The sequence below is a fragment of the Anser anser genome (genome assembly GCF_964211835.1).
Source record: "Anser anser genome assembly, chromosome: 11".
In the NCBI taxonomy this organism is placed as follows: Eukaryota; Metazoa; Chordata; class Aves; order Anseriformes; family Anatidae; genus Anser; species Anser anser.
Genome location: NC_139732.1, coordinates 20,527,959 through 20,588,906, shown reverse-complemented (window position 1 = coordinate 20,588,906; position 60,948 = coordinate 20,527,959). Strand labels below are relative to the sequence as shown.

General features: G+C 38.7%; 1 long non-coding RNA gene across 1 annotated transcript; it reads right to left on the bottom strand.

The window, feature by feature from the left end:
- Positions 1-793: 793 nt before the first annotated feature.
- On the bottom strand, positions 794-60,158 carry LOC310879894. The gene is made up of 5 exons (XR_014571220.1): positions 58,514-60,158; positions 10,956-11,102; positions 8,866-8,926; positions 2,725-2,783; positions 794-1,677 (listed from the first exon to the last, which is right to left on the bottom strand). It is a non-coding gene; the product is annotated as an uncharacterized lncRNA (long non-coding RNA).
- Between the last annotated feature and the right edge of the window lie 790 nt (positions 60,159-60,948).

Genomic DNA, 60,948 nt, shown 5'->3' with positions numbered 1-60,948 from the left:
GAAGCGATGGTTAATTGTTATCCACGACAGACACTGTGTAGCTTGGGAACACTGAAGCAACTGATAACAGAGGAACAGGACGCACGCTTTAAGACCCAAGGCTATCTGCTACTGTCTATGTGTTTAAGACCCCACTTGAGAAGAGCATGTGTGCTGAAGTGAGGCTGAGCTCTGATGTACGACACATCCCAGAGGCGACACCCAGGCAGTGTCTGCTTGCTTCCCCAGGGGCTGCTCCACAGCAGAGCAGGAATTTGTTTAGTTCACCAGCTGCTATGGAACAGGAGAGGTTCTGTATCATGCAACAGGCGCCCAATTCACTTAGACTGTAAGGGGATGAACTTCAGCCAAATCCTCTCTTCAAAATATATTAAATTTTAAAAGTATACTTTGAAGTTAGAAAACAGTAAAATAAGTAAATAAAGAACACTGCAGTAGATAAATATCTAAGGCCCAGAAATGCAAATGTCACTGATCTTTGCAAACAGATTGATTCTGCACGGATTTGGTTCACTTGTGAAATACCAGGAAGACAACCGTCAAGGCCCATCACCAGATCTGGTAGGAGAAAGTACATTCCTGTCTCTACACAGCAGTAAGTTTTTTATGAAAATGACTGGTCACCGAAGATAAAACAACCTGAGTGCTTGCCTGTCTAAATTCATGCGAAGAGACCCAAGTACAGACCTCAGTCATGTTATTATCTTTTATAAACATGCCTCATTCCAGTAACTGAGGATTCTCAGTGAATGTTAATGTGATATAAGAGAAAAAATAAAAAGAAAACCTTACACTTTATTCAGTGAAGCCAGCTTGCCTGCTGTTAACACGCAAACACAGAAAAACCATTATAAATAGACCACACCTTCTTAAAAATTAATGGGACTGCAAATGTTAAAATTAATGACAAATGCCATCGACATTTATTAGAAGGGACATCACTGGGATCTCCAACAAGTCAGGCAAAAAATTTAATCAGGTTCTTATCAGAGGGTTACAAATAGATGTGTCATTTTAATAAATTTGACAAGTGTACCATGCAACTGAGAACTGGGTGCATCTTAAAAGACAATTAACCAGGCCTCAGTGCTCTGGAAATTCTTTGCAAGTCCTTTTTCCAAATTACTAGTGTTACTCTGTTCTGTGAGGAGGCACAAAGTTGTGCTCTTCTTCATAAACAGCCCCAATTCTCACCTTTTAAACTGAACGTTTGAACAAAAAATGTATTCAGAACCAGCACACAATCCTTAAGCAAGAGGTCTTCAATTCTTTCATCAGTGTAGGGTGGCAGTGGAGGAGACGATTGGGGTACTTTTATAAACTGGTTTTACAAGCACTTAGTTTTATTTCTTTACAAATTCTTCGCACTGATCTTTTTCTTTAAGGTCAGAACCATTTGAAAATAAAAATCAAGACAGCAATTTAAGAATTTACCACTGGGAACTGGGGAGGTGAATATGACCATGAAGTTTTAATTACCTCACAGAGATCCCGGACGTGCTCAAGGCCTTCCCCCACCACATCCTCACCAAAGACTTTGTTTGGGATTCAAGGTGACCGATGACCTCAATTATTAGTGTCACTCATCAACAAGAAATGTACTAAATTGAAACCCTTGAAGAAGAGGTCTGTCGCTCGCATGATAAAGCTCTTGTTTAAATTCCACTTTGAGCACTTCTAAAACAACAGACAACAGTAAACAGCATTTAGCAGAATGACACCATCTGCCATTTATTTTTTCCTATCATCTTTCCAGTGTTTTAAGCAATGATTTGGTTAAAAATGCTGACAATTGGCACTATAAATTATGACTTTCTGCTCTCTGAATAGTCAGGAGTAAAAACAAAGTGCAGAATTAAATCTCGGTTTTCACGCATTATCATGCTTGCAAGACGTCTCTCCAAATTAACCTGCTCCTGCCTCACAGTCATGGGAGGGGATCTAGATACTGCTGGAACAAATTCGGTGAGGTTTGTCATTGGTTCTACACTTGGTTGGGCTACCCAGAACCACGGATAGGGTTCCACTTCATGGAGATAACAATGAGATGAATGGCTGAAGGAGAGGAGCAAGACAAACCAGCCACCTTTGCATCTTTATTTGGAGCCCCGTTATACCGCAGTGCTGCTCCTTCTAAGGCTTAGAAAAGCAGAAGTGTATCGCTTCTCCAAACACTGTGATATTTACAGGGGCTTTGTGTTCTTCCAGTGACACAAGACAACAAGCAGAATGTAAATTTCTACTGCCTTTACGCCTGTGTAGCCTCCTTGTCCCAGAGTGTTTTATGAAACCCTGCTCCATACCCCCACAAACACTGAACAAAATTTCTGTTTCATACATCATGCAAAATTAAAAACAAATTTATTGAACCTGAGGCGTATTTAAGGATCAGGAGGCTTTTCGTGCTGTAAGCTATTTTAAAAGATCTTTGAAACTACTCCATAGACTGAAGTTAAACAATTAAAATGCATAATCACATTTAAAAAGCAGCACCAAAAATGTAAGTCATTTTGTCACAGAGGCTGCTCCAGTATGGTTTATTTTTTAACGTTATGCTGTAAAACCAATTTATACCCGATACCCTTGATCTCTATTTCAATTTCAGGATGTTAATATATGCACCATTGCTGTATTAGCTGATAGGGCAGAACAAATACTTAGGGAAAAGTCACGAATAGAATTTGAAATCTCTCTCAGCCACGTTTAATACCCAAACGTACTCACCTTGCTGGCTTCTGCTGTAGATTTTGTCCCCTGAACCCCATGTTTTTTTCTTTCCATGCCTGGAAAGAATGATTAATCAGCATCAGTAACAGGTGAATGAGGAGCTCTACAGGGAGGATATAGGTGCAGTCACACCTGCAATGAATGCTAAAATCCTCAGCCATCGACCACATCTCATCAACGTGAGCTCTTCCACAGCCCAGGGGCCTCTGTGGCAGGGCAGGGAGAGCAGGAAGCCACCACGCAACATGCTACAGAAACGTTAGGACCCAGATAGCTCAGTCTGAAGGTGCCAAAAGCTATTTTCTCATTTTCCTCATGGCATTACTCGCACCTCCAGTTTCTGCAAACCTTCTTCTATTTCCTGTGCTTTGTTTCACCGTGCGCAACCCTGCAATGAGATGATGTGAGGGGGTTGGATCAAGCTAAAACAAGCCATGCGTTTTGGAGCCTCTAACACAGTCCAAAACTCCACTCACCCACTTCCAGAGGGTACAACACACCAGATTAATGAGGAGACAGAGCCACCCTTACAGAACACGTTATTTTGTATTCTGAGCACTGGCAAAGATATCAGGGAAAATTGAGCAGGAATTTAGAGGAGTTTAGCCGGCAGGCAGCGTTAACACAGGGGCTACCATCCCCTGTATTGCTAACGCTTTATTAATTGCGTGCATACAGCCTGAAAAGTGATTCATTACCTTTTGTTGTTGGAGACACATTGCATATAAACACAGCCCACTACTGGAATACACATTCCCAAGCGTTTCAAACTAAGGACTTGTCTAGAAGACTGATAACGCGTTCTTGTGCTCCCTGAGGAAGGCACAGAGGGGCAACTGCTCGCATCCTCCTTGAATTCCTCCAGGAAAGCAGTATTGCAGATGGCTGCTTGAACAGCACAGGGAGGCAGGGCAGTGTAGAGCTGTCTCAAAAAACATCTGGTGGAGATGCAAGTCCTTTCCCCTTCAGATGAGCACGTGGCTATGACCCAGTGCCAGTTTCCCACAGGGCAGCTGTCATTTCAAGGAAAAGAGGGACTTGCACTGGAATGGGGATTTACGAGGATGCCTTGGAGAAGGCAGAAGCGTAGGGAAATGCTCTGAACAGCAAAGATTGCAGCAACTTCTTCCATGTCTGCAAATGGGCTGCTACTGCAGCCTGCTAAAATAAGCCTGATTCCCTTAAAAAGGAGCAGATAATTTGGAGGAGACAGCTTTGCCTGGAACTAAGTGAACAGTCATTTTCACTGTGTACTACAAATCCGCTCTTAAGTGTCTGCCTAGCGTTTCTGTAGTAAATCTTCATTCTGAGAACAGAAAGCTTTCACTTTGGTATCAGTCACTTTTTCTCAACGTTTTACAGCTTGTATCAGAAAAGGATGGAAATCTCTCCCTACAGCAGCCTCTTAGAAAAGACAGAAACAAGTGGCTCATTCTTGATAGCAACACCCATATATTTTCAGAGGCAGGTTCACTAAGTAGAGGGACTATGACACTTACTCTGCAAAAGTTTTGCAGTTTTTCTTGTATAAGATAGGAAGGGATGGTGAAAGTAGCAAGCTGTCCTTCAAGCGCCCTTGCCTAAACAAAATGAACAGCTTGAGTTCCTATCATTAGCAGGCAGAACACCTCTGCAGGAGGCACACGGCTTGAAACCCAGAGAATTCTGCATGATTACAGCTAAGCAACTCCTCAAAAATCAAACGAAGTTTTCCTGGGGGAATTTTTCTATGAAAAAACTGTTTACACTAAGGTTAGCATGTATTAACTAGGTCTGAGTAGAAAAAAATGTTATTTGGAGGTAAACAGGGAGTTTCAGCTCTCAGAGGGATAAAGGGTTGAGGGCACATGCCCTCACTGCAAGGACACATGATGTATGCTTCACCTCGGGGTACTGTGGGCAGCATCTCCAGCTCCAAGGTGATGAGCAAACACATGCACTCATAACGGAGCATAAATACACAATTACTGGAAATGTGTTTCTTTGAAGCTAGGAAAGACTAAATGCTCCACAATGCCAGTCTACTTGAAAATCACTTCTCCTAAACAGAAATTGGAACAGCTGACCACCATCACAAAACATCACAGTTTTCCTATCTCTGATTTCAGAATCATAGAAAAAGCTAAAATGAACATTGAGAAGCTAGTTAATTTCTCAGCCTGCTCCAAAGCTTAATGATGCTATGAAGTCTGACAGATTTAGTCTAACCATTCCTGCAGATGCTTAGTGATAGAAACTTCAGTGAGGTTTCGTGGCTCTGGAGCACTAGACCCTTTGGACCTTTCTGGAGGAGGTCCTACAGGTTTTGCTTTATCATAGAATAAATATACACTATATAATTCTTCAGAATTATTGCACAGATGTCACTATATAAATTTAACTAAGGAATTTGAATCCATGACTAAAGATCTTCTAATCTTTATTAGAATAACTATTGTTGTTTAAACATCAGCCTTAATTGTTACAATGACTGTTAGTGAAATGCAAGTCTTATGGCGATATTACCTAGTTAGATTTTTAATTTTTTCCCATGCATAGAGCTGAATCGTCACCTGGGTGGCAGAAGTCTTACTACCAGATAGAGGAAATACTTTTGTAGGTTCAGTGACAGAAATATCTTTTTTTCTGAGCAGACACCTTAGGCCTGGTGCTACATTTTGATCACAGTAGCTTATTACAGCTCAAGAGTTTTGCCTCAGTGTGAAATTATTACTGAGTCCAGGAAAGCTGGCTTGCACGGAAAATACATGTCTTGTACTTCAACTATTTCTTTGATTTTATCAGTTTTCAGGTATAGTTGTTGGAACTAAACAGCTTCTGAAGACATCGCATCAGTGAGTGCATGCACAGGCCAGACCCAACTTAGGATCCTGAATTTTGGTAAGCTTCAGAGCCACACTTCTTTGTCTCTACTGCCTTTAGTGAAATAGTTCAGCAACCTCCAAATGACAGCCACAAGCCTGCAGTTGTCACACTGGAGTCAGAGCCTCATGATGACAGCAAGAACAATTCCTTGATTTTTTTTCTGTTCTAAAGAGCAAGAACAGATTTGCTGCCTGAAGGGAAGGAGTGAAGAAACACTAAAGCATTTACAACTGTCAAACCTAGGGCCCGTGGGATAGCAAACCTTCCAGGTTACTTGAAGGAGCAAATCTCATTCATCTTCCCTTTTAGCTAACAGGTGTATATAGCCTTTAAAAACAACCAGAACAGTAGAATTTAGTTCATTAGAATTTAGAAAATTAGAAAACCCTCAAAGTTTGAGTTAAGAATCAGTCTCCATGTATTGCAGGACTCCTGGCCACCAAGTGGATCCTGCATTCCCTTCATCTCTCAGAGCAGCCATGTTCTGTAACTCTTTATCACTGTAACTAGGAAGCTTTCAAATAAGTGGGATCTGCAATAATCATTCACAAACAGCTCAGAGTTCAAGAGCTAAGCAACTGCAAAAGATCCTAAAAACTGAAATATATGTGATTTGGATGAAGATATTTTTCTATGAAATATGTCAAATAGTCTTCAAAATGACACAAAACCATACAGCAAAGTGGTTGGAATAATGTGATTTTAGAATTGCTAGTGTGACTCTAACACACCACTGATGCTAAATTACTGTCCATTATTTATCGTTAGAGTGCTCAGCTCCAGGCAGAACATACGGTAGGACTGAACTGAAGGAGCAGAGAGGGCTGTCTTAAATGAATAGTCAGCAGAGAGCACTAGGATAAATCGATAAAGGTACGAGATCATTTCACATTTCTGTGGAAGTTACGAAAAAACACTGTCAGCCTGATTCAGTAGATGGCACTCTACCCTCTGTAATGAAGCAATGCTTCAGAATAGCATTAAGGGAAGAATAAGGTTCTGGATGAGAAGTACAGCTGAGATCCTTACTCCTTGTAGTCATTAGATGCTCAGATACCGTGGCACTAAGTGCCACTGATAGGCCTTAACAGATGGCAGGATCCAGGGTGCTTTTCAACTCCAGGCTTGATAGCCCAATGACCTGGTTGTAGATTGGGTATTGACATTCTGCCTCCCAAAATTGCTGTGAAGTTGAAATTGGGCATAATGGCATCATTCATTTCCTGTCCTGAACTCCTTGGTCATTTCAGTGCCAGTTCCCAATCCAGCAGTGAATTGTATTCCAGCTGGTGTTGGAAGATTTCTGTGTGTGTAAGTATCACACTTGGGTAATCCACTGGGGATGGAGAAACACCTCAGACAATAAAGATATTTTGCTTAGGTTCAGGGGAGGAACTTTCCAAGTTATATAATTAAGCAAGAGGGGACATGGCCCTTCAATTTTTCACAGCCGGTCTCCTTTTCTTCAGATCTTTCTTTGCTAAGGAAAGTTATTTTCTGACTTCAGCTAAAAAATGACATATTGACACATTCCGATACCAGCACCTTTGGGATCGTGACCTCTTATTGCAGTGTGGGGTCAGACTACAGCCAAATTCCCCATACAGTTGAAACTGGACAGAATGGTATCCTTGACTTCCAGTCCTCAGTCACTGCTGACTGCAGTATTTCTACCCAGCATATAGGCTGCATATCAACTACTGATAAAATCACATGGGCATACATATAGAGCATTATAGGGATACAATATACAATAGGGATAGGAAGGTATTGCAAAACTAAACACAAGCAATACAAGAATCTGAAGTTATTTTACTTATTGTAGGGCCTGTGTCTGAAAAACAGAAATGGGTCAGAATTTTAGCAAGAGATTGTGTTGGTGACCAAATAGGAAACGGCATTTCTGACCTACTTTCCCCTAAAAAAAAAAAAAAAAAAAAAAAAGATGTAGAAGGCTCGAACTTCTTTTCAGGCAAAACAAGAATCTGTAGCATTTGTGCTTATCTGCAAAAATCCTATTCTCTTTTATTACCCCAGCAAAAATCAGAAACAAACTCACTTCAGTAAGGTAGAATCAGAATGAACATACACTAGGTGTGAAGAAATAAATCTTTTCGTTCCTGCAAGCTGGCACCGTGCACGAGATGGGGTGGATGGCTGCATTATTGGTGTCCTCCTCCAGCTCAGGTGACAGTTCAGGATATTAAAAACCCATGTCTCTAGGGATGGTGAGGCAGGGAATCCAGAGGTGAAAGCCACAGATCACATTGTTATCTCACTTATGGATGAAAACTCTCTCTTCTTATATTCACTTGAATTTCAAACCCCATCTTGACAAATGCAGGATAAGCACAATTTCGGACTACAGTGAAAGTCAAATTTATGTTGTACTTTTATGCCTGTGCTGTTCCACTCTCATAAGAGACTACACAGTCAAGAGAGGTGATGTTTCACCCATAACTCTGGTCCCATTTCCCCAGGCAAAAAGAGGAAAGAATGGAAGATTCAGCATTCTTCTGCTGATAATTTATTTCTGCCAGACTCAAAAAATAATAAATACAACCAAAACCAAACAAAAACCCATAAGCCTCCATCTAGTTTTGAATAGTGATTTTCAAAACGAGCTCATTCTGCCATGATTCTTCTCATGACACTTTCCATGATTTTTCCACACCAGCAACTTTCTAATAGCAGCAGAGAAAGAAAGAGCAGCTCCATAAAATAGCATTAAACAAGGAGGCTCATTGGTAATTAAAGTGGGAACGGAGATAGAGGAATACTGGGTAAAGCCTGCTGGAATGCCTCTTTGGGATATTTCAAACAGTTTTTTGAAATAACATTTCTGTCTTCCTGGAGCTAATTATACGTTTGCTGCACACTAAGCAGAAGGCTAAATTAATTGGAAGAACAAAGGTAATTTGTTGTGGGTTGGAAGGAGGCCATGGATGCTTGTTTCCCTTGTGGGAGAAGAGCTGATGACCTATCCTAGGTTTGTCATCGACAAAAGGAGGGATGCAGGACCAGAACGTGCATCCCTCCCAGCCCATCGTACAGAACTACTACCCTCCAGCCTCCTCTTCATCCCTAGCTGTGCCAGGCACTGTGACTACTGACTGGGTAGCAGCAGGTGGAAAGTCTCTCTGCCTCTCCTTCCAGCCCCCTTCCATTCTTTCACCATCTGGCAGTAGATTGCTTCGGTAAGAGCTGCCAAATTCAACGTGTCAATATTAATCATGAAAGTCACAATGGAGTATTTGTGAAGCCCATACTCACGTTCTGCCTGTCAAATAGATCATCTCCTTTGCGCTGGTTCTTCATAAACATCTGGAGACACCTTATTAAAATAGAACAGATCATCAGCAGCTGGAGCATTTCAAAGATGAATGGGCTTTATGCCAGTAAATATGGTGCTTGCCAAAACACAGGTGGCAGCTATATCTCTACAAGACTGCTACCCTTCCTATTGTATATATTCATTCGGACAGGCTATACCATGTGGGACAGGTATTGAATACCTACCTCTTTTCCCCAAGTTGTCAACATTTGCAAATATGAATTATGCATTCTCAAGCTTCCAGTATGTCTGCTTAAATACAAAGCAGTTCAGTAGTTCCTTTTTTTTTTTTTTTTTTGATAAAAAAAAAAGTATGATCAAAGAATCTGCTGAACATTTGCAGAAAATCAATTTCTCTGAGGTACAAGAGAGCCTATAGTGCCAAGCTTGGAAGCCATTTAAAAATATACATTTCAGTTTGAGGTGTTCATGCTTTTTCGGGAAAACATACACATGCAGTTGGTGTCTTTAAACACAGTTTCATTCCCCTGTGAGAAGGATTTAATTGGCTTCAAATAAGAAACCACTGTTTTACATAGTACAATCTTTCACTTAATACCCAAGAATCCATGTCACATATTTAAACTACAAGTAAAATACTTACTAATGAGCTAATGTTTTGCAAACACCCACAGAAATATTTGAACTTGACCACCTTCCTTTTAAACAGGACGCGGTCTAGAGAGGGAGGTAGTTTTCTTGGCTAACCGGAGTGTTGATGAAAGAACATGGCTGTTAAACACAATTGTGGCCCTTCATTTTACTCCCAGCATTTCCCTCTAATTCACTGTTTAACTTCAGGAAAGACACTTAACCTCTATGCGCCTCAGTTCACCCGTCTGTAAAATAGTAGATAAGTCACCTAATTCACAGGGATGTTATGGAGATTAATTAACTAACGTCTGGAAAATGTCTCAAGATCCTTCTGTGAAAGGCATTATAAGGGCAAAGGATAGTAGTATAACCGTATGCAAAAGGTTTTATCACTTGGCACAAGACAGTTTGGTTTTATCCTCTTTCGCTCTGCAACATCACTGAGTATTTTTACAGGGACCATTGGCTAATAACAGACTCATGCAGCTTCGCAGAGTACCATTATCTTAAGTCAAAGGACATGTTGTTTCACCCTAAATAAAACTCTATTTAGTCAGCTCCTGATACTGCTTCGAGATCCCCAGTGAGGTCAGAGCCCCGACAGGCTAGATGCTGCACATAGTCCTTGAAAAACAGGCCTTGAATATGCAAGAAAGCTGCATCTACTTAACATAAGAGATCTTTTTAAGCTAATTTAATTGATCTGACAAATGTGCTATGTGGGCTGTCTTTAACGGCGGTCTACTTTCACAGCCAGCTCTAGGTGGATGCAACCCAGGCAGAGCTGCCTTGAGCAGCAGATTGCTGTGGCCATGGGCTTTCTGCCAGCTTTGCCCATGCTGATCTACAAAAAGCCTGCCTGACCATTGCTGCTTCCTGACAAAAATGAGTTGGGGTGGGTGGGGGGTGAGTTAGCGATCCCTCCTACCCTGAAACTCAGTGGTAGCAGTCTTCCACCCCAGCCTTTACTTTTTCTCTGCCATTCTGAATACAGTAGGTTTCATTCAAACTGAAAGAACAGATGGTGAAGCTGACATGATTTTTAGTCCATGAGATGACACGGAGTCAGACCTTACATTAATTCAACTTCGCAGTACCCACAGTAACTGCTCTTTCTTGCTTGCCACATGAACAGGAAAAAAAAAAAAAAAAAAAAGGAAGAACTGAACAGGGACAAAGTGAGGAAATGGCTTGCCCATCAATAAGAGACAGAAATAATTCCCAGATCTAGCCACTCCCTAATATGTATTAGTAATTTGTTTTGGTCAACCTGCTTTTCCATCAACGCTTTTGTGTATGATCTGATAGCTCTTTTACCCAGGAAATTGCATTATGCTCTGCCATCTTCTCCACTGAGCCCTATATACAGCTTGACACGCTCCACTCCCCCGCCACTTGTTACCTGCTCTTAGTCAACTTTAAAATAGAAAAGTACCTGTCACAGCCACATTGCCTTCAACTGCAGCACAGCACATTGCTATAAAGTTTTGCATTAGGAAGGGAGCTGGAAAACATTGTTTCCAAGTAGCTGTTTATCTTCTTGTGCTATTCTTATTCACCGTTTCCTCTTCAAACTGCAGACCTGGAAGGGCAAGGGAATGGGGAAAAAGAAAGGTTTGGTCACAATTTAGAGTCATTTGTTCCTGTCAGAATTTATATGAGCTAAATCTCAAGCCTGGACAAGCCTTAATAACTATCATATTTAAAGTTCAGCTTTACAGGGGATGACTTTGTTGCCCAAGGGGATAAGTAATAGAATATAGAATAGTTCACCTTTCATGTGCCCATTCATACCCAATCCAGCAAGGAAAGGCTGGTGCTGGCCTTTCAGAGGCAAACATGACATGAATTTATCAGTCTCTAAGCTAATCCCATTGGACTAAGCTACTGTTAATTGTTGTCCTTGCTAGATAAAGTCACTTAGAAGGTCACTGAGAGAGCCAAAAGAGCTAGCTTTACTGCCAGTCCTGTGCTGGAGGGATGGGAAGCCTCCACATTCTCTTAATAAGCTGACCTATCCAAACAATTTTTAATGTTCCTCCCCATACTTTATCTTTACAATCAATACTTGTTTCAAGAGAATGCACCCTACTGAGGCAGTGATCTACAAATGACAAAAAGCAACGCGTGGGCAGAGAGGCTTTCCGCAGAGCGAGGTGCCTCGTCGATGGCGAAGACATGAAACAAACGGGGCGAGAGATCCCCCTCCACTGGAGTGTCACAGGTCACAAATGGAAATGTCCACACAGAAGACTGAGGAATGGCTCGAGCAAAGAATTTTTACCACTGCAGACTACTTGGAAATCAATAATCATCTGCCAATTACCTCTTCAGCAACTGGCCGCAAACAAAGACATTTCTCCCATCATTGGCCTCAAGTTCAGAGCTTCCCGGCCCAGGATTACGACTTCACACGTTCCTGCTCCAGAACAGAATAGCTACCACTAGCAGTAGGCCATTACCAGAGAGGTTTTTATTTCAGTTGATAGAGGCCAGTGCTTTCCGCGTGGAAGGTCCCCGAGCAGGTCCCTGCCGACCTGCTGCTGCGAGGTGTTCAAGCAAGAGGCACGAACAAGCCTGCTCAGAAATCCCCCTTGCTGAAATCACTCCTGACCTGAGAGCACAACTCAAAGGCAGTGTGCTCTGCAGTAACCTATTTCTCGTTAGCAGCTCAGTCACACAAGACATCCACAGCAGCAGCCGGCCATCCCCGCGGGATGTCGTGCAAGGAGCAGCGAGTATGGGTGTCTGCCTTCAAAAGGGAGAGGGGCAAACAGAAAAAAGACGGGAAAAAGGGTAGCTAGGAGTAAGTTCAGTTGGGCAACAACCTTGTTGGGGATGTGGATGATTGCTAAGGTGCTTGAATTATTCACGTGTAATCTGGCATGAAGAGGTTTAGCCCAATAGCCTCTGGTGGTAGCTCTCTGGAAGAAGAAATCTCACTGAAAACAAGACTTGGGGGCAGGAGGGAGAGAGAGAGAGATCTGAGGAGAAAACAAAAGCAAGAGGATCGTCCCGTAACACCTGTGGCTAGAGAGACATTTCTCCAACACTAGAAGCTGATGCCTCTCACTGGCACTAAATTTGTTTTGGCAAAAGACCAACACAAAGAAAAGGTCTGACCTTGTTCTTTACCACAGCCACATCTGTAACGAGACGGAGACTGCTACAGGATATCAGTCTCACAGAAAGTTCCCCTCTTTACTAGTCTGCTGATTGTAATCCTTACTTGAGGGGACCTGCTTTGCCTCTCCCTGTTTCTTCATGGGGAAGCTGGGACCTTGTGGGGAGCTTTATTCTGTGATGTGCATACTGTTAGTGGGAGTCCACACGGAAGAATACACGTGCATGAAAAACAATGTAAGGGAAAAACAAATTTCCTTACTTTTAAAAATTGATCTTAATTTGTTTAAAATTCTGCAAGCCAAGGCCAATTTTCAATTGGTAACGCCAGGTTTGCATTGAGGGGAGAAAGAAACAGCTCTAAAATTAGAAGACTGAATAATCTTGGGTTTAAAAGCATCACAAATGCTGGTCTTGTAAATACAGTCATCAAGAGAAATACAAGCGTGTTTGCCGTGTAATTGCATATTCAAAAATAATATAGAGAGAGTATTTTGTAAAGAAATGCAAATTTAACACTCATGAGAGGTCCAGTCTGGACAGCCTGGAGAATGAAATTGCTCCACTGACTCACTAAGGAGACAGAGCAGTGCAGCAGGTCGGTCTCCATTCAGTTCTGCTCACAATGGAACAAGTTCAGTGCAAATCACCCTCATTTAAACGTTGTTCCTGTAGCTCACCCCTCTTGCCCCTTCCAGCCTTTTGTTGCGTGATCACAGGTGGCAGATCTGTAAGGATACAAGCTCACCAATGTCTTTAGCCATTTTGCCTCAAGAGCAAGCCTGTAAATGAAGGACAGAAACTTACTTGCTGTCCTAATTTCATTTCCTTGGACCACCAAGCTTCACAACTTTCAGACAAAATATTTTCTGTGCCTCTCTGATTTCAGGGAGAAAAAGATTTCAAAAAAAAAAAAATGCAGTTTCCAGAAGAAAAAAATGGACAGAGATAGGGAAAGATGTCAAGATGAGGGAACAACAGGGACTAAAATAGTCCCTACTTTCCAGCTCCTCAGGAGCTTGGTGTGGGCTAAACGCTACTATTCTAATGATCTAAACCCAGACACTCCCACTGGTGGGTGCTCAACCTTCAGACCCAAATACCAGAGACCTGAATCAGTTTTTCACAATTACATGTAAAGTTGAGCAGTGGATGGATCTACAGAGCTGCTACTAAGCACTGAACAGAGGCATGCTTGGAGGTTTCTCACAAAAGTTATCTACTCGGCGGCTTCATTGTCTCAAAAGCACATTTGCTAAAATAAACTAAAACATCCCAATTTTAAACCTCTGCTCATGACTTTCAGACAGGCCTAGGATCAACACAAAGCAACCAGATAACATCACACATGCTTACTGACTGCATATGAGCACATACTCAGGGACTAGATCAAATTGGCTTAAAAAGCAATGGAAGTAAAACCCATTATGTGCTGTAAATAATAGATTTGCAACTCTGATGTAAATAATAGATTTGCAACTCTTGCAGCACCTTAAGACACAGACATGTTCTTCAAATAGCCTGAAACTCTACTACAATCAAATGATATTGAGCAGTATGGTATACAGCTTACAATATCCGTAGATATTGGTCACACCAGTTACTGTAAGCTTAAGCTGCAAGAAACTTTTTACTGAGGCTTAAAGGCTTCCATGTCAAGAGCGTAATACAAATCCTACCTGGTAAACTTCAGCATTTAGATCCCTTTTGAATACATGACCTCATTTACAGCAGACAAGACCCAAAACAAGTCCTGCTGAACAACGTTCTCCACGTTAAACTTGAACACTACTTTTCCAGAGCCATTCTAGTGAAATACTGGTTTATCAAGGGAAGCTGCAAAAAGGGATGGGTGCATTTTGTTCCCACTGCCTTTATTCAGATGCTTTGGTGGAGGCACTCTTACTAAGAGTGAGATGGAGAGGAAGGCAGGTGGAAGAAAGCAGTATGGTTTGAAAAGGGATTTTGGAAATACTTCAGTGGGCACTTTTGAATGCGATTCATGTGATAAGATCACTGGTAACTCCTTCTCCACAACTGCATCAGATAGATAATTACAGAGGGATAATTACAGAAATAGAGATCTCCAAGTGTTTCCAAAAGGAATTCTCCATGTTACTGCTTCCCCTATGATAGCAAGCGCTTGAAATAGGTCCAAAGTCCTCAGAAAAGATGCCCTGAGAGCCTGCTGTGCTGGGCGGTCTAGATTTACCTAGCAAGACACAAGACCTGAAGAGCTCAGCCTCACTTGTCCTCGCTCGGACAACGTGCGGTACCTGTATGGTAACACAGGGTGAATGAAGAGCTTACAGGCATGGACGCGAGTTGACCGTCTTTTTGAACAAAAGAGAAAGGTTATGCATAGCTGAGAGAGTTTAGCAGAATCTACCGAGATTAATCAGGGTACGAAGAAGGGACATTCTCCTGCCGCCGGTAGCGGTTAGCACCATCCAATTATGACAGAAAGCTTCCCGGGGAGTTCAGCCACCTCACCCCAAGGGCTCTCTCCTTCAGACAAGCAAGCCCAGCTTTCCTTTCTGCGATACAGACACTTGAAGTAAAATTCATGAGTGATGTTCAGCTGGAGTGTTTGCTTTGCTCTAACAACCAACATGCTTGCATCCCGGCTCAGATCAAATGTAGCGCTGAGTATATGCACTCCCTCTGAGGATTAATCATCAAAATAGGGCTGGAAGAGAACCTCAAAGGTCATTCAGTCTATCTTTCTGCCTAAGGCAGACTAAGCTACACAAACTGTTCTTGACAGACGTTTCTCTAATCTGTTCTTGAAAGCCTCTAAGGATAAGGACTTCACCACCCCCAAGGAAATCTCTTCCATGCTTAACCACCCTTGCAGTCCCAAAGTTCCTCCTACCAAGTAAAATCTCCCCTGGTTTATGTGACACATGAAATAGCAAAACAATGCAAAATTAGGTCAGAGAGACCTTGTATCCATCTTGCACATTTAATTGTGATTTTTTTTTTCCCTTTTAACTAGAGCACATGCCCAGTCCTGAGTTTAGAGTTCACATTCAATATGACACATCCCAGCACCTTGTCTATCCAAGATGCCAGACAAGTGATGGGATTGTTGTTGATGAGCTTTCCAGTTGCGACTTTATCTTTCAGATTTTATTGGAAATGTGTAATGTATTGCAATGGAACAACTGGGAAAATTTTGAAGTAGTGCCCTTAAAAGGAAGGCATCACTGAACAGAATTTAGTTTAATTTTTCTCTTAACCTGATTGTTAATTGGACCCTTTTCACATTTAAAGACTTTACTGTATTTCTGCCTGTCTGTGCTGTGACACAGGCAGAAGAGAACATTGATTCAAAAGAGATTCTTTTGGCAATCATGCTTAGATGCACTCAGCTTTTAAAGAGAGGCTTCCCATAAGGTTTCCCTTGACCTGAACTGGCATCACTTCCATCCACAAATCTCTCCCAAACCTCAAGTCAATGATTTACTCTCATAGTGGACCAAAACGAGGTCAAAGACCTAAAGACAATTTCTTCTTCAGGAGTTCAGAGTATTTCAGAGGGACTTGCCCTTTGGTCAAGATATACAGATGTTAATGGTCAGCGAGCAGCCCAGAAGAATGAAATTGAGGGCTAGAGAAACTAAACAAGAGCCCAGGAAAGGGAATGCGCTGCAAGAATACAATGAGCAGCAGGATCATGGGGAGAGGTACCCAAAGCTAGGCAAGAAACGCAGGAAATTCTGAAGCCCTTTGGTGGCAGCACTGGGGAGGAGTAGGTCAGAGAGCCATGCCTGCAAAAGCAAGTGGAAGTAGTCTTGAGAAAGTTTTGCATTTGCTAAATAGAAAAAGACAGCAAGTCTTCCCCTGAGCACTGGTTTACAAGCTTTCACTTCTCCATAGTAGTCTTCCCCTTCAAGCAGAATTTAACTCAACTGCAGTGCTCCCAGGAATGGAGACAGACATCATCCAGAAGATGGTGCTCTTGGGTAAAGCACAACTTCTGGGAAAAAAAAAAAAAAAAAAGAGAAAATAAAGTTTCTTTAAGATTCCCTTGGCTTTCATGGCATAGCAGGATTCCTGCACATTTGTTCTTAATTCACTGAGGAAGCTCATGCAATAATCGCCAAAACAGCATGGAGGAAGGCATAAGGAGGCAGACAGATTAATGGAAATAGGACTGGGCCATTGAGAAAATCCCCCACCCACCCCTTCGTGAGTACATACACACAAACAATAAAATTGCAAAAATAAACAGTTTTGCCATCAGCTTGATCCAGATCTTTTCAGGATCAAGGGACTACTTGGAGTCCTCCTCTAAAACCCAGCACTGAAAATATGCCAGAAATGGTGTGGGGAAGGGGAAACAGTTAAAACATGAGGAGCATGCCTAACAATTCATTCCCAGTCATCACATAACTTTTTCTGGGTTACTCTTGTGCCGAGAGCACCACCTCTGACTATTCCTCACAGGAAAGGAGGGGTTAAAGGAAAGGGAAAGAAAAAAAAAAAAAAGCAGCTGTATTATGAAGGCTCATGAATCAATATTATTTAGCCAGCATTTCATTTTTAAATGCACTCATGCATCTATCAAATAAATGTTTTCTCTCAAGGATCTCCAAGTATTTTACATAAAAAAATAAATATGACTATTTACATAACAGAGATTGAAATGGAATTATTTTCATTGCCAAGGCAATCTGTTTTTCTTACCTTTTTAAAAGAGCACATCCACCATTGTACTGGTGAGATGATGCATTGGAATATGCTACTGTAGCTTGTTCCCAGATTTTGGCACAATATATACAAAAAACTCCAGAAAGAAAAAAAAAGTGCATAGACATATGAAAGCTTAATTCTCAGATGTAGTTATGTTTGTATCTGAGGGCTAGTGAAATCAAAAACAAACAGAAGGCTTAACAGATTTTAAGGTAAGCATCCAGCAACTTTCTTGCACCAAGGGCAGGGCACCTCTTGCATTCGGCTGAGCCCTTGCTGCCACTTTCTTCATTTTGTTTCAGAACCCAAAGCTGCATGAAGCAGCTTTAGTATGGGCTAGCAGTGAAGCCCAGGCTGCCTTTTAAATATAATTCTGCTACCCTGTGAGATGCAGAAAGCATAGATTCTCTTTTTATTAATCTAACAAGAAGTTAATAAACCTGGTCTTTTTTTTTTTTTTCTTTTTAAAGAATAACCTTGTACCTCAGTTGTTGGCTGAAAGAAAAAGACTTCAGCAAAAATAAATGAAGACCCAACCAACAGGCTCAGAAACCTCTATTCCCTAAACTGAGAGTCAATTAGTTATAATCAATTAAATAAAATTAAGGAAAACAAAGTCACATGGGCTTGGGGAGGGAAAAATGATAAATGAACTACCATTATAGTCACTTGGGGAAAAAAATGTCACCATCAAGGAGAAAAAAAATGGAAGCAATTAAAAAGTTTAAAAGTTTCCTTATTGCAAGGAGACCAGGGAGTGTGCCAGCCCACCAAGGTTTTTATTGAGACTTCTGAATTCATTTCATTTCTCTGTCTGTGCTGAGGTACCGCGGGAGGTACGAAGCCACGAGGCCAGTGCCTTGCAGTGCCCTACTTCGCAGACCCAAGTGTAGCTGCCATCACTTGGGCTGCCGCAGGCCAGATGCTTACAGCCGACTTCAACCCAAATGTTTTGTCCCCATTCCTTTTTGAAATGTCCTCCACGAACAAAGGACAATCCTACAGTCTACACAGGTGCCAACTTGAGAAAATGAATATCCACCACCAGGAAGATGACTAATTAGACTCTATGGCTGCTCAACTAGCTACACAGATAAGACCCAGAAGGAAAATATTTAAAAGATTTCAGATGAGGCATGCAAATGACAGTAGAAAAAAAATCATGAAAGTCCAAGCTGCCCAGGACATAGGGCATCTTCTTGATGATACCTTTGAAGCCTGCACTGTCTGGATTTGAGTTCAGACAAATCTGACAAGTCTAGTATTAATACATCTCACTTTTAACATAGATGGAGCTTCCGTGACACACTGCCAACAAGAATGTCAATGAATACCAGCCTTGGTGGTAGGTTTCAAAATCAATATAATCAGCACAGTGTTCTATTCACAGCTTATAAATTGCTGTCACAGTGGCTAACTTCACAGTCCTATCAGTTCCAGAAGCCTTGTTAAAGCTGCCTGTGAAGTTTGCTGGACACAGTTTTGTCAAAATGTATTCTGCCTGCAGCTCAACGCTGGCACACCATTCAGTCTCTGCCCAGAAACTCCCCGTGTTGCAGCAGCAGAGGCCACAGAAGAGGAGGAAAACATGCTGACAACATTTCAAGAGGTAAGGCAGAAACAAAAGTGGCATATTTGGAAATAAAACTTCTTTTTTCCTTCTCAAAGAAGCATTCTTAAAGGCTGTGAATTCAAGAATCTTTAAACAGAAGCAGAAGTTAGAAAAATAAAGCAATTATAGTGCACTGTTTTCTACTTCACCAGTTCGTATTAATACCACAGATTTCCAGACGTCTAGGAGCACATGACGGCTGAAACATGCTATTTTTCGCCACAGGATAACTCCACACAACCCACAAGACATAAATCCTTTCAAGACAAAATCACATAATTATCAAGCAGCTAATTTAGTCTTTCACCTATCAGGTAATTAGGTGAAGATCTCACCATCCACTTTCTGTAAGCTCAAATATTATTTCAGGATTCCTGTGATATGTGCCTTGGGCCTGCATTTGGCAGTATTTCATAATCTTTCACTAATCCTACTTCTCCAAAAATATCTCTGTTTTCAAAGAATTTGAATAAATCAATTCCTGGTATGGCTCCCTTGATTTCAGTTGAGTTATACCTTCCAGTTTCAAACTTAACAACATATTCTTAAAGTCTGGAAGAATAAAGTGTTGTTCTACACCCAGACAATCCCTTAAGATTATAAGGTTTCATCATGACCCTTAGTGGTAAGGTGTCACTTATTAAAATATTTTTTCTCTACTGTATACTTTATCCTGCAATTGTTAAGACCTTCAGAAATCAAACTATCACCCAAATAAGGCGGAAAAGTACTACTGCAAATCTACATAAGGGGAAATAGACACAAACATTAAGTGATTTGCCTGCAACAGTTGAGGGAACCCACTGGGACTGGAAAATGAACTGATGTTCCTCAGCTCTTCATTTAGTACTTTCTTTTTGGGCTCACTCTTATCTTTCTCAGAAGTTAGCTTCAATAGCCTGGAAAGACAAAATTTAACTGCCGTGGGTGGTGTCATCTTCTTCCATTCAGCCCTGAAGCTCCTACAGACACGACAAGCTCAGAAAGCATTAGTCACTTCCATGGACAAGGGAAATTTCTCCTTTTTTAACAAGAACAATTGCCTCCCAGTAGTAACTTCTAGTTTCTTTTTTTTTTTTTCAGTAATTAAAAACCACAGGGATTAACCCATTATTCGCGGGATTTTCTCTTTTCTTCACAGCATTGCTGTGAAAGCAAAGAAACATTAAATCTGTTGTCAAACATATGATGCCAAAACACCGAACTGCTACAGCTATAAGCTTTGTTGGGTAGCTTGGTATTTTCTGCTGAAAGAGCACACAGGAAATATCTGATGTCAAAAAAATATTACTTTGGTTTCTAAGGCAATCTAAATTAGCAACCTCCCCACCAAATCCATTCTTGAAACTACTCCTCCCATTTTTTTCCAGCAAACCAGATCACGACTTCAACCACAATACAAGCATACAGATATGTAGTCATCTAGGAAAACTGCGAAGTTTTTTCAGTCTATGTTGGAAGTTTGGCTGTAGATTGTAACTAAACTAGTCAGACTATTTATATTCAACAGGGATGTTGAAGTATCGTATCAAGATTAGTTTAGCGGGGCCAATTTTAAACCCAAAAAACCTGACTCCCAAGTTATCAGCTTTGTATAGAAAACATCTGCCGTACAGTCTCGCTAGAAAGCTTGGAACTATACTTCTCATTTTCACTTCTCATCTCACTTCTGCATTATCTCCTACAAGCCATTGCATATCTATTGTAAATTTTCTTGTATGCCTCTGCCCAAAATTTCTCTTTTTTTTTTTTCCCGAATATTTTGCTGCATTCAGAATGGGAACCACATGGGTGCACTTCGCTTATATTCTTCTGAACCTATTATCTCATGTAACCTCACAGATGTTAACAAGAAACTCAATATAAGCACTTTCAAACATCAGCTGTCATTGTTAAGAGTGCTAAAACTGACGACAAAAACAGATCTCACTAGATTTTTACTACCCCCTTTCTATGCTATCCTGTCACTAAAAGCTCAGATTTACAGCAAGATAGTTCCAGTGAAAACTGAACCTCCACAATCACGTATGCTTCTGGGAAGGTGTCTAAGCATTCTCAGAAGGGATGCCAGAACTGGGCATGGGATTGAAACCTTTGAATGCTCAGCGGGACTGAGTTCTGAATTAAATGCTGGCTTGATTATGTTACTGGGACCTCTTTTTCCCACTACAGACTTCACAAAGAGTATAGAGACCTTGAATGGCTCCTTAGGGTAAGATTCAACTCACCTACTCCACTCATCTGCGAATTGGGTGTCAAGTCTAACTTAGTCTTCAGTGCTCCTTCTCAGTGCCACTGACTGTGTACATCATCCTGGGCAAGTCATTTCATTTATTCTCCCACATGCCTGGTGACAGGATGAGGGGGAATGGGCTAAAGTTGCGCCAGGGGAGGTTTAGGTTGGATATTATGAAGAACTTCTTTACTGAAAGGGTTGTTAGGCATTGGAATAGGCTGCCTAGGAAAGTGGTTCAGTCACCATCCCTGGAGGTCTTTAAAAGACGTTTAGATTTAGAGCTTAGTGATATGGTTTAGTGGAGGACTTGTTAGTGTTAGGTCAGAGGTTGGACTCTGTGATCTTGGAGGTCTCTTCCAACCTAGATGATTCTGTGATTCTCTTAGCTACGTTAATTTCTGAAGCATTTCACAGAAGTGAAAATAGTAAGAAAGCCTCACAATGGCAATGTCCAATGTTGAACATTCAACATTCCCATGAAAGAGGCAACATCAAGACATGGCATCACTTATATGAATATTTTTTCAAAAGGCAAAGGCTATAATGGATCTTATTCCATTGGACAGGTGTCACAGACTCAGAAAAAGTTACCACGGAGTAACAGCACAGTGCCTTTCTATAATTATGTAAATGATACTGGTTATGACTACTAGTTATATTCACATTAATGACCCTGATTTTTTTAGAGATACTCCTCTTCCAGGTGTAATTTTGCATGCAACATAAACTGTGGATTTCAGAGAAGCACTTTAAGCATCTAAATATCAGACTGTGCCTACAAATTGTTTAGACAGATACCTTAATACTATAATTTGTTAGTGCAATTACTTCAGTAGGCAAGACCATGTGCAAGGAGGCAGTAAATAATTAAGACCACCAAGTTGGAGCCTAGGGCACCATTTTAAAATATTTTATCTAATATTTAAATTTGGCAAGTGTAGGCAAAAAGCGCTTAAGGAGAATGCACTTAGACAACCAGCACGTAAGCCTCACATTGCACCACACAATCTATTTGCACTTATTGCTGAAGATTATTTTTGAATGCTCTGATTCTAAAGATATCAAAATTGGCTATTGTACGTAGTTGATGCTGCTTGGCTTTTCAAAGCCTCATCAAGTTTTTAAAAACACAGATGGCTGTTCTACAATAAAAAAGAATTTACCTGCAGTGATGCATTTACACCAGAATAATCAGTCTGTAACAAGAGATAGAACAAGCCATATATTCAATATGGAAAGTTACATCCATGAACTCTAGTGCTGTCAGTATAAACAGGTGCTATGCTGAAAAATGTGAAGCCTCATTAATGCATCATTTAATAAAATGCACCATTTTCTTATCTTCCAAGTCTCTTTACATCTTCCACAAAGATTTGCTTTTCTAAGTTAGTCATCACAACCCAATGATGTGATAGATCTCAAGTCTCAGAAATGGTTCTGACTACAGCAGTTGACAACATAAAATGCCATACAAAAGAAATACTAAAACCTTTATGTATGTGATTAAGGCTACTGAGAATGCTCCATCTAAAGCCCTGAAAATAAAATGCTTCTTGCTGCTTGAAAATGTTGCTCCGGCAGCATTTCAGCTCAAAAACGTTGTAGGAAAAACAAGAGACAAAAAGCCTTCAACAATCCCCCTTGCACGAAAAAAAAAAATAAAGCAACATTAAACACAACAAATTTCACAATGTCAAATCAGTAGCCTGCAGCTTTTTCACAGGCTCAGTATTTGTATTGGGGAAGCTGTCCAAGCCAACAGTGCATGGCATGAGAGGGACAGAAAAACCTTGCAGAATCAATGCAGGAGGAATCCTGGAGTGAAAGAAAATGAAAGGCAGCGGGGTAGAGATAAAACCACCGTTAGGAAAGTCATCACTCTGTGGCCAGCAGAGAAGTCCCTTTAGAATCAGGCTGACAAAAAAATGTCTTCTTGCTCAAGAGAAGGTGGCAGGGTGGTCTCGGGCAGCGTACGGGCACAGTGAGAGTTTCATGCTTTGGACATGAAGAGGAAAAAGATGGCTGGGTTGCTACTGACAGACTCTTGGGAAGCAACTGATCCACCCCAAAAAAGTGAATTGTAGCTTACAACCTCATTTTTTCCACACCTCCTCAAGTTGTATTAAGCTTCTGGATGTCTGAGCTTAAAAAAGTCACATCCTGTAAAGCTTAAGAACTCCAAGTTTTGAGATGTAGATATCCCTAAGGATTTCATATCTTCAGAAAGAAATTTTCCCAAGAAATCTTCACCTTTTACAGTTTCCACAAAGCCTTTGCATCAAGATGACCAGTAACTTTGTAAAGTATATTTTGATTTCACAAAGCTTAGATGTAATTGTCTGGTATAAAATTCAGACATTAGACTTGCCTCCAGACCAGCTCCATTTTCCTAGGGAGCTGCACCACAGGACCTGCTCTTCAGTTGTGTCTCGCTTTGTATTTTTACATTCCCCAGGGTGGTCTCCTCTGCTGCCCACAGTAATTGTCAATAATAGAATATAATCAGGTAATTTCCAGGAGGTATAAAGTCTCCCCCTGAGTCTCCAGGTACTTCATGAGAGATACAGCCCAGTCAGGGGCCACTTAAGAAAAGTGTAGGCCTAAAACGTCACTTCTTTGAGGCTTTAAAGTTTCAAAAACAAATTCAGGTTTATGTTTAAATGATTTAAATGTGTCATCTATGTTCAGCAAACAAAGTGAAGTGTTGTGACTCATAACACCCAAACACTTCTTGTTGGTGAGAAAAAATGTCAAAACAAAAGTATTCTCCAAATCAACAACATCTTTTTTTTTCTTTCCTTGTTCAGGAAGTAAACAAAAGATGGAAATATAACTATAACTTCCCATAGGTTACAAATGAGACAAGTCAGTTTGCTCAGATCTGCAAAGTACAGGTCTCCACACATCTGACATATGACAAATTTGGAATTGCAGAAATTCTCACTGCCAGCATTTCTCTTTTCCCTCTAAAGGCAAAACCAAAATTCCCCTGACTTCATGGAAAAGTCCTACTAGTGACACTTTCAAATTCAGAGAAAGGCAAAAATGAACAGCCTGAGGGAACTGAAATACTTCAGAGATAAGTTCAAAATGCAGCGCAATAGCAGACACCTATTTTAGCAAGATAGTATTGCTCCTATAGGGTTTCTATAGGAGTGACAAATATATCTTTTGTATCAACAGTAAATATTTCTTCATGAGACTTCATACATCTATGTTACTTACACACCTTTATTGTGAATTCTCTGATGTCTGATAACATGGCTGAATTGACCTTGCAGCCAGTAAGGCCATCCATTGGGATTTCTTCTCCCCGCCCAACGGCCTGTTTTCACACAACTTGTTAACAGAAACCATCACTGATACCACTACTACTCTCAAATTTGGCTGAAAATAGCTAAAAGGATCCAAAGTTATTAGAGGAACAAAGAAAAGACAATGCGTTCATAAATCTTGCTTCTTGAACAAACCAGAGATAACGTACTGTATTAAAATAAGAAAATCCTGTATTAGGAATCAAATGTTTACCTGTTGATGATAATGATTGATAACAACGTGTTAAGAAGTGCTTTTCAGTCCATCTCCTTGAGGGGGTGGATTCTCATTGCTAAAATTTATAAAATTAAGCTGTGCTGTCCCAGTGATCTCTTAGAGAGCAGCTTTTTATTATAATAAGCTAAGAATCTTTCAATGAAATGAGGATAAATAGATTAATCAAAATTAAGAAATCTTTTGTTTAAACAGAGATCACAATCTTCCAGCTGGTATGGAAGAAGTATCTGTGCAATCCTTAAAGCTGGGCACATACTTCTTTGAAGTCATGTTTCGTAGCTCCCTCTAGCATATAAGAATTTCCCCTCTTAACTCCTTATGTACTACACTTAAGACTGATGCTTTAAACTATATTCTTACAATAAAAATTAGAAAGACCTCTAGAGAAAAGCATACCATTAACTCAAACCCTAACACCTCACTGAAGAGTCAGTTAAATAATCCTATATTAAAAGAGGAAAAAAAAGCAAGTTATCAGTTGTAAAGCACTCAGAGATCTTAAAATTAGGTCTAAAGTGGTATAGCCTTACTACAAATTTTGCAAGTCAAATCCACACCCATCTCTTGATAAATGAAGCTCACCATAACATTGATAGTATTGCTTCACTGTCAGACTACCTAGAAGTTGTCAGGTTTCATACAGTGTGCTTGCCATGTTTCTCTATCTTAAAATATACCACTCCCTTTTATCCTCACATTCCAAGGCAAAAATAAACAGAATTCACATATTACTCATGCAACCTTTTCTTCTCTATTAGACGAGGTGTTCTTCAAATATTAGATCCTACTTGAAGTAGCTGATGAAAACATTTTCATACAGTATTTTGGCATGTTTTTTTCTTTAGCATAATTTATTTTCAGTTATCCCCTTGTCCTCAAAATTATGCAGGAGGTTCTATGTTGAAGTTACCAATTTGGTCTAGATAATCCCTGTTCAGCTTTTTCATTGGCTTCCTTTATTTCCTTAAGAGAAACAAACAAACAAACAAACAAAAACTATAACAAAGAAGGCATCTTTACTGCCATTGAAGGCAGTTCATAGCTGGCTGGAAAATTCTTTTTAGTTACGCAATTGAACAGTTTGCATCCATATTCTACCTTTTAAGAATTATTTCAATCTTGAACCCCAGTAATACTTCACTCCGATACCTCTGCAGGGACTTTGTCATGTCACTTCTGACTGCAAAGGAAAAGAGAGTCGAGTATGTGCTATGCAAAACCCATTATTATTCATCTAAATATTAAACTATTCATATTTAAAAAAAAATAGAAAAGATGTTTCCTCAAAAATAACATTCTTAAAAGCAGGTAGCTGACATAGACGCAACATTTCAGGATGCAACATTTCAGCTGAACTATTTAGGAATGGGAGAAAGGTACTGAAATGGCCTTGATGACAAATCCTTTAAGTAAGGGTCACACAAGCAGAGCTGCAGACAAACTTCACCACAAAGCTGGACCCACAACTAGAACGATTCTTGTTACAGCGCAATCTTTGATAATAACTATTACCAGTAAATAAAACAAACAGAACAAGAAAGGTTAAAGCTCCATTTGATAGCATTTTCCTAAAGTTTATTCTTTTGTTCAAAATCCCTAAATCATGCTGAATGCTATTTTTACTTTAAATATAATCAAGGAGAATGAGAAACTAATATTCTCAAATTGCAATTATGAAAGAAAGTATGCAACATTTAGGTGCTTCATTTAGAGAACACTCCAGGTTAATTACATGATTTTCCTAATGAAGATATTTCCATGAATACTTAGGATTGTTGCATTCATCTCATTTGGTAATGAATAGATTGATACACAGATGATTTCAGCATTTCATTAAAATAGCTGCAAAATAAATGCTGAAATTCATTTGAGTGAATTGAGAATGCTAGTTCCAATTATGCTGCTTCCCAAGATTAATTAATAAGTTGTATTGTTATGATTAATCACAGTCAGATGATTACAAAAGTGAGGTTTTATCATCTGAATGCTTTCTAATTGCACGCTGTGATATACCTACATCTTTCAAGTCCACATCCAGTAAATCAAGCAATACATACAATAATATCCAAGAACTTGGCATAACAACCATGGAGCTGCTGTGAAACCCTTTTTGAACAGCTCTATCTAGATGCCCTCCTTCATTTATTGTAATAAGAAACAAAGCAAGCAGGAGTGAGGCCCCAGCTCAGCTCCTGCCAGGGAGGCAGGCAAATAGAAAACAGAATGCAAAGTTTGAAGGACCAAGATGGAGAATAATTCAGTGACATTTTTATTGGACTGCTGTGATTGCCAGGCAGGTACAACGAGAAATTCCCTCCACCACCTGCTAAAAAACCTGGCTAACCAACCACACACACAGCCTGGCCAAGTCCAGGCCCCTCTACAACCCCTGCTTCTAGCCTTCCACGTTCCTTAAAATCAGCTCTTGACACTTTTTCTTACCCGTTTTCCCCTCTCCCTTTTATCTGTCATAGCCACAAGAGTAGCAAAAGCATTTCAGATGACAGTTTACACCAATACACATTAATTTCCTTGAACTGGAGTAGTAAAAGTCTTACTGTCATTCTCAATCGAGGGCTTATTTCTAACTGTAAAACCAGTGACCTTTTTTTTTGACCTGCTAAGACAGCATTTGGTTTTCTACTTTACCTGGTCATTCTGCAGCTTTCTACCCCTCTGTCTTTTATGGTGTTTTAAAATAAAACTCCTTTTGACACAAAATTTGAAAATGAGTTTTAAGGACTACTCTCTGATAATAAACTAAGAGCCTGATCCAAAGGCCAGCGAGGTCAAAAGAAGATTTCCATGTGCCCATTTCAATGGGCTTTAGATCACAGCTTAGGTTTACCAATAGTTGTTTTTTTTTTTAAATCCTTTATAAGTATACTTTTGCCACAATTCTGAATAACTGGGAGACTTGCATTGTGAAGAAAGAACATTGTAGGAAAAAAAAAATCAGGAAATTTTTATTCTTAATTTCTAAGTTGAATCACTAAGAGGAATACAATTGAAAGGGATTATTTTAGATCCATCCTTTTCTATTTCTAATTACATTTCAGATTTTTAATAACAGCAAACTGCAAGCTCTTCTCAAAAGATCAAAGATAAATTGCTTTCATTGGATTCTGCTTGGCTGAATAATAAAAAAAATCTGCTAATGTTTATACAAACCTTTATTTGCAAAGAACACTGAGGTTGCATTTCTCCACCAGAATGATATATGGTTTTCTAATAATGTTCCTTGAAACTACTCAGTTTATTCTTCATTTCAAAACTGCCGTAAATTGGGAGTTCCTAGTTCTATAATTTCTCAAAGGGTGATCTGCTAGCAAGGTGTTGTTTTGACATGTCATTTATTTTGGAGTGGACTTGGAAAAGCAAAGATGACTTGAATAAACAAGTAGAAGTTATTATCTAATAATGATGTTTGTTTGAAGGCTTAGGCCAAGTTAGTTTTAACACCACTGATTTATTTCTGGATGCCTTTGTGCTAAAAGCGATCACATTATTTCGATCAAAATTATTTGGTGATAAAAACATAGATAGTATAGATATTTTTAATAAATCGCTATCACTGACAACTTTTCATTCTGGTCAGAAATTATTCTGTTGCACAGAGGAAGATGTGCAGCCTCACAATCCTCAAATTTCCCCTTGATCTTTTCTGGGATCCTCATGCCAGACAAGAGAGAAGTGAACCAGTTGAAGCGAGGGTTTGCTACATGGCATGCTGTTAGTGTCCTGCTCTGCTTCTACAGCCTTTAGGAGCAAAAGCATGCTCTAAAATTGTTAGCGTACAATTTAAGTTCCCATTGTCAGATTTGCTGCTTGAACACACCTAGCAAGTATCTGGGTTTGCCATTTCAGATACAGAAGTGCTGAAGATCAAATTAAAACATTTCAGGAGGATTTTAGTACATTCCAGAGATCTGACTATAAGACAACTCCTCAACTAAAATATCCCTACCAGCATTTCTAGCTTTAAATTTTCATTCGCAGGAGATTCTAGATGAAGCATTAAGTAGGGGCTGGGGAAGACATTACACTTCAATAATACCTCACCTCAGTTTAAAAAAAAAACAACACTATTCAGTCATAGAAATACAAGGCAGGGACAATAAGGACTTCACTTTTAAGAGGAGTCTTTTAAGACAGTTAGGAACCAAATGTTCTGCAGAATACACACCACGGTCAGTCTCGCCTAAGTACATCTTAGACAAAAGTATATTGATAGTTTGCTTTAAACATTTTTCACCCATATGAAGGGAACTCGAAAGTACAAAGTTTGGTGATGTTGCCTGATTCAAGCAATGTCATTTCTTTCCCCAGAAATCAAGGGCAGTACAGCAAAACCTCCATTGAATAAGATGACTGGTCTTTACTAACCACATCTCTATATTTTATACCAAGTATCAGTGACCTAAGATGCACAGTCAAGTTCCAGAAGCATTCAATCAAGCCCAGGAAGCACAGTGCCTTGGTCATACCAAAACAATATAAACTGAGAATTTACCTTCTACGGCAGTTTCTGTAGGTCATATGCTAAAAGGTGTTCCAAACCATTAGTATGGTATATGAGAGGAGACCTACATTTCTGGGAAGCTCCATTATAAAAAAAAAAATAATAAAAAGTGATAGTTTTGTGATGGCTCTCCACATTAATTGGTTGATGTGGAAAAGGATGTGCAATCAAACCACATCACTGCACTATGATTTTTTAATTAAACAATAAATTAACAGTGTAGAGATCAATACTCAATTCCATTTGAAAATGCCAGATGGGCCCAAATTCAGAAAAGGTCACACATTGTAGATGAGCTCTCCTGAAATAATTAGTGAAAGAAGATGCAGTCTAGCCTCTTAATTTGGAGCACATTTTGAAAAATGTGAGTAATTACTTATTTTCAGTATTAGGAAATTAATACAGAGATTATTGAAAGTCTGGAAATTTTACAACAGCATAAAAAATGTGAACTGAGGGTTGCGAGATGGATGCTATGCGTAAAAGAGAAATGTAAAGTTAGCTGGGCAAAAACAGGAGAGGGATGAGGTGTTTGCACTTTTGTTCTGCTCACCTTTAAAAGATCTATCCGGCACAGACATGCAATTTCAAGTCCTACGGAATTTATCCTCGGAAGTGAATAGCCAAGAGCAAGCTTATCTATTTAAGCAAAAGAATAGGTAAATATAAAAGCGTCAGGAAGGAAGCTGAATAAATCCAGTAGTCAAATACCACCCAGTGGACCTCAACTGATATCTATAGAACTGATCTGGCTACTATTTTGTTGTTGTTGTTAAATATTGAGATTTAAAATGTAATCCTCCTAGGTGCTGCAACGTGTGATACACTATGTTTACTACATGCAACAGCTAGAAGGAAAGTCATACTACTAACATCAGTTTTTCCGTCTTCCTGCATGACCAGTATTCTAAAAAGTTGAGATCCAAACTACAGATAATTTTATCCAGATACATCAAAAGCAATATGGGAAATTTACAGCAAGTAAGAACTTACTCAGGTGTCCTCTGATCATCAAAACAGTGTTACATGGTGCAGTTTGAACCAATTTTTTGATTGTTGTTTTGACAGCTAAGCCTACCTCTTCCTGAAGTAGGGCAAGTAGTACTAAGCCTTGTCAGAGTGCTTTTGGAAGATTAGGAACAGCCTCTGCAGTGGCAGATGCAGCAATCTGGTATTGCTACATCAGAGAAATAGATGCGTCCATCTCATAGCACTGAAATCTAAGCAGCGAGTTGTCCCTTGTTCCATGGACAGCTCAAACTTACTGCTCTTCTCTTCAAAATCTGGAGCAAATCAGTCAGTAGCTCTTCTAAAGGAGAAAAAAGGGAGAGACCCAAAGCACCCACCCCAAGAACCCACGTTCAGATTCCAGTTCCCTGGAGGAGACGTAGGTTCCTACATTAAGTATTTCAGAGCATGAGCTTAACTTCAGAGTCCTGCTGTCTATTTATCATATTAGGAGATTAATTTCTCTAAGCTTCTAATATATACTGCTAAAATTAGTCCGTACTAATCTCTCCTCCTTTCCCCATTCTCCCAATTTTTCTCTTCTAAGGCCTCATATTACTTAGGCCTCATGGATTACTTACAAGAAAGAGGGCCTTATCCTGGTTCCCCGGGATAACTGACAGAAAAATAGATGCCTAATTATTTTAAGCAGCTGTATTACTGGGTCTATACCACAGGATACAGGCAGACTTCTGAGCCTCAAGCTAACCCAGGAGGGCTTCAGTGTACTCATATTAAGACCCTAGCAGTACATAGATCAGCTTTGTTACTTGAGATTCATTATGATATCGATGAAGACAACACTATGTTCCTCAACAGAGCTTAATAAGGTTAATAAATGGAAATGGACACCCTGTAGAAGATTTCTCGTGTTTCAGCAAGCTGGAAACACACCTTCCACCTCTGTGTATCATTCCCTCCAAATAAGTACAAGACTGCAACTGGCAAGAAACAGGCCCTAGAGACAATTAGAGAAGTATCAAGTGAGATTGCACCTCAAAATGGGAACAACTAGCTTAGCAGTAACTCCATCACTAGTATCCTGGTAGCTGCAAGTCCTCATTACACCTAATATTTGGTAGCCTATTAAGTATCTGATGCAGTGGTGAAAGAAAAGTGCAAAGAAGGACAATGAAGCCAATAAGCAAACACAAAAATGAAGTGTCTATCTCTTGTGAGAGCTTTTTTTCCTCTTCCTCTTCACAAAGCAAACTCTGCTCTACAACAGATTGGAAGATTGATTTCACACGGCAGCTGAGGCCGTCCCCCCACCCCTTTTCAAAATCAAAGTGCTGTTCAACCAAGGTGGCAGTCTGTCTGACACCTCTGGCAGAATAAGTACTCTTGTTCTCTCTCTCTTGTATCCTTTATGGCCTGAAAATAAAACACAGCTCTCAGGTGGGAGAAAACTAGAAGGGAAATACATGCAAGGAACACAGACATCAGTCTTAAAAAATAAATAAATAAAAATTGTACCAAAATTCTTGTTCACTAATTTGTACCGGTATAACTAGGGCTGGAAAGAAAACAGTTTTTACATAGGGCACCTTACCACAATAGGTATGTGAAGCAGCTGAAACCGTTTGTAAATAACATTGACATCTAAGAAAAATAGCAAAAATCTTGGAATCCAGGTCTTAGCAAACTAACAGATGCTAAAAAAAAAAAAAAAGTACAGAACAACTCAACATTTCACAGACACTTGGAAAGCAGAACTAGACACACCTCTGCCAGTTATAAAAAAATAAATACAAGCTTTCAAGCTTTTCCCTAACCTTCACATATTCTTTCAACGGCATTTAACAGAAAAATCTGTGTTGGAAATTGTTAGGTTTCTAAGAATAAAATCCACAAGTGGCTTAGCAAACTGCAGAATTTGGGGAACAGGCAGAAGGACCCGTGCATCTCACTGGGCCGTGTAACACCAGCACACACCAACTGGAGCACGTCGGGTCTTCCACCGCAGCTCAAGCTCCCCAAAGGCCGATGTTCCTTTGCAATTCTGTTTCTAGGTAACCAAGTCCCTGTCACACACAGCTTTCCACATTTCCGCAGGGGATGCTGACACGAGCAGCACAGAGACCGCTGCTATCAATAGGTAGTGCTATATCTCTGTCTTTTTATAAAATGTCAGGGAATCGTAACATTACATTGTCACCTGCGACTGGTGGTGGAACAGGGCTGAGGCTGGGCTGCATATGCTCAAAAGGTTACTTGTGAGCTGCTGCAAGCCATTAGATATCCGTAACACCACTTCACAGGGCTGCAAGGCAGCAACCTCAGGATCTGCAAGAGCACTCTTGGTTGGGGAGAACTGTGCTGTCACAAGGATTAGCCCAAAAGCTGCGAACGCCTGCCAGACTTTGAGCTGCTGCCATCTGCAGCACGAACGGACGGACAAAGCAGCTCAAAAGCCAGCGGGTGCTTTGTGTGGCGATGCCGAGGGCTTGTGCTAGCAGCTTCCGAGGGGGGAATCACAGCTCATACACTCAGTTACTCAGAAACACACTAGCATGAAGGACTGGCCATCAAACAGCAGAAATGGCAAGTCAGAGGGGGGCAGACATTTGGGTACTGACTGATACTGCCCTGCTACATGCAGAGAGCTGTACCGCCTCGGCTATGCGAAGAGACAGCAGAATTTGCTGCATCCAACCTGGGGCCTTAGAAGGCCTTCTCCATGACACGTCCTATGCTCAACAAAGAGGCCTCAAGACAGATGATATCAGCAATTGATAAGCCTCACTTAAGACCCCAAAATATCACCATGAATTGAAAGCTCACCATGAATAATATCCTTCAAAGGGGAACAGGAAAATGAATGCAGAGCATCCGTATTTTAAACGGTTACAGCACGTTATCTTTCTACTTTTATTAAAGCGCTTTTAGCTTAAAAGGAAAATACCTAACAAAAAAAAACACATACCAATCAGGAGGCAGTGATAAGAGACATTACAGCATTTGGGTGCTTTTATCTAAGCACACTCAACAAGCTCTGTAATTGTTCAACATAATCCAGTTCCTCTCCTGCTCCCAAGACTCTTTCTTTTAATACTCATTTGTCAGAGAGATGCATCAAGGCAAAAACTAGTAAATAACCAAACATCAAATCATTCAGACAGCACTCAGGCCAAATATCAGAGCCCTATTTCCAGGCAAGTAACAAATCTAAAGGCAGTAACTTACATTAATTGTCTTAAATGTACAACCAATGAATACTATAAACGAAGAAGTAAGTTTAGCAAGAACCTCCAACGCTTGTGTTTCCTACAAAAATATCCTTCACATGCAGACCTATACAAAAAATAAACAGACAAAACTTTAAACCTCAGTATAAAGGCTTCATTGCAATATATCCAAATAGTAGATTTCATAAGCTTGAGGTAAATGTTTGCCAAGAAATTATGCGGCCTTTAAAAATACATCAGAATTGGGTTAAAGAAATTCAATGATTTATTGATGAAAATCACGTCCATCAAAACAAAATTACTTTGCACTCAAGTCTACAGAGAAAGCCCAGAAAGCCATCCTTGTTTCTCACAATCATGTAGTTAGATCTATTTTTAAATACAGACAATAAGGGGAATTGAATTTAGGTTTCTGATGTCTGCTTTAAAGTTTTAAGGCTCTAGCAGTAGTGAAAGCTTAGCTTCTCTCATCAGCGATGCCCTCTCTCTCTCCCCCCTCGGTACCATGCCAAATGTTTGGTTTTTGGCATACCAAATGATGGCTGGAAGAAAAGCTGAGACATGGTGGCATTTCAGCTTAAGCGGAATGGACAGATTGGCTCAAATAAGGCTGCCAAGCTAAATACAGTTTTAAGGAAACCCTCAGCTTTGCTCTAGTCCTGCTATCCGTATTCACTGCTGCTGCACATGCCTGAGAGAAGAGAGGTCTAAATGAAAGACAGCAAGAGATGGAGTCAGGACACACGGGGAAGAAAATTCACTGGGGACGAGGTGACTGATCACTGTATCAGTCAGCTCATAACCCTTAAGTGTAGGGGTTAAGCTGCAAACAGGCTGCACGGATTCACAACAACACAACCATGACAAAACCCATTCAGTATAGACGGCAAAACCTTCCTGGGCCTCTGGGTAAGCCCTGGGACAGCCAGCTCCAGGGGCCCTCTATTGCCAGTACCTGACACAGCTCATTTGCAACTGCTTTGCCCTGCAGTTCACCCATTCCTGCAGGATAACGCTAACACTACAATAAGATGACAAGCCTTTATACGTTAAAGACTCATCAGATGCACAGGATTGGTAAATATACAGCTATTAGATGCATCCGTACCAGCCAGCTTTAAAGTCACACGTAAACACCTAGCTTTCAGGTATCTGTTAGACTGCACGTGCTCTGCATCTCCCTCTGCTAAACTATGCGTGTGCTGGAGCCAGGAGTTGCTGGGTGTACAGTTCAAAAGTCAGTGAGCAAGTCCATGGATTTAACCATGAAAAAAATTTACTTCTCATTTAATCTTATAAAATGTAACAACTCAGCAACACTACCAGAGCACTGAAAGGTACCTGTAAAGTGCTCTTGCAATGAATTTTCAGTTCAGTCACAGCTTGCCAGATATATTTCTACCTCTTCCACTAGCTATGTTATTGCTCAAATTTGCATTTTTTTCCCCCCAAGATGGATATCACTGTAGTAGCCAGATTTTTGTCTGAGCACTCCATGATTCTGCTGGAACAATGACAGCCCTCGTGACAGCAGTAGAAACACAGCGTGCCTTACCCATCACTAAGAAAAAATGTCTCAGTACCGAGTGTGGGTTAGATCCCTGATTCCCACCTGCAAGACTACTGGGGAGAGAATCAAAATCTTTGAAACAAAAGATGACACACTACTTGTGCTTTCTGTTTGAAAATGTCATTTAAGATAGCTTCAAAATTGTTGCTGAAGCTGATAGGATATATTCCAGTTCTCCTGTGGCCATATCAAAGTAGTTAACTAGATAGTTTTATCCAGAACAAATTTCAAAACAATGTTGTCTCGTACTCATCCCTTTCTTCTTTTGTAATTTCACAATAGTGAATTAGAAGCCATTTATATCAAGGCTTCAAATTGCTGACATCCCGCACAGACTTTTGAGATGCTAGCACTTGCCGTGCTCATCTCTTTGCCTGCACGAAGACACACAGTGAGAGAAGGTGCAAGAAGAGCGTGAGGCTAGCTGGGTAGCAGTATCTCACCCCAAGTATAAAGAGGGAATTACTGCAACTTTGGTATTTATAAGAGGACTTTCCTTTCATAGCGACTTCAAATCTTCTATTTGGAAGTTGAGTTCTAGACAATATTAGCAGCATTTGATTTTCTTAATCCTAAAACTTTGAAGCTGTAAAAAGTGTATATATATTCTAATCTGTATGTTAAGCTAGGGGGTATTTTCTGCTGAAACTATAGAATCATTCCACTATCTTTCCTTATTCAGCTATACCGTGACTATTATTACAGTAATGCCATTCTGTCAATTGCCCTTTCATCTTTTTTTCTTAACATAGATCCATTTTTAAACCTATCATGGGTTTTATAACACACCACTTTAATGTGTCATTTATGCTCTTCCCACTTGAGTTTCAGCCTTTGTCCAAGACTTGAAAACTATATGATAGCCTGCTCAATCTTCAGGCAAAGCAAAATAATCCCATATCACTTACACAGGAGCAACCCATTTTACTTTGAAATGTAAATAATTCTAAGTGTTGGAGGAATGTGAAAGAAATTTCCCAACACAAAGTTCCCATTTGATAGCTTATAATAGAGTTCTGTCTCACTGCTACTGAACTCCAAAAATTCTGGCTGCAGTTCAGATGAATGGTTAACTCATATTTAAGTCCTGCTGATCAATATGGAATTTACGTGCTTTGTCAGATCAAGATCTACACAAATTTAAAAAAAATATTGGTACCTCCCTATGCTTCACATTTAAAAATCTCTAATTCCACTCCACAGACAAGCACAGGAGATAACCAGCACACAGGTAACCCTAAAACATATATATGAATTCACTCTCATGAGCCAGTATTGAGTGGATTGGTGAGTTTTTACAATATGCTGTAGCAACTGCAGGGAAAGGTCATTTATTTCATCACATAGCAACAAATGGGCTTAGAGCTAGCTGCAATTATCCTCAGGGAGCAACAGAAGCCCCAACTGATCTCAATTAAACTGGCATCAATTCAGAAGAACCCCAATGAATCCAGGCTGTAAGTGGAAATGGCATTTAGCCATTTTAATACAGGTAATGCATTAATAAAAGTTGCAACATTCCATCTTAATCGCATAATTTAATAAAACTCCAGAACAGTTTTTGAGCAAAAAAGCATTTAAAAAAAAAATATTTGTTCGTAAAACACAATTTTTAGTTAGAGCTAGAAAAATAGCAGTTTAAGATGAATCTGACATGTTTTGAGAAGACACTAGAGTGTAATGATATTAATAAAACAAATGTTACTGTTATTCTGGAAACACCACCAAGTAGGTTTGAGAGCTTTTGTTTTCTCTGAACATATTTTTGCTTTTAGTCCCAATCACTATTTACTGTCACTGGCAGTCAGGCACAGAAATACAAGCCTAGCAGAGATTATTTTACAGAAAAATCAGAACAGCCACCACATTATTTATCCAGGTTGACACCCGGTTCTGCATTACGTACATAATATATTCATAAGACACCTTCACTGTAAATCAAGTTGAATGTAATTTAAAATCAAGTCAAATTATTGGTTAGAAATGTTTTTGTTATTGCTTCTATGAAGAGAAATACCATAACATTTCACTGCTTTTTCAACAGCTGAGAAAGGCCCTGTCCCCTCTGCACCTTTCAGTGTATTATTTTTCAGATTTTATGAGGCATTTCGTTAGATGAATTATGGATGGTAGATCTGACCTTGGTGCAATTTAAATTGACCAGTCACGGGTCAACATTTGCAAAAACCGCTGAGCACCTGAAGTTTATATACATTTTTCAAGTGAGTTATAAAGGAATAAGATTAGTGAGGAAGAGCAATTTTTAATTCAGGTCGAAAGATAAAGTGGGAAATATATCAGGATTGATGCTGCTGAACCTAATAAAATTTTAATTTCCTTTCTCCACAAGCATCATCTTTTGTTTAACTTTGAATCAATTGCTAGGTTCATGCAAAACCCAATGGATGTGCAGTTATACTACCTGATCTGAAAAGTGCTCAAAGCTTACACCTTTTGGGGGAAAGAAAAAAAAAGTCAGCAAATTGGAAACAATTCTGTAACAAAAGCCCTCCCTGAACCATACATTTAAATTATAGAGATGAAAAGCCAACTCTAAATGCTCTTGTATGTGTTCAGAACTGGTTCTGTCAGGGCTTTGACATTTTAGAGCAAACTGCAATCATTTGTTTCGAGTTCATTTGTACAAGGAGGTAGCTGCCACATTCTTACGCCCAGGGTTACTTTCATGAAATACTCAGATTCCCCCCCGGCACCCCTAATTCCCTCCATGCAGACAGCCACCACTATTACACAGGTCAGATCTAAAGCCCTCCAAGGTAGTAGGTAGATTTCAATTATTCTGATAGCCTTTGCATCAGAACTGTGTATGCACAGTTGTACGAGAAAACATTTTTATTATGGGATTTAATGAATAAGCACTGTTTTATTTTTAAAAGGCGTAATGTACGAAGAGAAGGTAGACAAAAGATGGTTTCAAGAACATTTAAAATAATCCTACTACTGATCTATCTCACAGTTCTCGTATTAAAGAGGTTATAGCAGAAAGCAGCTTGCTTGGCAGACTTAAGATTAATTTTACTTTTGTTTTTTTTTAATATGTTACTGTTAGTTGATTCAGCATTTGGATCTCTTGGAACAAATCAATTATATAAACTACCAAACTTGTTTCAGTAGCTACCTTGATACCAAATAAAAATCCATACTGAAACAATTAGTGCTCATGAGCTCATTACACAAGACATTAAGGCCCGTTGATCAATAATCTCGTCAAGTAGGTGATTACCATCATAAAAAAACATTACATCTCCAGGCAGTGGGCCAGAGGCTGTGTCAAACAACAGACTCCGTTTTTCCAGAATCTTCCATTCAATCACATCTTCATATTTCTTCTCCTCCCATCTGCAATTCATAACAGAGCAGGCAAACTTTTTACAGACACCTACTGGGAGTTGTTAGCAGGACAAATACATTTCTAGGGGCTAAACAACAGAGTTCTTTGTTCACTTTATTACCTCTGGCAAGGATTTGATGTGATCCTAACTCCCAGAAAGGCAAATCCTCAGAACAGTAAAAGCAAAACGCCATGCTGGCCATGCCTGAGTATTCCTTTATTTACAGCACAGAGGAAGAAAAAGCTAGAGAGACATCCGTCACATTAATCTATTAGCCAGTCTAACTTTGTTATCAAAGGACATCATTCTTCTAACATATAAAATCATCGTTCTGCTTTGTTTGTTTTAAAAACGAAGCATTAATTCATTCCAGGTTTTGTTTGCTGCTTAATTTTAGAACGGCCTCATCTCTACCCCAAAACAAAAGCAATCACTTCTAGCACACACCACACTACTGTCATTGCCAAAGACTGCTTTCAAAGTTTTTTTCAACCTAGTATTGCATTAAAAAAAACTTGACAAACTCTTGGTCCAATATTAGTCCTCAGTAAAGCAGATATTGAGAAAGCATCTTCATTTTAAGGATGAAACATTTTTAGCTACTACCATAAGGCAAAATTATCCAAAACTTTGTTGACAGTAAGGTTCTAAGTGCAGCAGAAAAAAAAAACTGATTTCAAAGATTAGGCTCAGACCAAATAATATCTTTACAAATTAATGGAATCAAATTCAGTAGCATCTCATTAATAACAACTTGTCTGTTATTTGGCACTGATGTGACTTTGGCAGCTGTTGCTGTTACCAAGCAAATGATATAATAGAAATGTTAGAAAAATGTTACCCAGAAAACATTCCCTGGAAGTAAATGTTGCTCCTTCAGGCAATGCAGCAAATTAATGCCCAGAACACTATGGTGCCACCATCACTAAATAAAAGATTTCAGAGGAAATGTTTGTGTGAATAGCAGAAACTTAACAAATGAAAAAATACCTACCTACTTAAAATACAAGGCACTCAATAGGACAACATCACTGAATTTGAAGGTTTTGGTGCTTAAACCCCCCCCACCACAACACCTTTGGTCTTATGATGAAAGCTTTATTCTTATGTAAGCATAAAAGCCCTGGAAAACCCCGGGGAGCTGACTATAGGAAATGTTTAATAATTTTGCAATGTAGAATATTCTTAAGTCGATTAGTTTGCTAAAATCACAGTGCTGAACACAACAACGTTGTGTCAATAGAACGCAAGTTTGTAAAGTTAACTTTGAACTTTTCCTAACCAAAACAGTGAAGAAAAATAGTCTTGACGCAGGTCACTGAATATTTTCTTCAGAAAAGATTTATCGTGTTTCAGCACTCTATTACAGTTATAATTCTTTCAGTCTGGCCATATGCATGCACACTGGGAAACTGATCTGCCTATGAACTGTCTATTGCTTCTACTCTCCCAGGTAGGAGGCAGCAGTGGCAGTATTGAGGCAGCAGGGTTTTTATCCTGGACTCATTCACAGTGTCCTGAATTCAATTCATTCTGTGTCTCCTACAGTGAGGACTTACTGTGTGGTTAGGAGTTGAGAAGCCCTTAGGCTGGGCTGACCATTCTGCCTCAGCTATCATGGATGTGGAATGCTGATTTTGCTTTATAAACAGCTGAGATTCAGCCATAGGTACCCTCCAAATCCAATTCCTGCAATAATCTAACATTGCAAGTAATCTAATTTCAAAAAATATGAAATTGAGTTTGGAAGTTACAATTCATTTATGTGATCCTCCTCCATATGCTTACTCGAAGAAGCTCAGCTTTTTTACCTGTTAAAAACCACGAAAGCAACCATAGATTTATTTACATGCATTCCCATGCATGCTACAGTTAAACTAAAACATGATTTGGGACCTTGAATGAGAAGAGAAGACAGTGACATAGAGGAAGTTTGCAGCTAAAGAGTGGGGTTTAATTTCCTAATTTTTCCCCTTGCATGCAGAAGAGAAAGCAATACACTGATGCAAAATGTGTACAAAAAAAGTAGATTTAAACTGGCAGGGTAGAACTATGCAGCCAAATGAAATCTCATCATTACTTGAACGTGAGGCTCTAAACATCTGTACAATGCAATCTGATGCTCCTCACTAGCAGACAGGAGGAATATGGATACAATAAGGCTTGATAATCCACAGGGGCTAAGTCATTTGAAAGGCTTTCCCATTCCCTGAGGCAATAAGTGCTGTTGTTTCAGTTCAGTTCAAAAATTATTGGTGGCATAAATAAGGCATTGGAGTGCTTAGGTGAGGGCAGATGGAAAATTCCATCATGTGTGAGGGGAGGTTGCACAAAAGGAAAACTGCTTCCATCTTAAAGCTGGAAAAGTTTAAGAGCTAGGCAGGAAAAAAAAAAGCCAACAGCTTTAAAAATAAGAAAACGGGTTTGTATTTGCTCATTCAGAGCTCTCCTAAGACATCTATTTTTTAAAGAGCTGCCTTTCATCAAGGGATATGTGGGTACACTGCCACAGAATTAGGAAGCATAAATTTGCTTCATCAGTTCTGTCTCGTGTTGCTTCCTCCAGCATTCAAAGTCGCACAGTATTTGGCACTCTGGTTCTTCATAAACAAACCTCCCTTCAACAAGGCCCGAAAAGTTGGAAGGTGGGAGGCAAAGAAAGTAAGTCGATATATCAACATGAAGGAAATAGCATTTTGAAAGAGGGAGGAAAAAGCCAAACTACTTTCAGAGTAAAGCATTGGGAACATTAAAGCATCGGGGACCAAACCTCAATTACAAGGCTTCATACAAATCTGAATCAGAGGAAAAGCTTTCATTAGAATCTGAGTGACATCCACATCCTGGGAGATACATCCCTCAGAAAAGGTCTCCAGTGCTCACAGGAGTTATATCAAGTAGAGACGTTGTTTTCCTTAAAACTGGAGGAGTTACTTGCAGCAGAGGAGTCAAGGGTAAATATTAAACCAAGTTTGCTTCTTATTCGTGCAATATAGCCTTTACCTACATTCCCTGCCAGGTCTGAAGCACAAGATGGACAATTTAGGGATGCATAAAAGTGAATAAACCACCACTTCCTAGCTTTGTCGAGTCTGTAGAAGTGATCTAGTGGGTAACATTTCAAAGACTTTTCAAATGGTTAACAAAATGGTTAAGGACCATGAGTAGACTATGTTGGAATACGAATACAGGATTTGTAACTGTACATTTCAGATCTTGTCATGAGAGTAAGTCATCTTTGTATAAGTAAACAGCTTTAAAAAGTAATTAATATGAAAATCTGGGAATAAAAACAACCACTTACATTCCTCATTATAATTCTGAGTTCAAAAATCCCAATCTGAAGTCAAAACTTTCTCAATATTGAGCTTCCATGCACTCACCTGCTTCAGGTCTGTCAGATTTGATATTGATTTAGTAGAATAACCTTTATTTCAACCAAAAAAAAGCAGCAAAAACAGTCCCTTTACAACTCTGAAACAATAAATACTCAGCATCAAAGGCAAAAACCTCTACTCTGAGTCTTGTCTGAGACAATAACCTGGGACTGAATACCTAATGAATACTAACTTGCTCTAGGAAAGAAATACAAAACAAATAAATACAGGAGAACGCTATCTACAGAAAATAAATCTGGGATAAACCCATATATCATTTGCAAATAGCACAAATCAGGAGAAGAAACATTATGAAACAGATGCAAATATATGAGTAGTATCTGAGTGATAAAAGAGCCTTCAAAGTAGCTTCTTGTGCCTCAATAAAGCAGGATGCTGGTAGAGACAAGCCCTCATTTGGGAAATGGGCACCTTTTCACTTAAACAAATAAACAAAAAAACAGCCAAGATACTGCACTGAGGTAAGAAAATAGTTTTCTTATTCCCCTTACTATGCATTGATGATGTCTCTGAAGCGTAAAGCTTGGAGAATTTCAGTGAGCTGGGTTTTATCTCCCTAACTACTGACACTGTGCAAATTTCTTTTAAAAACTCTGAGAAGCTTCTTTGGAAAATCAGAAAGTAGAAGCCATTTGTGCTTTGAAGTGCATATTTTTATCTTTGGTGGAAGACCAGTAGCTTGACCAGCAAGACCTCACATTCACTATGCACTCTTCCTCTCGAGACAGAGTACATCTCAAATACAGTTTGGGAATATTGCAGCTGAATCACAGTTAGCCCTTTTAAACTCTAAAGTAATTGCAAAAGGTTAATTTAACTACTATATTTATATAACATTCTTACTGGGATTTCTCAATTTAATCTCAGTTTCATCAAGAAATGGGAAATCTTTGCATTCTTTTTAAGGGACCTCACAATCCAAAACACAAAAGAGAGTCCTATATACGTGAAAAAATTAGGGAAGGGGATTCTTACGCTCAGGTGATGGAGGTCAAGCATTTAACTGTGCTTGGAAATAAACTGGTAGTGGAACATCACATCATTCTACTGCTAAATGATAATGCAAAAAGAAAGTGTTTACAAGCGAGTCCTCCAATTTAAAATCAGTAGTACAATATGTACTAACCTGGCAATGAACTCTGATATTTATGGGCAGTTGCTTTGTGAAAAAAAAAATATCAAAGCGTATTTGCATCGATCGTGGGTGCTGTACGGGGAACACAATTCATTTCAAAAGATAACAGCAGCAAACAGATTGAAAGAAGAATTTTAGTCTGCTCCACTGTAAAAAGAACAAATAACCACAACAAGTGGAGTAATGCAAGAATCTATTTGCAAATGCCTTTATGATAAAGTATCGCATATTAATTCTCTCTCTCCTTACATTTGTAATATCTGTTAAAGTATTTTCTAACAGATACTGGTTTGTCTGTAAATATTTATGAAGCCTGAAGCTACAAGAATGATATTTCATTTGAAAATATGTTCTAGAAATGCACTTTTCAACTCTCACTTTGCTTTAAAAAGACTCAGCAAGCTAGCCAAAATGCAAAACAAGGACCTTTTGAATTCACTAACAAATCACAGAGAAAACTGACACCCCAAATGAGTAGTTTGGCCAAAATTCATAGCTTGGAATTCATCTACGAATGTTATTAATTAGAAATATCAATTAATACTTCTAGATTTTCCCTTCCTTGGGAATGAGAACATGGAAGATTTGTAAGAGAAGCGACTCAATTTATAATTAATTATCCAATATGATCTTTACTTGTCTTGCTCTAACACAGATAAAATGCCTAAGAATCCGTTTAGAGAATACATTGCTTTAACCCTCCCACTGATTGAAGAAAGATGCACACAAGAAGCTAGAGTAGAGCTGAGGAGACAATTACACAATTACAGCAGCTTGACCTGAAAGGACCATGAACACACCGGTCCCAGGAACTAGAAATGTAATTTTAAAGTCAAGTATTAAGGTCCCCAAAGCTCATTTCCCTCCTTCATAAACTAGCATTAGAGATCCTCTGAGCACAACAGATTTGCTCAAGTTCACATTCAAGTATTATTTTTCCATTCAGTGTTAATTCAGCTGTTTTCCCAGCATACTATAATCTACTTGCCATTGCCGCTACTAAAAATACTGGCAAAATAGGCTACCACATATATGTTTAGAGAGTCACTACATCTTTGTTTCTAACAGATAGTCACAGGAATCACATCGTATAATTATTGGACACCTAAAATCTGTCAAAAACCCTCATGCAGGTAGATTCCAACCACCAGACCCCAGCAGCTCAGCTCCAGTAAGAGAACTGGAGACTCAAGTGTCCAGGATAGAAGTTGGAAAGCCTTGAGCCAGTAACTCAAGTATAATCTACACATTCTGTGCTCAAGCTTCAGCTTTACATCCTAGTCACTGGCCTGAAATCCACAGATCAAATTCTACTATAAGCAATGCACAGACTACTTCTTCTCAGTAAAACATATATATATATAAATATATACATACATATATATATACACACACAAATATATTTCTATAGAAAATTGATCTTGTGCTTACGCATTAAGACTACATTGTCTGGTTTAAAACTAACACATTTTAACTTGAGTAATCTTGACTTGGCAATCTCTGCATCATCTAATACTTCAAATAGCCTGAAGAGTCAGTTCAAATGCTGTATACTAAAGACAGATGAATCTGTATGGTGTCTCAAGAGAAATTTTTAAATGACTAGAACAACACACGCAAGTCAAGAAAAGTGAACAGAGATGGATGCTACACAAGAATAGGGAACTACTCAGTAAAAAAATCCCATAGCAAGGCTGCTAGTAGTCCTGCTAAATTAGTGCTGGAAAGTGTTCAGCTTTTTGAAGTGGAGAGTAACCAACCGCCCAGAGGAAAATAATAAACCTTTTATGTATTTTACTCACTAAAAAAATCTGAGAAGCAACTAATTCATAGTAGGAGCCAAGGATTTCCCCTGTCTTGTGTTCCATATTTTGGTATTTGCTTTTAACTCTACAGAAGGATCGCATGTTATTCTGCCTCCTGTTGTTCATTACTGTTAGGAAACACAAGGCATGCATACAAGCAAAGTACTGTGCATTAATTTAAAACTCTGCTCCGCAGCCAGACTTGTAAAAACCATGATTTTGAATGAATTTAAAAAAACAAAAGAGCAAAGTTTGAAAGACCTAATGTATATCCAACACTTAATTTTTTCTTGTCAAGTTGGTATTACATATCAAAACGAGTCAGGTATGTGACATTCCTTGCTCTTACAAACCCTAAAAACCTGTCAAGTTCTCTTCACTCCCAGATAGGCTGTTTCCCATACCCTAATTGGAAAAAGGGAACTTTTTCCTGAAAGGTTCTGAGTGAATGTAAGATAATCTTATTCTGACTTTAAGGTACCATACTTTGATAAACAAGAAATCTGACTAACAGTAGCAAAGTAGCTTCATGGGAGATAACTCTGTTCTGCTTTAAGACAACAAAGGTTACTGTGGTTGATATAGAAAATACTGAGTGCATCATCCGATCTGCACTGATACATCAACTCGTGTAATGCTCTACTAGTACCCATGTAAATATCTTCCTTATTAAGCCCTACACATAAATATACCACCCATACAACCTGTTTTTCATCCAAAGCCACATCTCTGGGGTTACAAACTTCCAGTAATTCAGGTAAGATTTGACATTCTCATTACAGAATACATGTTTTTGTATCATTTTTAGTGATGCCTCTTCCCACAAGCCTTTTAAATGATGTTAAGATGCCCTAAAGAGGGATGAGGAGTGAGTATGCACAAGCGAAAAGAAACAGCAACAACAAAAAATGAGCTCTGGATTTCTGCAAATAAGGGATGGGTTGGATTTCTTTTCCCATCCCAAAGTCTCCTGATGATGGTACCAGCAAGGTACTTTTCCAACCACTAAGAGGAATATTTCACCAAGTCAGTTTTCTGCTGTTGCAGCTGATGGGACAGGTTTTATAGTTATTATTGAAGTAAAATATTGTTTCAGATGCCTTAACCGTTTGCAGACACTGTCCCACCCACGAAGACCAATGAAAGCACAAACACTGACTCTCCAGTTGCACACTGGTCATGCAGCAGCTTGTCCTTTATTATCATAAAAGTGCTTCCCCCCCAGTGTGGATGGTTTTGATTAAATGACATTTCCTAACTAAGCACTTTCTCACTAGATTGTGGCAGATTTTCAGTGCTGTTACATCTGTGGAATGTTTTCAAGTTATTCTCTTAAGTAAACATAAGACTATAAAATGTAAATGTAAACATAACAGTTCTCTAACAGTAAAAGCATAATTTGAATAAATAGGGAAGTTAATGAAACACCATTACATGTAAGAGACTATCATCTCCCTCTACGCACTAAGCAATGAACTTGCGACTGCAAATTTAAAAGTAAAAGAATCTATTCAGCTCAATCTTCTGATTTTTATACAATCACAAAACATTTGTTTCTATACATTAGCCATTCAAGCTACCTTGCAATTTTCTTATTGCTATTAGCATTTCAGTCGTGACTTATCAATCTGAGAGCAGGCAGGAAGTGAACCATTTATCTGTAAACTGACAAGCAGTGCAGTGGAAAGAAGCAGGCACTAATCTGAACTGCAAAATACAAAAAAAAAAAGAAAGGAAAATATTTTTTCAGGTGAACAATTAAGAGGTTCTTCAGTACTGTCAGTCAAATTACCAGACACTTACACTCTTCCAAGAATGTAAAACAATGAAGAAACAATGTGTGACCTCCTTATCAAAAAGGAACCCATGTATACATCCTTTTTTTTTTTTTCCTTCATAAACCATCATTTCAATTTCATTATGTATTGGAATCAACACTTTTCAGTGCAACACTTCATATACATACAAGAACATCAACATAACCTGGAGTCAAGATTACTTTTGGACCTTTCTCCTTTAACACAGAAAAATTCCATGTCCTCAACTATACTTTCAAGCCTTTAGCTCTAGTTATGTAATTACAAACAGTGGAAAAGTGATACTTACAAACCCATACAACATTATAAATTCTCTCTAATTTTGGTCTCCTTCAGGCCTAAGTTCTGTCTCGTCTAGGGTTTTGATCTCATTTTGCTAAAAAACTCCAGGAGTCTGTGTTATATTGTTTTGATTCTGCCTACAATACAAAGTGGTGGAAACCTACTGTGTCACATAGACTTTGGGGCCTGTTTGGAAAAAAATCCCACAACCCGGCAAACAGAGTTACTTCCAGCTAGACAAAGCAGTTTGAGTCCGTAAATAAAATTAGACACGAAGTAATAAATATAGCAATTTCTGCAATTGTTTTGATAGCTTTGATCAGTGGTAAATTTGAAGAGAGGTAAGTATTCTCAAATGTTTGGGTTTTGTTTGCTTGCTTTAAGTGTAACTGTGATTATCAATTAAAGAAGAGATTATATTGTCAACAAAAGACAACCGAGTCTTTCAAATGGCAGTTTGCATATGTTTACCTAGAGTGCTTAAGAATCTGAGACTAGATTTTCCTCATTTGGGTGCTTTACTGTTAAACCAGAATGTAAATTCTAATATGTACTTACCATTTCTTTTGTTGCTTTTTTTCTCACTTTAATTTCAAGACAGAACCATTCTCTACTCCTTCCTGAGATTTTATTTATTTTTCTGGAAATTCCTTTTGATAATTCCATCTTCCCTTTAAGGGCAGACATACATGCACACATAAGAAAACCTCAGGAAAGGAAAATGTATTGTGCTGCCTGAAGTCATCTGTCACATAACCATAAAATGTATTGCTCTAAGAGGCAATAAATGCAGCTTTGCTCTCTGTAGTAACAGTGAAGAATAACTGGGAGCTATAAAAAAGTGGAATCTTTTGCTACTTCATTCTCTTTGCAGCCTTGATACATTAAGACAAATTTAAAGATTCTGCTTTATTACTGAATTCTCAAACATGAAATGTTTAGCGTTTATAACACGGAAAAGGCCTTACCTTTCTAAAAGGTAGAAGAACGAATCAAAGCCAAGAATGACCACCTTCTGTCTGCACTGAGAAACAAAAGTCTTTCCAAAACAAGAGATCCTGTGTCTCTGCTACCTGAGAAGTTAAAATGCTCACGCAGGGTGTTTATCTGGAACTTCCCATTCGAAGTATTTGTATTTTCCAAACACAAAACTACTCCCACCTGCTGTGAGAATTTTTAGGAATCACCCTCTTACTCAGAAAAGTGAAAGTTACCGCGTAGTCTGTAGACTACTTTTCTCAAGTCTATATTATGAATTAAAACCAAACAAAAATATTGTTAACTGACAGTATAATAAAAAACGAGCAGAGGATGACTTAATTAATCGATGGGTTGTGTAACACAATGGTCACAAATCATCAGTCACACAATATAATTAAAAGCAAAAAAGTAAAAAAATAAACTACATGCATTTGCCTGATTAAGTTTGGCTAGGAATACAAACATTAAATTTGCATTATGATTTGACCTTTTCTCACCTTTCTTGCTGTTTTCAGCAAGTTCCATCTTTTTAGGGGCGAATTCAAAAAATGTTGTTTTAACTGGTGCTTTAAAAATTGTGTTACACTTCAGAAAAGTCACTTAATTTAAATCATACTACTTCTTGAGAATTCATCTATTATTGTATGGTTTTGCTTAATAGTCTTACTGTTTCTCATGAGAAACTTAATCAAACAACAGTGTTAAGCTGGCAGGGGTATACAAACTAATGACCAACTGACTTTCTGATGCCATACAGATGCCGTTAGTTCTAAGAAATGTAGTCATCAGCATAAGAAATGGCTTATTTCTTCATAAACTTCTGCCAGTTGGTCATGAACACCGTACCAGTACAAGTGATACTTATATCCCCTTCTGGGCAGCTTTTGTGACTGAATACTTTCCTAGAGATGCACATCCGAAGTTAAGAAATTTCATGGTCTTCAAGTATCACTTCGGCCAGTTAGACTCATTTCCCTGGCTGTCACTACGTACAGCTGAGATTCTGCAGACAACAAACACATATCCTGAGCTTGGATGAGCCATTCTAATAAGTCATACTGTTTAAAAGGTTTTCGAAAACCACAGGCTCAAACGACCACAGCTTGCTGTTGGCTTTCAGACATGGCCATAAGAAAGGAAGGATATAATCTCTTCAATAAGACGTACAAAGACTGACTGCAAAAGGGGGCCGTTGTGCATTAATTATAAACAGCACCTCTCAATTTCAGAGTAAAAGGAATAGCTTTCTTTTGAACAGTTCTGAGAGTTGGTTCAGTGGAGACAAACTGAAGCCAATGTAGTCTGGCTTTTGGACTTCTCACTGGTTGGAAAGCAAGAAAATTTTTAAGACTTGTAGCTAGATTTTCCATATGAATACAATTGTTGTAACAGTAGTTCCTCTTCTCATGCTTAGGTGAAAAAAAGTTATTTTATTTTATTTCTTTTTTCTCTAGCTTAGTACCTCTTTTTCTACCCATGATATATTTTGCTGTGAGATTACTATCCTCTGGGGGAGGAAATTATAACTCTCTTGGTCTGGTACTAAAACACTGGATGTGAATTGAACACAAGACATCTCTTACAAGAGGTATAGCACTTTCTACAAAATTAGAGCAATTGTGAGGAAAGCCTTTTATAATTCACTTGGCTTCACTTCCCTAGTGCTCTCAGGAATATTATTTTGTTTTTTAATCTCTTGAACATTATGATCATTGAGACAACTGCTCTCCAAAACTCTTTATAACCAGCCCCTTTGGAGAAAGGCTTCGTGAACATCGCAGATTATGCCAAATCAAGGGATAGTTTATTCCCCCAAATTCCAAACCTCCATAATAAACTGAACTGCACCTGAATTTCAAACACTTGCTCCACATTCAAGTTTTACAACCTCATGGGACTTAAACTGGCAATAGAAAAAAATGATTTTATGACTGGAGCAGATCTGGCTTAAGAAAATTTCACTTTTCCTAGGACAGGTTGGCTACGTTTCCTCTGGAAAATCTTGTGATTTATTCGAATTGACTTTCCATGATGCATCACCTCTATTGGAAGGGGTCCTGACCTGAATCCTAGCAGAGCAACCATCATTTACTGCCATCTCATCATTCCCTGATGATGTAATTGTTCACAAAAGTATAAGGTGCTAAGCCAAAGAACTGAAGAATAAACAGCTCATGGTCACTGAAACAGATTCAAATGACATTTCTGGATATATGACTCAAAAGCAAATCATCGCTTAACTTTGACTTTTTGAAAACAAAGAGAAAGCAAAAAACAATCCTAATTTTTTACTTGGTGGTGGTTTTCTTTAAAAAGGTTCCCTCGGTTATGCTTTCCTCCTGCAAGTCACGCAACGGAGCTTGTATTTTCATGCAGCCACATTTAAGATGAACCAACAGTCAGTGATAAAACCACATACACCACTTCGTATTTCCCCATCACTGACACTAACAGAGAGTGCTTTGCCAGTCAGAAGTGATTCTACATCGATATGATCTTGTTTCAGCCAAACACTAGGGAAATGCACATACATTATTTTCATCCAAAGCACACATTGGAAAATAAAAGAATTGGAAATTCAGCCAATGAATACAGTAGCGACTGACTTCACAGTGCAGCATCAGTAGTATTTTCAGCCAATGTTCCCTATTTTGTTTTGCAAATTATTTTGCATATAATAAAAAGAGCTTCGCAGAAATAATGTGAAATAATAAAAAATGACTTTTTACTATCATTTTCTATGCTCTATTTGGCTTCATCAAATCTGAGAAAACCTAATCTGAAGAAGTCATCTTATTGAAACAGTATCAACACATTCTCCTCTACAACCTATCACCAAACTCAGATTGGAAGCAAACATGAAAGTGTTAAAGCTGGTTTGGTCCCTACCACACCTGACCACATAGGAGCTGTTCCCTTACTGTGATTAGCACTGCATTAACGGCTGGAATTACAGCAAGCACAGAGAGAAGCTTTGGCAGTCATACACAAAAGGGGCACAGGGGAATTGTGACTTCACCTAGTCTGGCTTTCCTTCCCAACGCTTAATATCTTATTGTCGCATATACTTAATTCACTGCAGACATACTAAATGTTCACTGGCAACGATTGTGACAAACCTGGCAATCTATGTTTAAAGGTTTAACCTGATGACATAGCAAGATATGAGCTCATCCTTTTTATTAAATCAAGAACAAGACATTCCACAGGCTTAAAAAAAATTCAAAAGATATGGTTTAGTATAGGTTTGGGGTTCAGTGATTTTAAAATATTAAGTAGTTTCTAACACCATGATAAAATGTTCAGCACGGGCTGTTAGAAATGCGAAAGGTTCCAAAATGCAGATAAGACTGAAGCAAAAAAAGCAATGGCTTTCTGACACTGACGTCAAACTGATTTGCAGTGTTCTTTATCTCCTATTACTGGTTGTTCCAGCCACCCTTTACATCTTTTCAGTCTAGCCTTGCCCAACTTGTCCCGCATGCCTAGTTTTAACGTTTTAACCTTATTCTGGTTACCAGTATGTCACTTGATCTCTTCCTGCTTGACTTTTTTTTTCCCTTGCATACCTTGCTTTGATCTTTGCTTTTGCATACATCTAAGATGTGAATTCCATGCAAAAATAGTATAAACACCTGAGAAACCTGTTTAAGAGTACAATATGTTCCTTTTTTTTTTTTTTTCCTAGTCAAAGCCACCAAAAACATCAATTGTGAAATGAATTTTCATCACAATTCACTCAAGGGACACTCTAAGTTTCCTATAAAACTAACATTTCAGGCATTTTGAGTCAAGAGAAATATTAGATTTCAGCACTATATTTTAAAATATATAGTACAAAAATTAACACACTTGGAAAAATCCAAGGTATTCTCTTCCAGAAATGAAGTGTTTTGACATTTATTGAAATGACTCATTTCAACTTTTCTTTCACAACTAAGTTTTACTGAAGTTCGTATGTACTTGTGGAATGTTTTCTTTTTGGCAGAACTGTTTTCTCATGAGGACATACTCTGTTGAGAGAGTCCCAAGTAGTGATAACTACACAGTAGATGCACTTCCCCCCTCCTCCCCAAGCTACCTGCTCAGATTCCTAGCTCTGAAGCAGCTATTGCTTGTTTTTATAACTCAAAAGCCTCCAGATCTCACTGAGGATCTTAAAGGCCATGCTGATAAATAAAAAACCATTTAATAATCATTTAAGATTAAGTCCATGAGATATGTACGAAATTGGTACAAAAGTGATGCTTTTACAGGGATGCATATTAAGAGCCAACACAAAATTAGATTATGATAACGAAAAACAAAGTATTATGCAGACATAGAACAATGAGCTCTTTTCCCCAAAGTAATAGCGAATGTAAAACTGGATAAAATATCTATATTTATTATTTTCTGAAACAAAACGTCTCCAGTTTCATCTTCATATTTCAAAAAAAAAAAGGGGGGGGGATTAAAGTTGGAACTGCTTGTTCAAGCTTAAATATTTGAGTGTTTGCAACACTTAAAAATACTTAACTAGAAGGATTGTTTTTAAAAAACCTCTAAGCAAGTTCAGCGCTTCCATGTTTCTAGAAGAATAGCTTATGGACAATATGCTGTCTTCATTACGCTTTGTTGTTAAGTACCACAGATACAATTCAGAAGAGAGTTAGCCATTAGCTTTAACAAAAGAATATAATAGGAGTACAATATACATGAACAAAGAGGCAGAGGTACTAAGTTGCTTCCTCCATTGACCATTCTGCAAGCAGAACATTTTCCCATTTGTAGATCAACAGCATCTCTTAAGCCAATAGAAAAATGCCTGTGGATAAATGCATTTATCACATCACATAAATATCACATTGTCTGCAGCGTGCTATGGTGTCTCTGCGCTCCCAAATGCCAACATATAATAAATAGAAAACATTTTTACAGGAACTAATGACTGTCACGGCAAGAAGGATTTTACACCACATTTTTCAAGTTCTTTTCATGCAATTGTGTACAGCAGCTTTTTATATTGTTATGAGGATGCAGTTAATTGGAAGAGTCATATCTCCCCTCAGCCATGATATTAAGTCACTCTCAAAATTCATCCCTAGCTATAGAAACCAGCTTTGTAAGGTTGTTGTATGCTCCATTTTCCCACTCCTCCAAAACCCTACAAGGGAGCAAAAAAACAAACCACAGTGCAACATGAAATATTAGCCAAAATATGAGTTATGGCAGCTCTTTTTATACCCCTCATTTCTTGGCTACAATCATAACCCAAAGTCAGTGTCTTGATCTCTCTACAATGGGATTGGTTTGATAAGTTTATGACAATTTTTGCTGCTACAACTGATAGGATTTTGCTCTGTACCACAGTTTCTGTAGTTTCAGTACTACCAATCATTATATGTCGTTTATAAAAGCAATAGAAAAATAAAGTAGCAATTTGGAAATTTTGTTAGGTTTTGCTTCAAGTATTTTGCAATGTCCCAGAGTTTCTTCACTCCTGTTTTGTATTTCCAGTTGCAACTGTACCATTATTCTAAAATTATTTTATAGCAGCACATCCTTACAGTTGTCTTCTATAGCATTTGGATGGCCTCTCATCTGCCACAGACCGCGTAACAGCCTTTTACTCCCCTACATGTATCCAGTACATAATCTGGAAAGAATTTGGAAAGACTGGTGGAGATTCGATATCAACTTACACATTCGATATCAACTTATCTTTGATCTCAAACAGCACATGGCCTCTTTCCTGTCTTTGGACAGGGATGAAGTCAGAATCTCTGTCTCTTCTTTGGTTGGTTTTGAATGGGAACAATTTTAAGTTTTGACAAGAACGTCAAAAAAAAAAAAAAGATATCCTTCAACGTAATAATTTGGTACTTCATTAGGATCAAACTCTTAAGATTTCTCCCTGAAAAAGGGAGGAGCACCATAGGAAAGAACTGAGGTAATGAACGTTTCTGTCACTCACCTTACAAACTCACATTTCTTCCACATATTAGATGCTGCCTCGCTTTTCTCCTCAAACACAAGTGACAGATTGTATTAGATGCATGAATTACATGGATTATATTTATGTCACCAGCAAATTAGCTGTTAAATTTAGTTTGCATGATGTTATTGACAGTTCCCTGATTTAAAAACCTTTTTACTTTTTAGTCTTTTTTCCTCCACTTCTTCTTTCCTCTTTTGTCAAGATCTCCACCACATTTTTGGAAGCACCCAGTACATGGTGCAAATGTATGACACAGAGTTAAGTACAATGAGATTATGTTACTCTTAAAAGGGTGGGAAAAAGACTGCTTATAAAAGAATTTATAAATGAAGTAAATATTACATAAGCATACCAGCCAGTAATGCACCTCTCCCTGCAGATAAATGTCTTAGCAGACTTACTTATTTTTGACCGATTTTCTTTTTGTATCCCTAGAAAGTGCTTCTGTTTCAAACAGAAATCAGGTAACTACTGATACATTTAAAGAATTGTGGAGATTTGAGCTTTATGGCTGGCTCCTCAAATTGACTTTGTGTCTAGGCCTCAGGAAACAATTCCTTTACTATGAAACCATTTCTACACATCATGGGTAGCCAAAAAGTTACAGCATGGTTCATTCATGAGCTACAGCTGCGAAGTTCTGCCTCACTGAGTACATGCAAACCTCAGCAAGATGCATTAGCTTCAGCACAATGAGCTATGATCCAGATTGAAGTCCCAGGCAAAAGAAAAGTTCAACAGGTACATACTCATCATCGCTTATGATTAAATGCCACAAGTGCAATAAATATTTTTGGGAAAGCCTTTTTTTTTTTTTTTGGTATAACACTTTCCAATTCATAGTGGTCCATAAAATACTTTAAGAAGAACAAAGCCAGAAGGTCCCACTCAAAATTACAGAAAAACCTGTCATCATCTCTGCCCAGTTAGATGACATGGTTAGACCTCAAGTTTTTTTTTTTTTTTTTTTTTAAATAAGTTATCAGGAAGAATACAAGCTCTCACAATTGCCTGAAAGAGCAGTCAATTCCAGATGTGCTGTAATAACCAGTGCGCTGAAGTCCAGAAATTTGCAGTAACACATTGTTCAAAAATATACAGATTCAGCTCACTGCGCATTACAGCATTCTCATGCCAAATCCGCAGATCACCTCCCCAAATTAGTTGTAGAGGAATCCCCAGGAAGTTATTAGGATCTGCAAAGCTTGATGATGCCATTACATTTGTGAGCTAATGGAGTTTCTATACATATAAAATTATAACCAAAAGACCTCTCTGAAGATGAATAGCTTCTCCTGGGGTTCATTTTGTCAAAATTCTTAAGTATTTGGCCACAATAAATTCAAGCAATTGACAAGCAGATGTTCCATGCAGCTCTTCCCTCACATGAGCAGAAATATTTATCCTTTCAGGATTGGTTTCTGAATTATTGCATAACTTTAAGGCAACTACAAGTTTCATGAATAAACAAATGTTTTGATGTCTGGGTTGAACTCTGGCTCCAATATGCAGTAATAATGTCAAGCTACTTCATATGAGGCATAGTACTAGAAATAACTGCATGTCATTGAAAAGTGTTGGTGTTTCTGAGCAACAAGGGATGTCAACTGGTCATTTGATCTCTGGATGAGTTTGAGAGCTATTTATGCTGCCTGTGGTTTACCCAAGTAGGGAAATTCTGTGGCACACCTCGGCAGGAAAACACCTAAGGAATTCCCTTAGTAGAGCAACCTACCAGAACCGGAACTTTACCTCCAGAATCACAAGGATGGACCTGTGATCCAAGACTCTTTTACAAGGAAGAGCAAAAATACATTACGAAGCAGTTAACTAGAATAAACACTGGAGGTTGAAAAGGAGTCCGTTTAAAAACTTTTAAATGGACGCAAAAAAATGCTCTGTAGGTTTGCTCAAGAAGTATTACAAAAGGTTGTAAAGCTGGTTCCTTAGATGTGTTTTAGCATGAAGTAAGTGCAATACTGTTTTAAATCAAAATAGCCCACGTACTGTTGTTTTGTCAATGCTTCCACAGATATGCATTCTGTGGACTCAGTGGCATGTGGTATACTCGGCTGCCTAACAAGTCACCTGGACACCCTTTTAGCTTTTATGCTTCTTTTTAATTAGGACTTCTGGCTAAACTCAGAACCAGACAACAGACAGTTTTGTGACTGCCTAGAAAAACAGGGGGAAAATGAGTGCTAATGAAGACTCTCCCTTCATTTAGCTTCCTGATATACGAACACGCTTTACAGCATAAATAGAAAGCCACACACTATAGTAACATCACAAAGAATCATTGGCATCTAACCCCCGCTGCGTGCACACAAGAAAGCCTCCTACTAATGATATGTGTGCCTTTCAAGGTTCTGGATTTTTTTAGGGCTAGTCAGATTTTGTTTAGAAGCCATCTCCCTAGCAGAATTAAACTATATTTGACAGAGAGCCAACTAAAACCATCAAAACAGAGGTATACATAGACTTCTTTTTAAAGTCAAATTTCCAGATTGACTCTAATCTTCTTACAGTAGCAGTTTACATGAAGGTTAAAAATAAAGCATATATAAATATCTCTTCTGAGCCAGACTCAAGTTCTTGTTCCCCATTTACGTGAACACAAATTCCAAGGGGACCTACCTACCAGGGGGATGAGAAGGGAAGCTTTGAAGACTTTGGCCCCAACACTTAATCTTAAGCACCATGAATTGCATAGGAAAGACAAAAAAAAAAAAAAAAGAGAAAATTTTCAATTCTTTTCTCGTATGCCTACACGGTTTTCTTCGGGCAGAAACAAGCTTCTTGCAAGAAAGTGTTTCAATATGCTTAATATATTCATAAGAGACTCTTCCTCTCCCACCCCTTGCCTCCCCCACCAATTCAGGCCCTGTAACAAATTCTCATCTTTTAGGATTTAAAAAGTAAGTTTTAATCCTGGCTCTGCCAATAATCTTCTGGATGACCTTGAGGAAATCCCTTAGCCTCAGTTCTTTCAGCCTCGCTGTAAAGCTGGATTAATTCTTATTCACTCACAGTGGTGTAAAGTAAATGATTGTCAAGCAGTATTCTGAAGCACTACAACATGCAAAAGATAAGCAAGACATATACTAAGCTTTGCATGAACTTTGCAAAGATAAGCTTAGAAACAACTGTCTATGAGGTTTGAAGGGAAGCTATCAATATTCTTATTCAAAAAGTTTTTCATCTTGCATCCCAAATGAATCCCACCTGAAACTCAGGTTTTTATTAAAAGCATTCAAGACAGTAAGCACATCCTTGATTAGCGTTAATAGGACAAGAAAAACACACAAGTAATTACCTTTTTCCTTTTTTTTTTTCTTGTCATGACGTAAGGCTCTGTACTTAAGTATATATATGCTTTGCTTCAATAGCCTTGTTTCAGTAGCATCCAAAATATTGTTGAAACATTGAAATGACTCAATTTTGCATGACTGAAAAATGCAAAGCCAGACCACCATCTTATTGTGCCTGTAACATGGCTAGACACCAAACAGTGCAGGATGATGGTGAAAATGCCTACTAATATCCATTATCCTCCATTTCAAAATTTAAATTAATTGGTTACTGGCTAGCCACACATTTGTTTTTACAAAACATTCCTATTAAATGCAAAGCTGTGTTACCTAGTGTTCCCAATAATGATTTTAATTAAACTGTCAGCTTTTTGAAGCCAGAGTTATCTAAAGACTGTTCCTGCTGGTCTCTTACTACAGCTGGATTTTGTTTTCATTAATCTCTTTCTTGTGGTGGCTTTATTCTTTGCACTCATTACAGTGAAGATTCGTAGATCAAAATGACACTTCTGCAGAAAACTCCCAATTCAACCAACACTGTGTTTGCTCATAAAAGATACAAACCTGCTCATCAGGAACTTATTTCCTCTGCATAAATAAACACACAAGAACTACAATGACCTATAACACTGAAATTAAGTCAATCATTTGCAAAGGATGACAGGGGTTCTTCAAGTACATATACACAGGAACACTGCCCATACCTCCATAGACGTTTGCAGGAATACAACTTTTGCAAGTCTAAGGTAACTATCTTCAGGCTTAGCTATTTATTTGTTTCTACAAAAGAAAAAAGTTGCAATGCATACCAGAAGAAAACAAACCCACATTTCTTAAAAGCATGGCTTATAGAATTTGAATAAAAAGTCTTTATCTTCCAGTATCTCAGCACTCAGTGAGCTGCTCATGTACTAGAGATTTCACTAGTCGGTGAAGTTGCATTCATTAAAATGCAACTCTTAGCAACACTCATTCTCATTTTTGACTGCTTTTTAGTACCTATTTTCTTAATATGCTGATAGCAAATCCATGGCAAGAAATGCTTAAAGTACTAAGGGGTACACCTGCAATAGTTTACTGAAGATGAAATAAAACACTAGTAAGACTGAGAATCTCAATAACCAGACATAAGAATTACATCAAAAGGTCTTGAGTAATTAATATACGGTGATGTTTCCAGATAAGCTAGTACCATCTCAGTCCCTAAAATAATCCATCTTTTATTTAAAAGTTCTTTAATGTGATCTTCTCTGTACAGATCCTTGGAACTAATTGAACACAACACTGAAATCTCATGCAGCTTCATACTGTTCTTGAAAAAAATCTAAGATCTCAAGCAGCAGTGTCTCAAGGGAACAGAGTGAAGCCATCATCAGGATTGCTCTTCTGGCTGCAGCTGAGCTGGCTTCCAAGTTTACTGACCTGAGCAGAGCTGGCTCACTCCCTTCCTGCCAAGTGTTGCTGCCCCTTCACACCTGCTGATAGAAGGGCTTCTGTAATTGCCTCCTACTTCTGTCAAGTGACCCCGCTTCCTGCTTTTTTGTTTTTAAAACCACCACCACCACAAGAACAACCTGCTATTAAAAGCAGATAATATTGCTAGAAGAAGTGAAAAGCATTTAACATTTAAACAAAGGACTTGAGTGTTAATTAAAATAAGTAAAGAATTTTTGAAACCTATGAAATCCACTGTGGCTTCTCGCTAAGTATTCACAAAGAATAAAACAAAGAAACCAGAACAACGACAACAAAAAGGATCAACTTAAAGCCTCACAAAGGCTTCTGCTAAAGAAGCACTTTTCAGGAGGCGGACGTCCTGAGGGAATGAAGGCAACAGAAAAAGCAAAGCATGGCACAAGCCGAATGCAGAACAGACCTTGCAGAAAGCTCTCACGCAAGAACTCCATGATTTTGTCTATTGGAATCAGAGAAAAATAACTCAGCATATTAACCGCTGCAACCTTTTACAAAGTGCTTTGTGTGTTGCTGGCATTCTCTAATCTGTCAAAATGTAGCCTTAAATCTAAATGGGAAATCTTTAGGTGCAGTGGTTAATGCGACCTTTGTTTCCTATTTAGATAAAAGCTGCTGGTCTTAGTATTTCAATTGTGAGATTCAAGACAGGCACTGTCTACACAGACATATAAAAAGTAATAGGATTACATTATTCAAGCTATTTATCCCACGTTGTACAAGCTTTTTCTGCCTTCAAACTGTAGAAACAGCAAAACAGCATATTTCCATCAGTTTCAATCCATCAGTTCAGTGGCCTTCCTCATCTCTATATCCATTCTGGAGAAAAAATGTTTCCTTTATATTAAAGCTTTTGCGGCACAGCTATCCATCAACACAGAGACCAGCTTGCCTGCAGCCAGCCCAGTGCTGGCTTCTTGTGAGTATCAGAAAAAGCTCAGACTTGGAGCAATAAATATGCATTTATTTCCTAGTAAAACCAACGGGTAGCACACTTCGGTCAGTAACTAGGATGAAACACTGAAACACATCAGGTTGATAGATCATGATCTGACAAGTTACCTAATACCCACATGCACCAAAATCCATCAGAAAATGCAAATTCAGTCGAAAATTAAACAGATCAAAATAAACAAGCATAAGGACATCAGATCACAGGCTCGCAAGGCACCGACACGAGGGTCAGGATGTCGTTCTCAGCATCAGAGCTACTTTCAGAACTGCTTAGTTTATTCTTGCCCTATCACAACACGCTATTGTTAAAAATCAATTTAACTGTGCTCATCACGATCCCATTACTACAAGGCCCTATATATTTGATTGTATAATCAGAGAAAAGTTTCTTTTCAATTTATATATATGCCTCAACAGGTCATTTGGACAGAATTAATAGTGTGCTTAAATGAAGGATTAGGGTGTAAATGCACTTGCTTTTCAGTGAAGCTATACAATAGGAGACAAAATGCCTTCCTCTAATGTGAAGACCATTTCAAAGAAAATTTGATTAGATATCTTGAAGAGCTATTTTATCCATACCCGTACTCACAGCAAGCAAGAAGATGAATGTAACAAGCAGACAAAGCACTCCTGCAATCCAGACTCGGAAATGGAAAAGCAAAGATTTTTTTTTTTTTTTCCTCCATAAGAGAACAATAAACCCAAGGAGAAGGCTGGAAAATATCCAGAAAAGGCCAAAAGATTTGGAAAATGGAGCAAGAAACATATTAGCTCCGAGAGCTGCAACACCTTGGGCAAAGCACCTTGCCTTTATATCTGTTATCCTTCTAATTTCTGATTAGACTGTATATCTAGAAGATATGTACTACATATTACTTGCCTGCATAATTCCTGACATGAAGACCCCCAAATGTGTTTGACTTGCCACCTGAAGAAAAGTGATGCGTCTTCAAAAATAAAAAGTTGATTAAAAAAGTTTAAAAAGTTGATTAAATCAACAGAGGAAATAATATAAGTGCATTGGAATTTGAAAATAATAATAATAATTATTATTATTATTATTATTATTATTAAATTAAGAGTACAGGAGGGCCAACAGTTACAAAATTAATGAGCTAAACTTTAAAGTTTCAGGGCTGGGAAATTTAGATATTATCCCGACTGCAAATTCCACCAATTCTGAGCCTGGCTGACAGCCACGCTCCTCAAGCAGCCCTGCCGCAGGGACTGCAATAAAGGGAACCATTTCACCTTTGAAGGGAGAAAAGTCAGAGGAATATTTAATATGGCATTCATAATTATCCAGATGAGGTAACGAATCTTCCCCCCTCTTTGTATTTACTCTTATTCTGCAGAACATAATAAACAAGAGGTCGTTTTAGGTTCAAAAACCTTACAGGCATGTGAAGGAGCAACACTGGAGGCTT